The 72,089-nt window shown below is 33.4% G+C and overlaps 1 protein-coding gene across 1 annotated transcript; it reads right to left on the bottom strand.

The window, feature by feature from the left end:
- Positions 1–18,705: 18,705 nt before the first annotated feature.
- On the bottom strand, positions 18,706–64,382 carry LOC114326229 (max dimerization protein 1-like). The gene is made up of 3 exons (XM_028274530.2): positions 64,157–64,382; positions 63,964–64,057; positions 18,706–18,739 (listed from the first exon to the last, which is right to left on the bottom strand). Exons 1-3 carry the CDS (start codon positions 64,212–64,214, stop codon positions 18,706–18,708), a joined length of 186 nt encoding a protein of 61 aa, XP_028130331.1. The 5' UTR covers positions 64,215–64,382.
- Positions 64,383–72,089: the final 7,707 nt, after the last annotated feature.

Genomic DNA, 72,089 nt, shown 5'->3' with positions numbered 1-72,089 from the left:
TACTGAATGAGCACGGCACATGTTTTATTGCTGGAGATATTAATTTAGATATAATGAATGTTAAGGACAGTAATGCTAAAGATTTCAGTGAATGGTTGCAGTCTTTTAATTTTGCTCCTTCTATTTTAGAATATACACGGGTAAGTAGGACTTCTCAAAGTTGTATTGACAATATTTACACTAATTGCTAAAATTGGCAAAATTACTAACTATTTAGTAGTTATTAACTATTTAGTAATTATTATTTTGCCAATTTTACCAAACTGGCAAAATTACTTGCTAAAATCACTAGCCAGTTGTATCTGAGTTTAGCGAACCGACTATATAACCGATTTTCAAAATTAGATATGCGTTGGAAAGATAATGATCAGTACTATCAGAAGCCGCCAAGGTCGGACTTAAATTTTTGAAATTTTTGGGAGTTTTGGGGACGAGAAAGAAAAACAGACGCTAAATGGGAAGGGCTGTAAAATCCACACCGTTGGACCAAAATTGAGAGTTGACATATGGATGGACGATTCTTTTCCTAAACTTTAAGATGGAATTTGGCCTAATTTTTAATTCAGTCAGATTTAGAAAATCGAAAATTTCGTGTAATAATATAGTGTCGCATGTAGGGGTATGGTGCGCCACTGGAGAGAACTGCCGTTCTCTGGTAATACTGTGGAAGTTTTTCAAAACTATATTTTTAATTTATTTATTTTATTTAGTTATAATTTTTGAACATATCCATTAGTTTTAAATTTATATGTTTTTGAGTTTGGATAGAAGTTATATGTATATTGATTCACTAATATTATTGTAAAATTTTGTTTATTAAAATGTTTCTTCTAAAATTTGAAACATTTATGTATTTTCCCATAGACAAAATATTTCTGTATAAATATTAAATAGTCTCCCACGATCCACGATCCGTAGATTCATAACATAACAAACTCAGTTGTTTCTAGTCATGACCTGAGTTTGTGAGTTCAAAATTGTATAACGAAGTTGGGGTGTTTTCGGGGAATAAAAGCAGTCGTGTCCGCGCATAATTTTATGTGTAAATAAAGTTGGATTTGGAATAAATACTGAATCTGAATCACATGGATTAATGTCTGCTCCTATAGTTAGTAATTACGACGACGGCAACAAAACTACATTTCTGTAGTGTATTAAACCAGACTTTAAAAAGGTGTTTGACCAAAAAATAAAATAAAATTAATACAAATAAAACTCGCTATAATAACCACGTATGATCAAATAACTATGAATCAGACAAATTCTGCGTTTCAGCATATTTTGCAAAAATCATCATTCTCAGCAAAATTCACCTTATTCGATATTTTTAGAGGTTCACTGACATTTTCGTATGTGACAACTGGTCAGTTCGGTGAACCTCCATCGATTTTCATGAAAATTGGTGAGTGGTTAGAGAATATCTCAAGAAAGGAGAGTGACACGGTGCCAACTTGCGCTTTTACCCTGGAGGTGGATGCCACCCCTTCACGGGGGTGAAAATTATATCATAAAAAAATAATCCCATAAATCGATAGAGTATAGAGGGATAAATTGGACGGGATTCTGCAGAAAGGATCCAAACCACACTTTGTTAAAACTGAGATATTAGCCAAAAAGTTTACGATCAAATTTAAAATTCTCTATTAAAAATAATCATGGCTTAACATTAAAATCGTCAATATATGCATTAAATTTGATTTCACACATACATACTATACTGTTTGATTTACGAAAACAGTTGTTTTAAACAAAAAATCCACTTTTGTGGCTTGGTTCCCTTCTGCAAAACAACTTAAGTGAATTTAAAGTTAACAAACATTTATTTTCCATTATTGAGTTACATAATCAGGCGTATAATCTAAAAAAATGTTAATATGAAATTACTGGGATTTAATAATTTGTTCTGTAAGTCCCGTGAATTCAAGAAAACATTTGTTTTAAAAAAATCCACTTTTGTAGCCTGGTTCCCTTCTGAAAAATAACTTAAGATGAAACAGTAGCGATCAACAGGTAGCAAAAATGCGTTCCAAGATTGCGGCTGTAATTTTGAATAATTTTTCGAGGTATTTGGCACACGTATTAGTAATATAATAAATAATGGCGGTACAGAGCCCAACTTAAAAAATATATTAATATGTGGAAATTACTCTGTAATTAACTACAATATTAAAAAAACGAGCCTGTACCGCCATTAAGAAGAACAAAAAAATATACTTTCTTCAAATAAACTTTTTTATCCGATGCCTAGATTTTGTGTCATTTTGGACCTACTAAAATTTTTTATTTCATTAGTAGTTCCAAAATGACACAAAATCTAGGCATCGGATAAAAAAGTTTATTTGAAGAAAGTATATTTTTTTCTTCTTCTTAATGGCGGTACAGGCTCGTTTTTTTAATATTGTTGTTAATTACAGAGTAATTTCCACATATTAATATATTTTTTAAGTTGGGCTCTGTACCGCCATTATTTATTATATTACGAATACGTGTGCCAAATATCTCGAAAAAATATTCAAAATTACAGCCGCAATCTTGGAACGCGTTTTCGCTAAATGTTGATCGCTACTGTTTCCTCTTAAGTGAATTTGCATAAAGGAACCAACTCACATGGATCTTTTCTGCAGAACGCTGTCATGTTGCAACGATAATGTTGGTTGGTTTTTTCGCTCGTAGAGGACGGAATATATCAATATGTGGCTTGGTTCTTTACTGCACAAGTATCTACGGGGTATTTTACAACCTATGAGACTGTTAATAGGAAAAATACATATTTGTGGTTTGGTTCCTTTCTATAGAATTCCGTCCAACTCTAAACAGAATTTGTTATTCCCATTCAACATTAGAATTTGTTATATTAAGTTATCAAAGTAAATCAATTTTTGAGTTATTAAAGATGAAAAATTTTAATTTTTCGTGAAAGAATGCCTTTTTTAAAACGGTTGTTCATAAAATACTGAGAAACTATAAGTTTTTACAAAAATGTTAAATCGAATAAGTTCCTTACTTGAAAAACCTGTTAATATTAATTCAAAGTATATAATACAGTTGCGTCCGCGAATCTTTACCCGTGCGTCATCATTTAAAGCATACAAAATAAGTCGATGATATGTCGAAAATTGAAATTTACTGAACGCAACAGCAAGTCACTTATTGTAATTTGCTGTTGCGTTTAGTAAATTTCAATTTCCGACTTATCATTGACTTATTTCGTATGCTTTAACTTTAAATGATGAAGCACGGGTAAAGATTCGCGGACTCAACTGTATATTATGTAATTGAATGTATATTTTTTGGCAAGTACTCAAATCTAAGTATCCAACTTTAAATTACGGGAAAACGGTGCATTTTATAACATACATATACTTAGAAAACACTTGGGCGTCAAAGCTTGGGCGCCCATATAAAAATTTCGGGGGGGGGTGGCGCCAGATGTGAAGATTTTGCACACTACATTTTGTACACTATGAATAACAATATATAGTTTAAAGCACCCGAAAAGCTAGGGGTGGCACGGCCTGCCCCAGCCTGCCAATGTGCCAGAGGGGCGCCTATGTGTCAAAGCACTCAGAAATACCTATCAAATGGGCTCTAGAAGAAGATGACAGCATCAAAATTTATGCTCCAAAAATCCTTCCAAAAAATATTAGTTTTTTTAGAATACCTCCGTTAATTTTTATGATATCAGGTTCATCCAAAAACCATTTGAAATAGAATTTTAAGTGCTATAAAATCTCTCAAAATCCCTAATTTTTTTAAAACAAAAGGTTAAAGGACCCCAGTTACATGGTTATTGCAGTAAAATTTATACTAAACGTTTTTATCTCGGCTATTTTTTATCCTACAAAAAAAGGTACAGAAATATCTGTTAAAAAGACTCTTTCGTTGCTGTATTATTTTTTACGCATTCCGAGTATTTATGAAGTTTTCGAAAAAAAAAACGAAATTTATGAAAATTTGAAAAATTCTGATTTTTTTAAATCACATGCAACCTAAACCGGTCAAAATGTTTGAGTTCATTAGTAAAACAAAATATTATAGGAATTACTATAAATTTTAAGTTTTGTCGAAACGGCGTATTTTTAATTTTTTAACTTTTTCCTAAAAAATTCGAAAGGGTCCACTTATTTCCATCATACCTTGCTTAAGAGCATACACTAGCGCGTCATCAATATAACTTCGGGAGATAGTACCATACCTTTTTTTCGTAAGGTCTGAGAAACTTTGGCAACAGTGGTAATCTTTGACATTATCTAAACTCAATATTTTGACAATTGTCTCATCAGTTGACTCATGGGCGCGCTAAATGGAAGTAAATAGTAAATAATCATTAGTAAATAAATATTTATAAAAATAAACTAAATAGGTGAAAATTTTAAGTTAAGAGCAAACAGTAGCGATCAACAAGTAGCGACAAACGCGTTCCAAGATTGCGGCTCTAATTTTGAATATTTCGTCGAGATATTTGGCACACATATTCGTAATATAATAAAGAATGGCGGTACAGAGCCCAATTTCAGAAATATGTTAGTATGTGGAAATTACTCTGTAACTAAACAAAATATTGAAAAAAGAAACCTGTACCGCAATTAAGGTAGACAAAAAAATACACTTTCTTCAAATAAACTTTTTTATCCCATGCCTAGATTTTGTGTCACATTGGAACTACTAAAAATAGATTTTTTTATAACAAGAAATCAAACGTCACTGACTTGGCAACATTTCGCGCCTATGTGTATAAAAATTATTGTTTTTGATAGTATAAACGTCACTGTCAGTGTCGAATTACCGACGCACTGTTGCCTCACTTTTGAAAGTTCGCAGAACTTTTGCAATCTTGGATCGCGTTTGTTGCTACCTGTTAGTCGCTACTGTGTGCCCTTAACATAGGTATTTGCACGAAATGATAATAAAACAATAATAAATAGTCATTTCGTTGTGAAGGGAAACAAGAGCCATCTTATTTTATTTAGTTCATAGAGCGCCAAATGCAGTCTAACTAGTTTCAACCCCTTTTTTTTAATAGAACTTTAAATGAACTTTTCCCTTTTTTAAACTATTGATAATATTTTTAGAATAAAAAATCCTCCTAAAACTTTATATACTCGCATTAGAATTCGAAATATATTTACGTAAAATATACTTACCAACATATAACTAAAACTCACAATTAACAATATTCTATTTTTTCAAATAGGCCAACAACTTAGTTCTATTACATAAAAATATAATAAATTAACTATAAATAAACGCTACTTTCCTATGAAACAAAAATAACGAATTCTTAAAATGATGCACTACTGCACTGAACAGATATCGATAAAAATAACAGAACAGGTAAGAGAAAATCTGGCGCAGGTTTGTCAAAACGACAGTGACAATTTCTCTATGTTGCCTAATTAGTTATTAGTTATAATATGTTCGATTTCTTGTAAGAAATAAAAAATTTTAGTAGGTCCATAATGACACAAAATCTAGGTATGGGATAAAAAAGTTTATTTGAAGAAAGTGTATTTATTTGTTCTTCTTAATGGCGGTACAGGCTCCTTTTTGCAATATTTTATTGTTATAGAGTAATTTCCACATACTAACATATTTCTAAAATTGGGCTCTGTACCGCCATTCTTTATTATATTACGAATATGTGTGCCAAATATCTCGATAAACTATTCAAAATTACGGCCGTAATCTTGGACCGCGTTTGTTGCCCTGTTGATCGCTACTGTTGCCTCTTAAGTTTCATACTATTAGCTTCTTCTGCAGCTCATTTGATAGGTATTCCTGAGCATTTTGACAAGTGTTTACAAAGTATATTTTATAAAATGCGTTTTGTCGTTATTTAAGCTTGAACACCTAGATTTGAGTAGTAACTTTTTTGTAAAAACTTATAGTGTTTGAGTTATTTATGAAAAACTGCTTTAAAACATGCAATTTTTTCAGGAAAATTTAAAATCGTTGATCTTTAATAACTCAAAAAGTATTGATGTATTTTAATAACTTGATATAACAAATTTAGCTTAGAATTTGTCCCTATATCGATTTTAAGGGTTACTTTTAATAAAACAATTTTTACCCCCGAGAAGGAGAGGCATCCATTTCCAGGTTAAAGGTATAAGTTGGCACCATGTCACTTTTGTTTCTTGTGGTATCCTCTAACTTCTCACCAATTTTCATGAAAATCGATAGATGTTCAACGAAATCGGAAGGTGAAACCCTTCAGTGACTGCAGTATTGATAATTTTATTTCACAGTAGGATATTGATCTTAAGCCTTATTTAAGTCTTCTATCTTTTGTATTATACAAATCTTTTCGAGCTCTGGATGTAATGACATCAGTTGACATTATATTGAATTCGTATTGTCTGTCGTTCGTCCCTTTTTAATTTTATTTCTGATGATTATTTTACTAACTCTTTTTATTTATTTTATTTTAGCTGTAAATATACAGAACCACCTGTGATTCTGATTTTGACCTATCAACGATACTTGCGACTGGAGAAATTTTCGATTTATTAATTCGTAATGGTATCTTTAAATTATTAAGATACCAGAAAAATCAACACCATACTAGGGCAGTCCGATAAGTACTTAGCCTCTCCGCCCGATGGCGCCACTATCGCAAATGAAGTGTACTGTCATGTAATGAGTTCTCATAGACGGCTAATGTCAAAATTTCAGCCAAATCAAAATTATAGTATTGTTGTGATTGCATGTGAAAGTCAGCGTGTCCGCGGATTTTAAGAAAATGGAAAAAGGGCAATACCGGTCGGTGATTCGATTCTTGTTTTTGGAAGGGAAATCACGCAGCGAAATCAAAGAGCCCTTAGATGCTGTATACGGTGACTATTCTCCTTCTATGGCAACTGTCAAAAATTGGTTTAATGAGTTTCAACGTGGACGAACGTCGGTTTTTGATGACCCACGCGTAGGTGCCCCGAAAATGGCTACCACAGAGAATAACTTCAGACAAAAATCCACTTGTATTGGCAGACCGCCGACTGAAGGTGCGCGAGATAGCTGACACAGTAGGCATCTTAAAAGACCACGTAGGTCATATCCTGCATGAAATTTTGGGCATAAGAAAGCTGTCGGGGCGATGGGTGCTGCGTTTGCTCACTTCAGACAATAAGCGCAACCGTGAGACCACTTCAGAGCAGTGTTTGATGCAATTTAAGTGTGATCCAAAGGAGTTTTTACGTTGTTTCATAACCGTTGACGAAACATAGATTCACTGGTATCCACCAGAAACCAAGGAAGAGTCGAAAGAGTAGACAGCACCCGGCGAACCTCAGGCGAAAACTGCCCAATCGGCCGGAAAGGTGATGGCCAGCAGGTGAGGGCAAAACGATCACAGGGCCCTATTATGCCGAATTATTGGGCGTATTCGACGCCGAATTGAAGAAAAAACGACCCCATTTGGCAAAGAAAAAAGTGCTCTTCCACCATGACAACGCACCGGCTCACACCTCCGACGTCGCCATGGCCTAATTGGTTGAATTGGGCTACGAACTGTTGCTCCATCCACCGTATTCTCCAGATTTGGCCCCGTGCGACTACTATGTGTTTCCAAACTTGAAAAAGACACTCGGCGGGCAGAAATTTAAGTCGAATAAGGAGGTCATCGCCGCCACGGAAGCCTATTTTGCAGACCTCGAGAAAAGGTATTTTTCAGACGGGTTAAAGAAGTTGGAGCATCGCTGGGTCGAGTGTATCGAGCTAAAAGGAGACTATGTAGAGAAATAAATTGCCACTTTTCCAAAATTTTCCTTTTTGTGTTTTAGGCTAAGTACTTGTCGGACTGCCCACGTACATACAGTTCTTTGAAATTAGCAAAAAAAGGTTATGAGAATAATACTACTACTACTATCGGTTTACAGCGTTCTCCGACGCCTTCCGACTCCTAACCGCCATTCTTCTCTGTTTAACCATAGACCTGGAGGGATTTCTCTTTCCTCTAGTTCTTTTTCAATTCCCTCCCTCCAGCTTCTTCTCGGCCTTCCTCTTTTTCTTCTCCCTTGTGGTGTCCATGCCAAAATCTGTTTAGGGATCCTGTCATCTGGCATTCTCTGTACATGGCCGTACCATACCAATTGTTTTGTTTTTATGTCATCAAGTATTGTATGTGTTACTCCCATCATTTCTCGTATTCTCTCGTTCGGTATCCGATCTCTTCTTGATTTGCCTGCTGCTCTTCTCCAGAAGTCCATTTCTGTTACTAGTAACATTTATGAGAATAATACCACGTCTAAATGTAACATAGCAGAGAGAAGGAAGAATAAAACATGGTGAGAAATATTATGTCATTCCGCCTAGAGTGGATTGTACATTGAGAAGATTTTTGAAGAATTTAGACATATTGACAAACATAACCAGCTAGATTCCACTATGGCTTAGATGCAAAGGAAGGTCTAATAAACGATCATTGGACGACGAAGAAGAAGCCGTGAAAGATATGAGTTTGAGTTTGAAGGACTGGACAGAGGAAATTGTGAAGGGTAAACAGCAATAGTTCACTGGATATTGCCTAAAGGACCCCGCAGAAACCTTATGGGAAATGGCTCTTTGTCAAATTCTCTGAAACTTTGGGTTCTGGTATTACTTGATGTGTAGAACAAAAGACTCAATGGGCGCGTTGCTCCAAAAAATCATGGTTTTAAGATATAAGCCTCTGAAGTTATACGTACAGTGAGGATGTTTAAGTTGGAATAAATTAATTTTCTCGAGAACGGGTGACTCTGGAGATAAATTACGAGTCAGGTCGATTTTTATTTTTAAATTATAATTTTTTGGCTTATTTATCATACTAGTGACGTCATCCATCTGGGCGTGATGACGCAATCGATTATTTTTTTAAAATAAGAATAGGGGTCATGTGATAGCTCATTTGAAAGGTTATTTAACTCTCTATTCGTTAATATAAACTCTAACATAATTATTTATACAGGGTGCCCAAAATTTTTTTTAATTAAATTAATTGAGACAAAAAGAAGAATGTATATAATTTATTTAATTCGAAATACATTTTACTGTTGTCCGAAAACAGGAAAAATGTATGTTTGATAAATAATTATTGTTTTTCGCTTAAATTCAATATTAAAGCTACCATCCATCTGCCTCTTAGCAGTTTGAACATTTAATTTAAGCGAAAAGCAGTGTTTATTTTTCAAATTAACATTTTTTCTGTCTTTTGACAGCAGTAAAATGTATTTCGAATTAAATAAATTATATACATTCTTCTTTTTGTCTCAACTAATTTCATTCAAAAAAATTTTTGGGCAACCTGTGTAAATAATTATGTTAATATTTATGTCAGTGAATAGAGAATTGAATAACCTTTCAAATGAACTGCCACACAACCCTATTTAAAAAAATCATCGATTGCGTCATCACGTCCAGATGGATGACGTCACTAGTATGATATGTATGCCAAAAAATTATAATTTAAAAATAAAAATCGACCTCATTCGTAATTTATCTCCAGAGTCGTCCATTCTCGAGAAAATGAATTTATTCAAACTCAAACGTCCTCACTGTACCTATAACTTCAGAGGCTTATATCTTGAAATCATGATTTTTTGGAGCTACGCGCTCATTGAGTCTTTTGTTCCACACAACAAGGACTGCCAGAACCCAAAGTTTCAGAGCATTTGACAGAGAGCCATTTCCCATAAGGTTTCTGCGGGGTCCTTTACAGTTTTATTCAAAAATTAAACACATTGAATGGATTTCTTTATTTTTTAAATATTTTAAAATTCTTCTTATGTTATACCTACCTACATATAAACAGAAAAAAAAAACAAAACAAAAACCTTAGCATTGAGACCAACTCAATAAGCTATAAAACAGACAGAAACTAGGCCAGATACAACAAAATCTAAAAGACTACTCGAAAAAAAAACAGAAGTAAGGGTCAAATAGCTATAATAGAACAGACTCCTAGATAAAAAGAAGTATAAATATAGTCCATATACAGTATGGCGCAAATGAAAGGAATAAAAATCCTTTATTTCCTAAGCCGGCGACTTTCAGGAAAAATCCTGAACAGGTGAATTTTACTTTCAAATTATGATTTTTTTACATATAGGTATATCATACTAGTTACGTCATCCATCTGGGCGTGATAACATAATCAATGGTTTTTTTATAAGAATAGGGTAGTGTGCTAGCTCATTTGAGAGGTTATTCAATTCTCTATTCAGTAATATAAACATTAACATACCTAATTATTTAGATGTCGACAATTTTTTTTAACTTGTCATTAATGTTAATTGACACAAAAAGTAGAATGTATGTAATTTATTTAATTCAAATAAACATTATTTTTCTGTTTTCTGATATAGGTAGTCGGTTCGCTAAACTCAGACACAACTGGCTAGTGATTTTAGTAGGTAATTTTTTGTTTTTGGTCAATTTTGACAAAATTGGCAAAATTACTAACTATTTATAATTATTAACTATTAGTAATTATTAACTATTTAGTAATATTTTTTTTGCCAATTTTGTCAAATTGGCAAAATTACTTACTAAAATCACTAGCCGGTTGTGGCTGAGTTTAGCGAACCCATTATAGCAGTAAAATATATTTTGGATCAAATAAATTACATACATTCTTATTTTTGTGTCAATTAATTTAATAAGAAGATTTTTTGGACACCCTCTAAATAATTAGCTATGTTAATCTTTATATTACTAAATTGTGAATTGAATATGGTTTTAAACGAGCTAGCACACGACCCCTATTCTCATTTAAAAAAATCGTCCATTACATCGCCCATATGGATAACGTCACTAGGATGATAAAATGTCAAAAAATCCTAATTTAAAAATAAAAATTGACCTGTTTCAGGATTTTTCCTTATTTTGCCAGATTACGAAAGAACGAATTGATTCCTGTGACTTTCACCAAAATGGATGTAAGGTCGAGTACTTCATCGGGTATTTATAAAAAAAAGGGGGGAAATGACCATTAACGATTAACATACTGGAAGAAAAAAGTAATGGGGATCACTCATCATAAATCACTAGTAGGGCATCGAATAAAAGATGCAATTGGTCTAAAATCAAGAAGGAAGAAGAATAAGTAAGACTCTTAATATCTAAACCGAATAACATTAGTTGAAAAAATGTAATGTATAGATGATCCCGAACCATTTTTTCCGTGCGTTATTAATTTTGACGTCATAATATATAGGATTTTGAGAATGTCGCTAATCATTACATGACATTTTAGTTCAATCTGACGCTGACAGTTGTCAGAATATTTAATTCTATATAAACATCAATATTTATTCAAATATTTGCCAGAATATTAATATTTGAAATATTTTAATGTAACAATAAATAAATATAAAATCAAATTTCACTATACAATGTCCGAATATACCAATGACATATGACATAAAATATTTATATTTACGTCGCTGAAAAATACTAACCTAGTAATTACATTTGTCATTTTACCGTAATATGATTTGTGATAATACGATCACAATCGATTACTTTTGTGTCAAATTTTCTTTATTCCCATCATTGATTGGTGATTTATTTAGAGTATTGTAATCGCCAACCAATTATACATCTTTAAGGTTTTAATATACAAATACCCGTCAAGTAGTACATAATTTTCTAAGTTCAATGTATAATAATCACAGAAGTACGGTTTTTTCTGTCACTTCCAACTATAATGCGTTAGAAAGAATTCGATAATCTGTGACGCACTGAAAAAAGGGTTTAGGAACATCTATATCAAATAACTTACGTAAATCACTATAAAATGCTACGAACTTTTACAGATGTCACTTTTCATTGGCTTTTGAAATGGACAAAATGTTAAGGCCGCAGATTTATTGACGCAAATATAATTTTCTCATCCCTGATTTGGATTTTAATTTAGCAATTGTAACATCTAACGGAATAAATCTGACGCTGTTTGCGACAAGTTCTACTCTGTAAATAGGATGATTGTCATCACTGTTGCCAAGCAAATATTATAAGCGGCCTTGCCACAAAATGCACTATTCTATTAGTTCTATCCACAGACCAGTTTAGAAGCTTCACTGAACATCATCAAATCTGTCAGACTCTAAGAGTTTTATTTCAAATGATTGTTTTAATTAGTTTTATTTAGACGCCCTTATCTGTGTTCATATTTGTGAATATGTTATTTTAACTTTGTTAAGAGCGAAGGCCCAAAATTTCGGGTCAATGCTTCTAAATACATTCATTGTTTTCAAATCCTGAAAAAGTAAAAAAAATTTTTAAAAATTTAAATGCAGAATGAAAGATTACATTATTATCGAGGTCCGAACGTCAGAGAATAAACAAAAAGTTTCCTTTGAATGAGATATTTAAAATTAAAAATCACACTCAATTTTCTCTTCCTTTTGGCCCCTATAACTCATTAAAATAAACATTATAGTAGCTTTCACGGACATTCGGCCCTCGGTAATAATGTAATACAGTCGAACCCGCTTATTAGAATACCTGTTATAGGAATATCCCGGTTTAAGGAATAGAAATTTGAGGTCCCGAAACGTTTCTACTAGCAAGCAATGATCGGTTATTAGAATAACCCGATTATAGGAATACTTTGGCTTGGAGCCAAGGTTATTCCAATAAGCGGGTTCGACTGTATTTCATTCTGCGTTTAAATTTTTTAAAAATACTTATTACTTTTACTATGTAGTAAAAGTTTTCCTCCAACACCAAATTGTTCTATTGTATGGAATGAACTTCCATATTTGAATGACTGAAAATGTATGCAAAAATGCAAATGAATGAAAATGTATGCATTTATTTTTCAGTTATTGTCCATACAGAAAATAAAATAAAAATACAAATAAAACATCAAAATGGGGAGTATTATATCAGCTATTAAAAATGCATTTCAAGGTAATCAGATTTTTTTTCTTAAATGGACTTGAAGATTATCGAATTTTGGAAAAATTTGACATTAGGGGGTCTATGGAAGCCTAAAATATTGGCAAGTAAAAAGTCGGCCTATTAGATATACAGGCTGTTCAGAAATTGTCCCGACAAATAAAGACCAGAGATTCCTTAGATAATTTTAAGATAATTTAACCCAATTCGTCTAGTCCGCAAATGCTTCCCAAAGGAGCTAGAGCTCTTTAAAGATGGCGTCTTGTAATTAGTTTTTTTTAAATAGCTCCAGAACGCTTCTTTTTATAAAAACTAGTACGACTATTTTTTATCTTCCAGAGATAAATCAACTAATTGCGAATCTCTAGTACCGGTCACATGCGTCGGATTTGGGTAGTGCAACGGTTATTTTATCGTATAACTTTTTTTTCTTTAACTTTTAAGTATTTTTGATACTGGATTATTAAATTCTGAGATATTCTAGTACTAAAAGGTACTCTTGCTTTAAGTCGGTAGGATGCACAGTTTTCTAGATTTGAAATCGATTTAAAAATGTTTCGTTTTTTTAGTTTGAAAATCATTTGTAAAAAATTTTCAAAATAAAACGGGTTATTTTCAAAATAAAACAGCGTATTTTATCTACTTAAAGTAAGGGTAACTGTTAGTACTAAAATACCTTATAATTTAATAATCTAGTGTTTGTAAAATGCTTAAAAATTAAAGACGAAACCGATAAAGCGATAAAAGAACCGTTGACCTACCCAAAACGGACGCCTATGATCAGTAAATACTAGAAATTTGCAACTGATAAAATCGATTCACGTCTGGAAGATAAATAAACTTACCAGTTCTCGTTTTTCTAAATAGTTTTTTTCCGAAAATTTTTTTCAAGTTCAAAAAACGAAAAATGTTCAAATTGATTTTTCTAGAAAATAGTGAATTACAATTTACTTAAAGCAAGAGTTCCTTTTAGTACTAGAATAACGCAGAGTTTAATAATCCAGTATCAAAAATACTTAAAAGTTACAGACAAAAAAGTTAGGGAATAAAATAACCGTTGCCCTACCCAAAAGGGACGCCTATAACCGGTACTAGAAATTCGCAATTGATGGAATCGATTTATCCCTGGAAGAAAAATAGGCGTACCAAGTTTGTACCAGTTTTCGTTTTTCTAAATAGAAGCGTTCTGGAGCTATTTAAAAATAGTTATTTTTCTACAACCACTATTCAAAGTGCACTTTTCTGCACGGTTTTATGTTAGCAAACTTGATATATTTTCTCACAGTATAAGATATTTGACATTAGTGTGCAGAAAAGTGACGTTTCTGTCCCGCAAAGTGACGTTTCTGTGCCGCAAAGTTCTTTTCTGCACAGTTGACTACCTCATTCTGAGTAACGTTATATTCTGTTTACATCCGTGGACTACCGCATTCTGAGTAACGTTATATTCTGTTTACATCCGTGGTTAAACTTTAGACAAATATATAACCTATAAGACAATTATTATATTTAACTATAGCATAGAAACTAAATTATGGATGTTACAACTGTTTTATTTTACAATTTTATTCTTATTAAACATTTTATAATTATCAAATAACCAATAACGATTTAGCAACCTGTGCAAGAGACGTAGAATGAAGTAGGTTTTGTGTAAATCCGTGACTGCATAAATATAATGTCAATAATGTGTAATAATTGTTTAAATTTAAACAAATTAAGGCAGTGCATTAATTTTTTAACTGATTTCTGTGCAATGTATTTAGGTATAAGGAATTTAAATTGATTAGTAGGTATTAATTAAATACAGTTTAAAATTTATCACATAGGTACCTATTATAATTAATCGTCGTTTGGAAATTGTGATTTTTATTTTTAGGAAAAACTGTGCTTGTAGAAAAAGTATAGTGTGAAACACGTGCAGAAAGGTAATTTCTCACTCGTTTGAATTGCGGCACTCGCTTGCGCTCGTACCGCAACTTTTCAAACTCGTGAGAAATTAGTACCTTTCTGCACTTGTTGCACAATATACTATTTCCTAACAAGTGCAGAATGTCATACTTTTCCGCGGAATGGGACGTTTCATCGCCGCCGGTTCATCGCCGCCGTTTCGATGCCGCCGGTTCATCGCCAGTCCATTTCATCGCCGTCATATCTCGCATTTCCTAGAATTCCTAATTAATACTAAAAATAAATAATAATTGTAACTGTCGAAAATTCGGAAATATATCAGATAGCGATTAATTGACTGGCGATGAATCGGCCGGCATCGGCATCGAACTGGCCGCATCGAAACGGCGGCGATGAAACGTCCTAGACCCCTTTTCCGCACGCGACTGCAGTTTGCCGAACGACGCGAAGCGGGAGTTCGGCAAGCAGTCGAGTTCGGAAAAGAGACTTTCTGCAAGCGTTAGGAACAATATTTTTTCTACGAGTCTTTGAAAAATGACCAAATCTTAATCAATTAATTTAATTAATATGAAAATACATACACAAATTAATTCTTTGACAAGCTTTAGACCAGGACGCATCTGTAAAAATATTAGTACATTTGGACGTTGAGAGGTGACTCAAATTTTTTTGCAGAAATTGCTTGAAAATAAATCAAATAATAATATTTGAGTTATTCTCCCTCTCAAAAAGGTCCGGAACATTGTTTAAATATACAAAATGTCAAAAAAATTTTGTGTTTATAAACGTTTATAAAACTTATTTTGTTTATAAAAGTTTTTTGATTATAACTTTAAAAGTATTCATTTCCGAGAAAAGTTGTACTGACAAAAGTTGCGTAATTAAATTTCCGCACGCGTGTTACTTTTCCGCACGCGTTTTACTTTTCCACACGCGTTTTACTTTTCCACATTGGTTAATTTAGATATGTTAATATGACCTTAAAGTAATTATAATACATGCAATAAACTAATATTCAGCTATTATTTACTAATTTATTTCAAATATATCTTATTGTGTTCATGTTTTAATGAAATTAACGCGAGAATTCGATGAAATAAAATAATTTTGACATAATATTCGAAAGTCAAATCAGTAAGCATTAACAGTGGTTTTGAATCGTCGTCATGGAAACCAAGATCGTCGTCATGCTAACCAATTATGCTGAAACTTTGGTTTTGACAAGTAGTCCAGGGCGCATCTGTTTTGAAATGGACGTTGAGAGGTGACTCAATTTTTTTTGCAGAAATTGCTTGAAAATAAATCAAATAATAATATTTGAGTTATCCTCCCTCTCAAAAAGGTCCGGAACATTGTTTAAATAATCAAAATGTCAAAAAAATTTTTGTTTATAAACGTTTATAAAACTTATTTTGTTTATAAAAGTTTTTTGATTATAACTTTAAAAGTATATTCATTTCCGAGAAAAGTTGTACTGACATAAAAGTTGCTTAATTAAATTTCCTACAATATAGAGTTGGTTAAAAATTTAAAAAATAGTCACCCTTGTTGCAAAATAGCAATAATTGTGAAAAAACATACAAAAACAAGTATTCGCATTCTACGCTTTTCAACCATTTATGCTACACTTAGGACCTTCATATTTCATCCTGAGAAACTTTATGATACAGTAAAACAATACTTTAAATTTCATTGAGATCGGTTTAATAGATTTTGCAAAATAAATTTTGCAATCCAGCTTTCGTAAAAAAAATCATGTTTTCAAAATGTTACAGGACTGAAAATAAAGCAGATAGCAAGTTGAAAATTTTTTTGCATATGGAAGTGTACTGTACCTTTCATTTGCAATTTTGCAAAATTAAAATCGATTAACACCACGGCGTCAGAATTTTTTTTAAATAAACATTAATTATTAGTGCTACGCGCAGGACAGCGGATAGTTTGGTCTGATTGGGCATTCCAATGACCTTTGATAATGATTGATACATTTTAATTTTTATTACATTTCGATATAAATAAATAAATTTGTTTATTGCAAAATAAAAACACATACTCTATCCTTTGAAATAACACTTTTATTAGCAAAAACTTTCTTTGTTCATATATTTTAACTTAAATAATAAAAGTTTATTATTTTTAAACATATGCAATTGTTTAAACAATATTTCACAAACAGTAATAAAATTAGTTTGATTTTTGTGGAATTAAAATATTAAAATATAGAGTAAGATAATAATATATTAGATAATGATTGGAAGAAATTTTGGTGGAAATCAACTTGTGTGAATCGAACACCGCTGTCCTGCGCGTAGCACCAAAAATTATTGTTTATTTTCTGACGCCGTGGTAATTAATCGATTTTAATTTTGAAAATTGCAAATGAAAGGTACTTCAAAAAATTTCAACTTGCTTTCTGCTTTATTTTCAGTCCTGTAACATTTTGAAAAAATGAATTTTTTTGCGAAAGCTGGATTGCAAAATTTATTTTGCAAAATTTATTGAACCGATCTTAATGAAATTTACAGTGTTGTTTTACTATATCATGAAGTTTTTCTGGGTGAAATATGAAGGTCCTAAGTTTAGCATAAATGGTTGAAAAACGTAAAATGCGAATACTTATTTTTGTATGGTTTTTTTCGCAATTATTGCTATTTTGCAACTAGGGTGACTATTTTTTAAATTTTTAACCAATTCTATATTGTAGGAAATTTAATTACGCAACTTTTATGTCAGTACAACTTTTCTCGAAAATGAATACTTTTAAAGTTATAATCAAAAAACCAAGAAAAAAATCGAATGTTTCCTTCAATTTTGGACATTTTGATTATTTAAACAATGTTCCGGACCTTTTTGAGAGGGAGGATAACTCAAATATTATTATTTGATTTATTTTCAAGCAATTTCTGCAAAAAAATTTGAGTCACCTCTCAACGTCCATTTCAAAACAGATGCGACCTGGACTACTTGTCAAAACCAAAGTTTCAGCATAATTGGTTAGCATGACGACGATCTTGGTTTCCATGACGACGATTCAAAACCACTGTTAATGCTTACTGATTTGACTTTCGAATATTAGGTCAAAATTATTTTATTTCATCGAATTCTCGCGTTAATTTCATTAAAACATGAACACAATAAGATATATTTGAAATAAATTAGTAAATAATAGCTGAATATTAGTTTATTGCATGTATTATAATTACTTTAAGGTCATATTAACATATCTAAATTAACCAATGTGGAAAAGTAAAACGCGTGTGGAAAAGTAAAACGCGTGCGGAAAAGTAACACGCGTGCGGAAAAGTAAAACTTTCTAAACTAAAATGCGTGCGCGAAAATAGACATTTTTGCACGCTCGTAGAAAAAAAACTAATTACAAGACGCCGTATTAATGAGCTCTACCTCACTTAAAAAGCATTTTCGGACTAAAAGGTGTGGTTTTTAGATGAATTGGGTTAAATTATCTTCAAATTATCTGAGAATCTCCGGTCTTCGTTTGTCGGGAAAACTTCTGGACACCCTGTATAGAAAATAGCTTCCTACAAACTTTTGCTAAAATATATTAAAATACCCGATATCGATTGTATGACATACTTGGCAAATCGTCAAATCATATTTTTGTTTTTTTTTTTTGTCATTGTATGTAATTTTAATCAGCTGCATACTTTAAAATAGTTAAATACGCTTAAAAAATAAAAATACTTATCTGAGTCATCTCTAGCAGTTTAACCGGTTAATTGAGAACAAATCCAAAAATACTTTGTGCCATGGTCATGTTTTTCACTTTAACTCGAAAAATTTCAATAACTGGCCTATCACCGTAAGCGAACATTTCATTTTTGCGCGAGATCAAGTCAACATTTTTAACACTGCACTAAACAAATTCACTGATATTCCATCATGGCTAAAACATCTAACTCACCTATTTTTTTCCAATTCGTTATGAGATGTCCTAAAAAATAAAATTGGTGTTAGTAAGAAATACTTAATCTTAATATATTAAAAAATATATTTAAACATTGGCAAGGCTTACACAATTAATCTATATGTATTTCTTTTTCTTTCCTTTTTATAGCCTTGGCATAGACTGACAATTGAACAGACTATTTTGTTTTGTAATTTGTAGTCACAGATCTACAATCAGTGTCTGAGTCAGTAGCAAATATAAAGAAAAAAATGTAATAAACTTATTTTTTCTTTATTTTTTTTTTATTGTCTAAAGGAAGTTTTTAATTCCTGTGTTTGTCGGTCTGCTATAATAAAAAACTTTATTTGGCTTAAACATGTCGGCTGTTTGCCATTTTCAATAAGCTCCTATACAGAGTGAGTTTCACGTATGGAAAGCCTCAATTATCTCGGAAACGGCTTGGACGATTTTTATAGATTTTGGTGGGTATAGTGCTAATGCGGCAGATATTAGAGTCGTAATTACATTGTTGTCAGATCTTCCGTTTTCTGCAAATCTAATAAACTTTCTTATTTCAAATGGAACACTCTGTAGGTATATTTTTTGCGTTTTGAAGTCCTTAAGAGATACTGATTATTTTTCATGTAATATTCCCTATACATAAATGTCGCAATTTCGGAGTTATTGCTACATTTTTTTTTTTAATTTATAAACAAATTATAAAAAACAATTTCGGCCCAGGCAGACATTATTTTAGGTTCTTTGGATCATTGTTAACAAAAAAGGTCTGTTTAAATTTTTCTCTAAAGTTAATCGTTTATGAGTTATAAATAATTTAAAACTGAAAAATATCGATAAATGTCGATTTTCAAGGCTCAAAAACCCAAGTAAGGAATATTATTTTTGAAATCACGAAGTGCGTAAGTTCAAGTTCGAACTAAATTCAAGTATTTTATCAGTTACCGATAAGTAATTTGGGTATATTTCATTTTAAAAATTTTTTGTTTATTTGTAAATGCAGCCAGATCGCCCGTCCTCTCATTTCTTAATTTCAAAAATATTTTTTACTTTTTGTTTTTAAACCTTGAAAATCGTCATTTTTCGTTTTTTTTTTCAGTTTTAAATTGTTTATAACTCGAAAACGATTAACTCTAGAAAAAACTACAAAAGAGCTTTTTTGTTCCCAATGATCCAAGGAACCTAAAATATTGTATGCCCGGCCCGAAAAAATTGATTATAATTTAAAAAATGAATAACCATTTTCAATTTCGTTGCAAAACGAAAATACAGCCGAACCATATTCCAGTCCAATCAGAGAGTGCTGCAAGCACCTCTACCGGTTTCGAAACTTATTAGTCTCTCATCAGGAGGCACATATGCTGCTCTCCCTGATCCAACCAAAACAAAACCCCAGCGTGCAGTCCCGAATTGCAACGAACGAAATGGCATAGATGCCCTAGCGGCAACTGCTAGCAAAAGACTAAGTTTTCACTCTAATGGCATATAACATATCCCACCAGAATGAAAACAATGGGAACCTTCTCTGGTTACACCTCCGAGGCTTCTACAATTTGCAAGCCATACGGATGCTGAGACTAAGGAAGATGAGGGAATTCTACAATTTACAATTCACGTCACATCTGCTCAGCGCGGTAAAGTTCCAACGAGACTGGTTCCCTTCATACTCCACACAGAGTAAATGTAAATAAAAAAAAATAAAAAAAATAAAATGAATAACCATTTTCAATTTCGTTGCAAAACGAAAATACAGCCGAACCATATTCCAGTCCAATCAGAGAGTGCTGCAAGCACCTCTACCGGTTTCGAAACTTATTAGTCTCTCATCAGGAGGCACATATGCTGCTCTCCCTGATCCAACCAAAACAAAACCCCAGCGTGCAGTCCCGAATTGCAACGAACGAAATGGCATAGATGCCCTAGCGGCAACTGCTAGCAAAAGACTAAGTTTTCACTCTAATGGCATATAACATATCCCACCAAAATGAAAACAATGGGAACATTCTCTGGTTACACCTCCGAGGCTTCTACAATTTGCAAGCCATACGGATGCTGAGACTAAGGAAGATGAGGGAATTCTACAATTTACAATTCACGTCACATCTGCTCAGCGCGGTAAAGTTCCAACGTTCCTGATGAGAGACTAATAAGTTTCGAAACCGGTAGAGGTGCTTGCAGCACTCTCTGATTGGACTGGAATATGGTTCGGCTGTATTTTCGTTTTGCAACGAAATTGAAAATGGTTATTCATTTTTTATTTACATTTACTCTGTGTGGAGTATGAAGGGAACCAGTCTCGTTGGAACTTTACCGCGCTGAGCAGATGTGACGTGAATTGTAAATTGTAGAATTCCCTCATCTTCCTTAGTCTCAGCATCCGTATGGCTTGCAAATTGTAGAAGCCTCGGAGGTGTAACCAGAGAAGGTTCCCATTGTTTTCATTCTGGTGGGATATGTTATATGCCATTAAAGTGAAAACTTAGTCTTTTGTTAGCAGTTGTCACTAGGGCATCTATGCCATTTCGTTCGTTGCAATTCGGGACTGCACGCTGGGGTTTTGTTTTGGTTGGATCAGGGAGAGCAGCATATGTGCCTCCTGATGAGAGACTAATAAGTTTCGAAACCGGTAGAGGTGCTTGCAGCACTCTCTGATTGGACTGGAATATGGTTCGGCTGTATTTTCGTTTTGCAACGAAATTGAAAATGGTTATTCATTTTTTATTTACATTTACTCTGTGTGGAGTATGAAGGGAACCAGTCTCGTTGGAACTTTACCGCGCTGAGCAGATGTGACGTGAATTGTAAATTGTAGAATTCCCTCATCTTCCTTAGTCTCAGCATCCGTATGGCTTGCAAATTGTAGAAGCCTCGGAGGTGTAACCAGAGAAGGTTCCCATTGTTTTCATTCTGGTGGGATATGTTATATGCCATTAGAGTGAAAACTTAGTCTTTTGCTAGCAGTTGCCGCTAGGGCATCTATGCCATTTCGTTCGTTGCAATTCGGGACTGCACGCTGGGGTTTTGTTTTGGTTGGATCAGGGAGAGCAGCATATGTGCCTCCTGATGAGAGACTAATAAGTTTCGAAACCGGTAGAGGTGCTTGCAGCACTCTCTGATTGGACTGGAATATGGTTCGGCTGTATTTTCGTTTTGCAACGAAATTGAAAATGGTTATTCATTTTTTATTTACATTTACTCTGTGTGGAGTATGAAGGGAACCAGTCTCGTTGGAACTTTACCGCGCTGAGCAGATGTGACGTGAATTGTAAATTGTAGAATTCCCTCATCTTCCTTAGTCTCAGCATCCGTATGGCTTGCAAATTGTAGAAGCCTCGGAGGTGTAACCAGAGAAGGTTCCCATTGTTTTCATTCTGGTGGGATATGTTATATGCCATTAGAGTGAAAACTTAGTCTTTTGCTAGCAGTTGCCGCTAGGGCATCTATGCCATTTCGTTCGTTGCAATTCGGGACTGCACGCTGGGGTTTTGTTTTGGTTGGATCAGGGAGAGCAGCATATGTGCCTCCTAATGAGAGACTAATAAGTTTCGAAACCGGTAGAGGTGCTTGCAGCACTCTCTGATTGGACTGGAATATGGTTCGGCTGTATTTTCGTTTTGCAACGAAATTGAAAATGGTTATTCATTTTTTATTTACATTTACTCTGTGTGGAGTATGAAGGGAACCAGTCTCGTTGGAACTTTACCGCGCTGAGCAGATGTGACGTGAATTGTAAATTGTAGAATTCCCTCATCTTCCTTAGTCTCAGCATCCGTATGGCTTGCAAATTGTAGAAGCCTCGGAGGTGTAACCAGAGAAGGTTCCCATTGTTTTCATTCTGGTGGGATATGTTATATGCCATTAGAGTGAAAACTTAGTCTTTTGCTAGCAGTTGCCGCTAGGGCATCTATGCCATTTCGTTCGTTGCAATTCGGGACTGCACGCTGGGGTTTTGTTTTGGTTGGATCAGGGAGAGCAGCATATGTGCCTCCTGATGAGAGACTAATAAGTTTCGAAACCGGTAGAGGTGCTTGCAGCACTCTCTGATTGGACTGGAATATGGTTCGGATGTATTTTCGTTTTGCAACGAAATTGAAAATGGTTATTCATTTTTTATTTACATTTACTCTGTGTGGAGTATGAAGGGAACCAGTCTCGTTGGAACTTTACCGCGCTGAGCAGATGTGACGTGAATTGTAAATTGTAGAATTCCCTCATCTTCCTTAGTCTCAGCATCCGTATGGCTTGCAAATTGTAGAAGCCTCGGAGGTGTAACCAGAGAAGGTTCCCATTGTTTTCATTCTGGTGGGATATGTTATATGCCATTAGAGTGAAAACTTAGTCTTTTGCTAGCAGTTGCCGCTAGGGCATCTATGCCATTTCGTTCGTTGCAATTCGGGACTGCACGCTGGGGTTTTGTTTTGGTTGGATCAGGGAGAGCAGCATATGTGCCTCCTGATGAGAGACTAATAAGTTTCGAAACCAATAGAGGTGCTTGCAGCACTCTCTGATTGGACTGGAATATGGTTCGGCTGTATTTTCGTTTTGCAACGAAATTGAAAATGGTTATTCATTTTTTATTTACATTTACTCTGTGTGGAGTATGAAGGGAACCAGTCTCGTTGGAACTTTACCGCGCTGAGCAGATGTGACGTGAATTGTAAATTGTAGAATTCCCTCATCTTCCTTAGTCTCAGCATCCGTATGGCTTGCAAATTGTAGAAGCCTCGGAGGTGTAACCAGAGAAGGTTCAAATTGTTTTCATTCTGGTGGGATATGTTATATGCCATTAGAGTGAAAACTTAGTCTTTTGCTAGCAGTTGCCGCTAGGGCATCTATGCCATTTCGTTCGTTGCAATTCGGGACTGCACGCTGGGGTTTTGTTTTGGTTGGATCAGGGAGAGCAGCATATGTGCCTCCTAATGAGAGACTAATAAGTTTCGAAACCGGTAGAGGTGCTTGCAGCACTCTCTGATTGGACTGGAATATGGTTCGGCTGTATTTTCGTTTTGCAACGAAATTGAAAATGGTTATTCATTTTTTATTTACATTTACTCTGTGTGGAGTATGAAGGGAACCAGTCTCGTTGGAACTTTACCGCGCTGAGCAGATGTGACGTGAATTGTAAATTGTAGAATTCCCTCATCTTCCTTAGTCTCAGCATCCGTATGGCTTGCAAATTGTAGAAGCCTCGGAGGTGTAACCAGAGAAGGTTCCCATTGTTTTCATTCTGGTGGGATATGTTATATGCCATTAGAGTGAAAACTTAGTCTTTTGCTAGCAGTTGCCGCTAGGGCATCTATGCCATTTCGTTCGTTGCAATTCGGGACTGTACGCTGGGGTTTTGTTTTGGTTGGATCAGGGAGAGCAGCATATGTGCCTCCTGATGAGAGACTAATAAGTTTCGAAACCGGTAGAGGTGCTTGCAGCACTCTCTGATTGGACTGGAATATGGTTCGGCTGTATTTTCGTTTTGCAACGAAATTGAAAATGGTTATTCATTTTTTATTTACATTTACTCTGTGTGGAGTATGAAGGGAACCAGTCTCGTTGGAACTTTACCGCGCTGAGCAGATGTGACGTGAATTGTAAATTGTAGAATTCCCTCATCTTCCTTAGTCTCAGCATCCGTATGGCTTGCAAATTGTAGAAGCCTCGGAGGTGTAACCAGAGAAGGTTCCCATTGTTTTCATTCTGGTGGGATATGTTATATGCCATTAGAGTGAAAACTTAGTCTTTTGATTATAATTTGTTTATAAATTTTTTTTAATAAATGTTGTAATAACTCCGAAATTACGGAATTTAGGTATAGGGAATATTACACGAAAAATAATCAGTCTATCTTAAGGACTTCAAAACGCAAAAAACATACGAAATAAGAAAGTTCATTAGATTTACAGAAAAACGGAAGATCTGACAACAATGTAATTACGACTATAATATCGGCCGCATTAGAAGACTCTTGCCAAATAAAATCTATAAAAATTGTGCACTCCGTTTCCGGGATAACTGCGACTTTCTATACATAAAACTCACTGTGTATGTGACTATCTCCTGTGTATATTCATTTGGTCTACTAAGACCGTTTTGAGGTGTCTACGCCATATCGGCAGGGTCAACTATTTATCTTATCATTCTCGTACACCACCTCAAAGAAGTAAATTGTGAATTTTGCAAATTATAAAATATAACGTGTATGTGTATATCTATAATACGTTAAAAGTTTAATGCTTAATAATTAAAGTGCTTATTGAAAATGGCAGCCGAAAAGTTTAACCTTAACCTAAAATGCACTAAAAATAATTTTGTTGCACATACTATACATTCAAATAACTTTCTAAATTCTGAAACTGATTTCTTGTAGCATGTCTAAGTTATATAATAATATATCATGTTTATATGGAATTAAGCCACAAACAGTTGTAACAAAAATTACATTTTTAATTTTAACTATTTTTTGACGTTTACATTTCCACTCCGGAAATCTTTTTCAAAAAAGGCTATTTTAAAAAAATTTGCGAAAAGTGTAATTAAACAAATTGTTAAGCGGGTTATGTTTTTCAAAACTCTACAAACAGTAGTTAAAAATGCAATTGTGACATTTGTGATAGAATCCCATCATATAAACATTATATTTAATTTCTGATTTCTGTCTCTTTTGCACAGTGAGTCTTTATCTTTTACAAATCCCAGTCATCATGTCTTCATCATGAATCTCAGTCATGTACTTATTTAAGGTGTATTACTGCAATATCACTGCTGTACACTATCGTATACTTCTATTTTGCTGTTTTATCGTTTTTACATGTTACTTTAATTCTAAACGGTAATTGCTCTAGTTATTTTCAGCTCTACAAGAACAACTGCAACCGCTCGCTGGATAGTTTACACCTCAATTACATAATAGTATGATTTCGATTGTCTTAAAAATAAAAGAAAAATATAATTCGTTAATGGACTAGAACCCCATTGAAACTTATTATACGTATTAATATTACACACCATTATTAATAAATTTGTCAATTTAACACTATGTCGGTTAGGCCAGTATACTATTATGAACGGTTTATGAACACTTATTTATTTTAAACAATATTTATACATTAACCTATTTGTAAAAACTACATTGATGTAGATGTATACAAGACTAGTTCTCCTTTACTAGTGATAATGAAAAAATTACATCATAATGCAATTATTTGATAAGCTATGACCTTGATATGATATTGCAGGTTATAAAACAACAAATTAAGCAGGTTCTTAATTTTATTTTAGCGTATAAATGCCAAATCACGTAAAATAATATAAGACACAGCTTTTGCAAAATTCTTATATAAGAAATATTATGGGTAAAATAATAAAACAAATGTTTATATAGTCTGTTCGCTAAACTCAGACGCAACTTTCTAGATATTTTAGTCGGTAATTTTCCCAATTTTAGTAAAATTAGCAAAAAATAATTATTAAATAGTTAATAATCACCAAATAGTTACTAATTTTACCAATTTTTGCAAAATTGGCAAAAAACAAAAAAATTATCAACTAAAATATCTAGCCAGTTGCGTCTGAGTTTAGCGAACCGACTATACATCTTATGTACATCTTATATACAATTTGCGAGAATATGGAATAAATTCATTATTTCAGAAACAGACAGAATCTTGAAACACGTCAATTTAATTTTGAAATGATCATTGATTCACATTATCAAAAATCAATCTAATTCCAAACATACACCAGGGCATTTAGCACTAAACACATTGGAATAAATCGATTTTTAAATACAGCACCTAGAGATTTGCAACTTTTTGCATTGTGTTCAGGATGATGTCAGGAAAATACAAAGTCTACTATAGAAAAATGGGTGGAAATGCATAATTGCATATTAAGAGCACACAGTAGCGATCAACAGGTAGCAACAAACGCGGTCCAAGATTGCGATTATTTCCTTGAATAACTATATTTTTATTATATTTTAATAAAAATGTTGCCGGTGCAATTTGTTCTATATGGAGTACTCGAGCGAAGAAACCAACTGCGGTTAACGCGAGAGGAAAGCGAGTTCCTTCAAGATAGATGTGACCCATTTGGTTTAACAGATATAAGGTTTAGTGGTATTTTTCGCTTATAAAGAACTAGTTCAATTCCTTTTTGATGAGTTACAGGAACTTACGGAAGATAATGTAAGAGCATTACGAATTCATTATCAACAAAGAACAAATAATTCTTGTGGAATCAACAACAACGAACAACCCGCTTAGCGCTTGCGCTTGTGTACCACGTGAAAATGATCGACCAATCACTATCGAAAGCGAAACGAAAGGCAAGCCAAAAGTTATCGCTTTCGCTTTGTAATCGGCTTCGTGATCCGCTTCTCCGATTCTTCCCGAATGAGCTTACAGAATAGCAAACCGTCGAATAACGAACGTAATTGTTTCTCGTTGATCTTATAGAATCGGTCCAGTGATCTCAGAAATACCTAGTGCCAACGGTCACTGCTAAGCCACGCCATCTTCATGAGTTTCGAAGGTTTTCGGCTTTTAATCCAATACGCGATTAGACCCGACCACCGGACCACCTGGTGTCACAGGTCAGTACTAGGGCAAGTTATCTTCTGGAGTTTGGAGTGTTTTTGAGCACCAGGTGCACCGGGGGTCGGTTTTGATGGCGTATTCCTGTTCAACCACCCCAAAAACCCCCGACTAATATATTTGCATCAATTCAGTGCCGAAAACACTGGAAACTTCAGATGACGTGCCTAAGAAGTGAACCTAAGCACCAGGTTCTCCGGTTTTCCAGTTTTGATGACCTATTCGTCCTCGGCGATCCCAAAAACCCCCCAGTAATAAAATCTGGCTCTTAACCCTACGTTAGGCGCGCGGTTATTGCTGACGAGCTTAGTCGCGCGGTCTACGATTGTAGACCAATAGTTTTTTGTACTATGATACCGGATTTTAACAAAATTAACAAATTAATGGTTAATAGCATGTTTATTTATGTCCGTACTTTGATATTAGATTTGTTTTGTTCCTTGACATTTCTCATTTTGACAGTGGTAAAATTAAAAACGAGGTCATGATTTTTTGGGTCTTTATTGGCAAGTAAATGAAAATGGTCACAAAAATAAGCTCAATTTAGTAAAAAACACAAATATTTTTTATCTTTGAACTTCTAGAATGACCAATAGGGACGAATAATAAAGAATAGAACTAAAAATTAAAAAAAGAACAAAACTATTAAATGGTAAAAGTGGCACAATTTTAGTCCATCAAACATTCAGTGCAAATATCCCTGAGATGATCCTTGCATGCAAATTTGTCACATCTTTGGCATGCCGTTCTTGTTGACATATTGCAAATTCGTGCACAAATACAATATCGTCCCACGTAATTTGTTGAAATATTAGGGGGAGGGGGTACGACTTCTTGAACTCCGAGCAGTACGCGAGCTCGTCGTCTAAGTTCTTTTAGCAGGGAAGGTATAGTTGATCCATATTAAATTTGCGATTTGATTAGTTCCCACGCTAAAGTTATCAATGAAGTAGCTTCTTGAAACGTTTTCATTTATGTTTTAGCTATATATACACAGCAGGCTACATATTAGCTTAATATATATATAACTAAAAACTGGAACGCGCTTAGTCGCGCGGTCTACGGTTGTAGACCATTGCTCTTTGAATAATGGTAAAAAAATAATGCAAACAGATCGGCGAGGTTCAGCAAACTAAGTAGTAAGTAGGAAGTATTAGTGACAGCTACTAAGCGGGATGGGGGCGTATGTGCAGTTTTCTGCAATTAGCGACCACTTAAAGGAGAGTGGTCTACGATTGTAGACCGCGCCACTAACGGAGGCTTAATACCCTTATTTGGATATGTTTATGTACTTTTGAATGCAGTTTATGTATTTTTGAGTGCACCTTAAAATGCAACTACGGACGTCCACCCATTTTTTTATAGTAAACTTTTTTCTGAAATCACCCTGAACACAATGCAAAAAGTTGCAAGTCTCTAGGTGCTGTATTTAAAAATCGATTGATTTTGTGCTAAACGCCCTGGTCTATTAGCTCTGATGTATTGAGCCTTTCGATAGAAGGTACTCAACGAAATATTTTTCAGTTTTATATCAGTTTTTCACATTTTTTGATATGTAGTATGTAGAAATTGATTTACTGTGGTTTAATTGTTTTATTTTGTACAGTAGAGGTGACATAAAAGTTCACGTAGATGTCGCATTTTTCATCAATATTAAGCTGAAGTGATTTAATTTTGTCAGAGATTTTTTGTACGGAAAACAATAGAGAAAGCTATATATATTATTATTATATACGAATACTAGATCCATAAAACTTGGGTATTATTATTATTTTAATCAATACAATCGTAGCTTTGATATGTTCAGGATGTTATATTTGAATTCCATTTAAGCTTCACAACGAAACGCCATCTTTTTGTTTTCATTTCATTGTTGTTCTTTTATTGATAGAAACGTATTGAAATTTTGTTTATATGAATTCGGTAATGTAATGGATTTCTGCTGTTCAATAAAAAAACGTATAAAGGGCACAATATTCTCAATTCAAACAATTAACAGATTATATAATATATGTTATAGTCAAAGCCCGAATTTCAGGCACTCCTAGGTTTGACTAGGCAATCCTCAGGTCTGGGTCTGACTGACGGTCTTAGTCAAAGCCCGAAATAAATTACAGTTTCGACCTTTGACTAGTGAAACCTAGGAGAGACTAAGTTGGTCAGGCAAAGGTCGAAATTTAATTTTATAAAATCGGCTATTAAAGCTATCGGCTATTAAATCAGCTATTAAAATGTCGTAATTTGTCAGATGAGCTTTAAAACGTCATTTTTTAATTTTAATGTTTATTATATTTTAATTGTCGTAATTAAAATAAAAAAAATAGTGTTTATTCTCACATGTTGAAGCATTATGGCATTTAGAGTTGAACAATACGTTAGACCTTTTACACTTACGTAATTTGAAAGAGCATTTCTTATTGCAGTAGCATTTTATAAATTCTTGTCCTCCAAATTTAGAATCTTTTGTACTAAGTTCTCTTAGAGACAAAGACAGTTTAACGTCTGGAACATCTTCGAAATTAGGAAATTTCTCTTTGCTTTCTCTTATTTAATTTCTTGAAAAAAGTGTTTTTATTGTTCCGTATTTCGTACCACCTCTATATAAACCATCAATTGTTTTATCTTGTATCGTCGCCTCACAGCAACAGTAGGATATGTTCATATCCTACTGTTGCACGAGTGCACCGATCAACCAGTTAAGTGATATTGGACCGATGCGATGTGTGTGTATATACGCATATACGGTGCACTTGTGCAACAGTAGGAGGTTGCTTTGAGGCGACGGTATGCTACTCAAAATATTTCGAGCATCCTCTTCGGCTCTATCAAAGATGTTGATAGGTATTGTTACAGTTTTTCCGAACGAAATTGGAGGAAATTTTTTTTTCACTTAATTGTTTCATAGCTTTAGCCTGGGCATGAAGTCCTTCAATTGCATTTCCTTTATTTATTTTAATCTTTTCTGTCAGTGCACAACCCATGCTCGAACGCGTGCCAAGGAGATGCTCGAAATATTTTGGGTATCATACAAAATAAAACAATAATTGACGGTTTATATAGAGTTGGTACGAAATACCGAACAATAAACACACTTTTTTCAAGAAATCAAATAAGAGAATGCAAAGAGAGTTTTCCTAATTTCGAAGATGTTCCAGACGTTAAGCTGTCTCTAAGAGAAATTAGTACAAAAGATTCTAAATTTGGAGGACAAGGATTTATAAAATACCACTGCAATAATAAGTGCGCTTCAAAACCATGTAATTGTAAAAGGTCTAACGTATTGTGCAACTCTAAGTCTCTAAATGCCATAATGCCTCAACATGCGAGAATAAACACTAATTTTTTACAGGTATTTTTTAACACGTATTTTAATTACGACAGTATAAAAATAATAAACATTACAATTAAAAAATGACGTTCTATTAAATCTAATCTAACAAATTACGACATTTTAATAGCTGATCGGGGTTTGACTAGTCAAACCTCGATTTCGTAAAATTAAATTTCGACCTTTGCCTGACCAACGTAGTCTCTCCTAGGTTTGACCAGTCAAAGGCCTAAAATGTAGTTTATTTCGGGCTTTGACTAAGACCGTCGCGTCAGTCAGACCTGAGGATTGCCTAGTCAAACCTAGGAGTGCCTGAAATTCGGGCTTTGACTGTAACATATATATTATATCGGTTTTATAGCGTTCTACGCCTTTCCGTTCCTAATCGCCACTCCTTTCTATTGTGGCAGTCTTCCTCTCTTAAGTTTCTTTCCGACATCGCCTTGGAGATGCCCTTTATCCATGTAGATGCTAGTCTTCCTCGTTTGAGTTTTTCTGTGGGGGTCCATCTTAACACTTTTTTGGAGATTCTACTATCCTCGATTCGTCTTACGTATCCGTACCATACTAGCTGTTGTCTTTCGATGTTATCTACGATTGTTCTTTCTACTTCCATGTGTTGTCTAATGTCGTCGTTTCTTATGTGTTCTAGTCTAGATCTTCTTGTTGACCTTCTCCAAAAATCCATCTCAGTGGCTAATAATTTATCTTTGTACTTGTTGGTTAATTGCCAGAGTTCAGCTCCATAGGTTAACACTGATTTTAGTTTTGTGTTGTAAATTCGTCATTTATTTTCTGTTCTTATATATTTTGCCACAGTACCGAATTCAGGGCTCCCATCCCCTGTTTTCCCTTTACTATCCTTTCTTTAATATTCTCTTCGTTCGTCCTGTACTAGTTAGTTTTAATCCCAGTATATGTATTCATTGCAGCTTATAATTTTCTCTTGTACCAGGTTCAGGTTCTCCATTTCTTCCCTTCCTAGGCATAGATATGGTGTTTTTTTTGTATTTACCTCCAGACCCCATTTTCTATATTCTTCTATTAGTTTCCTTGCCACATATTCAAGATCTTCCTTGTCCTATGCAATTACAATTTGGTTATCTGCATAGTAGTTCTGTTGCCAGGAGGTACAACGGCCTCCTTAATTCAGATGGACTTACCCAAGTTTTTTATGTATTTTGACCCGTAGAACACGAATTTTTTGGGTAACGGTTGATCCGGATGTCGATAAGATTGTTATAAACAAAGAACTTGAGGAATTACATAACAGTAATTTTTCGCAAAACAAAACTTTTTTTGTATTTTTTGGGTGATTTTAAGCAGAAAATGTCCTTACAAGTTTTTTCGTAGGATGCATAGTTTTGGAGATAAACGCGGTTGAACTTTCAAAAAATTGCAATTTTTGAACCCGAATAATTTTTGATTAAAAAATAAAATAGCAATTCTGCTTACTGCATTGGAAAGTACAAGTCAAATTTTATCGGTTTTGATTATTTGCATTGCTAAAAATTATTTTTTTTATTGTTAAACAAAGCTATAAACACATAGTGTTTCCCGTGTCAATGCATGCGTTTTAATGTACGTAATCTACGTAGAAATTGTCTGTATGCGAGCCTACTCGTTCGATTTTAAATGAGAAATGCATTGAAAACATCATTCAAGCACTATGTGTTTATAGCTTTGTTTAACATTAAAAGAATTAATTTTTATCAATGAAAAGAATCAAAACCGATAGAATTTGACTTGAACTTTCAAATGCAGTAAGTAGAATTGCTATTTTATTTTTTAATCAAAAGTTATTCGAGTTCAAAAATTGCAATTTTTCGATTTTTTTAAAGTTCAATCGCGTTTATGTCGAAAACTATGCATCCTACGAAAAACTTGTAACAACATTTTTTGCTTAGAATGACCCAAAACATACAAAAAAAGTTTTGTTTTGCGAAAAATCGCTGTTATATGATTCCTCAAGTTCTTTGTTTATAACAATCTCATCGACATCCGGATCAACTGTTACCCAAAAAATTCATGTTCTACGGGTCAAAATACATAAAAAAAATTAATTTAAATTTGGGTAAGTCCATCTGAATAAAGGAGACCGTTGTACCACATCCCGCGTATATAGTGCAGCGTGTAGAGTATCGTATCTCCAATCGGTAGTCCCATTCCATTGCACTTCTTCCTCCATTGTCTAAAGGTTTCATGAATATATATATATATATATATATATATATATATATATATAAACATGTAAGTATTGAATAATACTGGCGATATACAGCATCCTTGCCTACGCACTTTAGTGGCCAGGAAACCATTTGATATTTTATTTCCGCTTTTAATTTTGGATGTCGAGTTTCTATACAGTTTTTTGAGTGCCTGTATAATAGATACATTTATGCTGGTCTTTTCTAGTACTTTCCATCATCTATTAATTTGGACCGTGTCATATGCCTTCGTTAGATCTACCATGAGTAAATGCAACCCTTGGGCTCTTGACAGCCTTTTTTCTATTACTTCAGTTATATACAGAAAATGTTGTCTATTGTAGATCTACCTGCTCTAAAGCCACTTTGTTTCTCTGATTCGTATGGATGGTACTCTTCACATATTAGATCTTTTAGAATTCTTCCGTACAGTCGACTTAGTGTGTTAGTTACGGTAATACCTCTGTAGTTATTTGGATCTTGTTTACTACCTTTCTTATGTATAGATGTTATCCATCCTTCTATCAATGTCTGTGGTACTGGTTCTCCATTTAAAAATCTGTTAATTAACGTTGTTATTATTTTAGCCAATTTGTCAGTACCATTTTTAAGTAGTTCTGCAGGTATTTCTTTAGGCCCTGGGGCGCGACCGTTTTTTTTAATTAACATATTAACAGTTAACAGATTGAGATGGCATATATTATTATTTTCACAATTATTATCATCAAAGCTATCCGAGTAAAAAATTACGTATGTCTTGTTTTAATGTGAATTTATATCATTGGTTAATAAAATAATTTTGTTTAACATTATAAAACATAAAAATATCAGCTAAAATCTTTAACACAAAACTTTTTTCAAAAATCAAAAAATTTGACAAAATTTTGAGTAACAATAATAAATAAAATCAAAGAAGTGTGTATATGTCCACCGCCAACATCTCTACATAACGTAACTCTTCTTCTTATTGAGTATATAACATTGTTTAGGACCTACGGAGTATTATTTAATTCTTCATTATGATTCTGTAATTTTTAGGACGCACGGAGTTTTAATTAATTCTTCAATATGATTTTCTATTATTTGTCTAAGATCTTCCAAATCCGCTACAGGAATTTTAAAAATCGAATTTTTTAAATGTGACCACAGAAAAAAATCGCAGGGTGTCCAATGACTGGGTCGAGGGGGAATATAATAGACGTGTTTTAAGTTATGACCCTCCTTTTGAAAAAGTCCATAATAAAATTCAAATTTTGTAGCGTTGTATGAATTCGTGCCCCGTCTTGCTGAAAACATCCTTCTATTAATTCATCATCCATCAATTGATTTATAAATGGAGTTAACATTTATTGAAAGTATCTTTCAGCATTTAGAATCCCTTCGATATATGGGTCCTACAATTAAGTCGCTTGCTTAAAGCAGCCCAAACTCAAAGATTCTGTGGATATAAAGGCATTTCAATAAAAATAATATTCTAAGAATTTGTATACCCAGAAAGATGAAATCAACATTCGTCAATAAAGAAGGTTTTGCCTAATACATTATCATTACTATTGAAATTGTTCAGAAACCAATTACAGAAGGCTAACCTTTGGAGATGTCGCTTAGGGTGATTTCGTGGAAAGCTTGTAAACGATATGCATGAAAATGTAAATCTTGCTTAAGAATACGCTGGCAAGTTCCATATTATGAAAGATCTACCTATTGATGTAAATGCCGAATTAATGAATATAGTTGATCTACAATGACTGTTCTGACCTGTTAGATATTTTCTTCAGTTCGAACTTTAGGCCTGCCTGTCTCTGGCTTGTGAGTATGCTTCCCGTTTCTCTATAACCAACTACAAAGCAACGAATAGTTCTGCAAAAGACGTCATAATGAACCGAAATATTGGGAAATTCTGAACAAAATCGTGTCAAAAGCATCTCGGTTGGATTAAACCCATTCTCCGTAAATTATTTGGCTATTTGTAAGATACATTTCGAGCATATATCGCTTTTGTTCATCCGTGAAAGCCATTTTTAATAATAATTTTGTTTACTAACACTTGAAAAGTCAAAGTTGACCTAAACTGACAAGTATATCTGTATTAATGATAGACATTCGCTTTATAGCTATCTCTGTCCTTCATTGCCCACTATGATGACAATAATTTTGGATCAGTGGTTACACAATCAATCAAAACCTAACTTTTATATCGATTTATGTCTGTTATCGACATAAATAAAAAATATTGATATACTTACATAATTATTTTGAGTATTTGCAGAGTTCAGAAAGGATAATGATACGATACTTGTTTGGAGTAGCTAGGTATATTACAATTAAGTATTTATTTTGTTAAATTCCACTAATAATGGGAACAATAGGTGCTTGCCAGACTAATGAGCTGTATTGCATAAAAATAAGTGATTTACAAGGCCTTGGATCGCATTTTTTAGTAAATTAGAGACATATAAAACACACAGAAATAAAAAGACAAAAATACATAACTATTGTAAAAATTTAAATGTATACATAAAACAATACAGTAGTCGTTTAACTCTTGTTACTAGCAGACTATGATCGTTATGGTATGTAAGCATATTCTTCCCTACTTAGTTGTTGTTTTTCTGTTGCAAGTAGTGTACCATACATAGTGAACTAGATTCTAAGAAGTAAACTTAGACTTGAACATCAATGCACTGCATGAGAGACTAGATACAAAACAACAACAAAAGAAACAGGGAAGAGAACAACTCTTCAGAAATATGGCTCCACTGTTTTTAAATGTTTGAATAAAAAACACTTGGTTTATGTTATTCACAAAACAAACAGAACAGTGCAAATATTATTAACATAAAAGATAGTAAAATTCATTTTATTTAAATATATTTAAATATCAAATATCAAGGGAGAGGAAACAAGTACTCGTACCCACAAAACAGTCAGAATATTTGATAGTTCGAGGGTAAAATCACCACCCTCTGATTGTTTCAATGCCTCCCACTTTTTCAGGTAAATATTTTCATACATGAAATGCCTCCCAGGTACAATCGAAATGCCTCCGGTTTGTTAAACATTTAGGCTGATGTTTTGTCTACTTAATCTCTGTATAATGAGACAATGTTGCCAAATCATAATTTAAATAGGTAGGTACATACTAAAATGTACATAAAATATGGTAACATAAATATTTTACAGTATGACATATTTCTTTTTAGAAAAGAAACTTGTTCCGACAATCTAATAGCCAGCTTTTCTGGATAATTTCAATTCCGATTCTTATCTCTTCTTAACGATTCCATGAATAGGTACTTTTACCTTAATCTTTTTGTTTGTTTATATTATACTAAGTATGTACTAATGTACTAAAAAAACCTGCAAAGCATTTGTGAAAACACAGGGATGTGAAAATACGATAATTGAATCAATATTAGATCATAACCACGAGAAGTTGTCTGCCGAAGTTTACAATAGAAAAGCCGTAAGCAATCCAATAAAAAGAGCAGCCGTGGAAGATCTCAGCGAAAAACCAATGAAGCTCATCTGTAAAGAACTTAAGAAGACAAATATAGAGACATTTACTATCAATGATATCAATAAGGTGAGACAAAATTTATATTATGCTAGAACCACTAATTCTTTAATTAAACTTCCCAAAAATATATCTGAATTTCATCAAGCTCTTGATTTACCTTCTATTATTACAAATAGAAATGAAAATTTTATAATTAAAAAGACAAAGATAATCATATTGTTATATTAATATTCTTTTCAAATCTTCGTTTTCTTTCGACTGTTTCCAATTGGTATGTTGACGGAACTTTTGAATACTGTCCTCGTTCTTTCACTCAATTATTTAGTATACATGTCTTGAAAAATGGACATTATATTCCTCTTGTCTTTTGTTTACTTCAAGATAAAAAGTCGTCTTCATATTATCTCGCTTTTAAATATATCATAGAAGAATGTTTTACAATTAATTGTCCTCTATCCTCTAAAGTAACAACTTCAGACTTTGAAATTTCCATTCATAATGGTATTCGTATAGCATTTCCTGAAGCAGATCTTCATGGATGTCGTTTTCATTTGGGACGGGCATGGTATAGCTAAAGGTTCAAGCACTGGGATTAGCTCCAGAATACCAGAAAAAAGGTGATAACTCAACCGAAATTACGCATTTTCTTTTTTATATTTTTGGTCTTTCATTCTTATATCCTGAAGTTCTTAGCAATTTTTTTGCTATAAATTTGGCAGAAATTAAACCAGTCGATGAAAGAGTCACCCAATTTTGTGATTATCTTGTTGATAATTACATATCTGAAAATTCAACATTTCCTCCACATCTTTGGGCTGAGCACTCTTCATCCTTACAAAGAACCACAAACCCATGCGAAAGTGTTCATTTCAAGTATAATTCTTCTTTCTACTTCCCTCATTCCAACATTAATAATTTTATTGATATAATTTTACAATTTCAAATAAATACCTATATTAAAATGAATTATGTTTCGACACCAAATAAAATGTTGCCGAAAGTAAAGCAAAAATAAATTTTCTAAATGAAAAAATTTTAGAATTAAGAGAATGTAAAATAAATAGATTAGAATTTGTCAAAGTAGTATCATATAAATTTAGGAAAAATATTTTGTAATTTTATATTTCTTTACACATTTTGTAATATTTTCCAAATAAGTTTTTTGTGATGTTATTTTTAATAAATCTATAAAATATGTACTTATTATGTTTTTGTATTTTCTGTTATAGTTATTAAGGTACCAAGGGTATTATAAGGATAATAACGCTTGAGGTCAATGGTGTATATACCGAGGGTCTTTGGTCCGAGGGAGATACGTTGACCGAAAGCGTTATTATCTATAATACCCGCGGTGCCCTCTAACGTTTAATGTCCGACTAAATTATTTTTTATATGCAAAAAATTTGAGTAAATTTTGAATTAATTAGTTTTAAAATAAGTACATTTACCAGCAATAGTCGTAACGTAATTGTGGTAACCATAGTTTTACTTAGGTTGTTATTTGTCAACTTGACAGTATATAACTAGCCATTTAAATTTAATGCCCTAGAGCAGCGGTTCTCAATCTGTGGTACATGTACCACTGGTGGTACATTTCATTTTTTGAGGTGGTACACAAAACGCAAAAACAGCCAAAATCAGCACCACTATTATAGTTAATTAGATCACCTAGTTAGATATGTATTTCAGTTAGGTGGTACCAAAAATAATAAAAAGTATTTGGTGGTACATGACACAAAAAGATTGAGAACCGCTGCCCTAGAGCGTTATGGTGTTGTTTTTAAAAATAACGCCCTAGGGCATTATATCATACTTAACTGACTTCGAAATCATGTCATTATTTGTCAAATAATATACCAGTCGGACATTAAATTATTAATGTCCGACTGGTTTATTATTTGACAAATAATGACATTATTGCGAAGTCTATTAAGTACGATATAACGCCAAAGGGCGTGTTATTAAAAAATAACGCCCTACGGCCTATTAAATTTAAATAACGAGTTAAATACTGTCAAGTTGACAAATAAAACTCTAAGTAAAACTATGGTTACCACAATTACATTACGACTATTTCTGGTAAATGTACTTATTTGAAAACTAATTAATTCAAAATTCATGCACATTTTTTGCATATAGAGAATAATTTAGTCGGACATTAAACGTTGAAGGCACCACGAGTATTATAATAATAACCCTTTCGGTCAACGTATATACCTCGGGCCGAAGGACCTCGGTCTATACACCAAAGACCTCAAGCGTTATTATGCTTATAATACTCTTGGTACCTTAATAACTATAATAACAAAAAAAAATGGTTATTATAAAATATATTATAATGGTTAGAAAACTAATTGTATATTATGTATAAGTAGTTAGTTGAAATTTATAAATACCGCCTAGTGTGAATAATGTTTAATACATAAAGGTTGAAAATTAAATAACAAAATACCAATTTTGCCAAAAATTTAAAAAGGGACGAAGATGTGGCAACGTTTCACCTTCACATAAAGATTAGAAGCATGTAATTTATTTAAAGCTTGGGAGGCAATTCATATGTGACCATTTTAGCGGCAGGTAAGATACCCTTTTTCGGGAGGCATTTCATATGCGGCCTGAAAAACATAACCTACTAACAGACGTTGAGATACAATAAGCATTTCTTTGTAAAGACAATTAAGTAAACTTTAATAAGTAACAAGACATTTACTCAACACACACTACAAACTCACAAATACTAATATTCGTATTCGCATTCGCATTCACGTAGCGATTCGCGAAATTTGTGCGATTGTTTTGCGAATATGAATACCTCAGAAGAAAACGTAATTTGAAGATAATATTACGTCAATAAAATCAAAATCTATTCACTTCTCACCTTTTTTTAAGAAAGGTTACTTAACCTCGTAGAATCACATTAAGAATCAACCTTCACCCTTTATATTATTTTAATATTTGGTAGATATTATGTAATAAAGATTTAGATGTTAATGTTGTTCTGAAGCTGTTTCCTTGTGGCATTTTTATGATTAACTATTTAGATGGAAAATACGCCACAATTAAATTGAAAACATAATTTTATTAGCGTTTCGACGCCCAAAGATTTAGATTGATTTACACTAAATATCAATTAAATTCTGATTGTAAATTTAGAAAACATTACAAAACGAGAATCAAATTTAAAAAAGAAAACTGAATATTCGCATTCGCATCCGCATTCGCGAATGTCGGTATAAGACATTAAAATTCGCATTCGTCTTCGCGAATGTTCAAAAAATGACATTCGTTACATCCTTTGTCTGACTCTAGAAATACGTACTCTATGAGTACGTCCAAGGAGCACGCTGGTTTTGTGCGAATAATCCTAATGAGTTATCCTTCGTATTTAAACCGGCCTGTCCAAAGTGCACTTGCGCGCTGACAACTGAATACAGTGGTTATTCGCACACGGACTAGGCGCTGACTCCGAAAACCAGCGTGCACCTAGATGTGCCTGCCGTATTGGGACTGGCTGAATGACTAATGTCGATGCCATAAAAAAACCTACTACAAAGGGCTTATTGGTTATACATTTAATATCTTTTTGAAAATTATTTCCGAAATGGACATCAAAACGTCGAACATTAGTTAGTAGACAAGGCGAAAACGGTGGGTTCTTTGGAGAAAATATTCTCATACATTTTTTTTTCGTGAGATATTCCAGAATAAGATTCAAAAAGTCGCCCACGCGAAAAGTGGTCCAAATTTTTTTTAACATTTTTTTTAATCAAATTGCAAAAATCAATATTTTCGGCTTGGACAAATTTTTTTACGTTTTTTGGACCATTCTGGATAAAAAAGGTCTCTTATAATTTTTCTCTAAAGTTGATCGTTTTCAAAGTAAAAGCATTTTAAAATTGTAAAAAAAAACGAAAAATGGCTATTTTCAAGGCTTAATAACTCGGTTAAAAGTAATTACTATGAAAGTCAGAAAGTGACTAAATCAAATTTTAAAGCCCCTCCTACAAGATCCTGAAGAAATTTTTATCATTATTTGATTACTAAATTGTTATTTTTAAGTAATAATAATGAGCGCCATGCACGTTTTAGGCGGCCGTCCATGATGAGTGCGAAAGAGATGCCATTCAGGCAGTCCAATGGCGCATCTCACTCGCACTCACATTTGCAGCCGCGTCAATACGATATTACCGCTCATTATGAATAAATAAAAATAACAGCTTAGTAATAAATTAATGACATAAATTTCTTCAGGATCATGTAGGGGAGGCTTTAAATTTGATTTAACCACTTTCTGACTTTCACAATATTAATTTTTAACCGAGTTATTAAGTCTTAAAAAGGGCCATTTTCGCGTTTTTCAAATTTTAAATTGCTTATAACTCGAACACGATCAATTTTATAGAAAAATTAAAAGAGACTTTTTTTGTCTGGAATGGTCCGGAGAATCTAAAAAAAATTGTCCGAGTCGAATATATTGATTTTAGCAATTTGATTTAAAAAATTGTTAGAAAAAAATTGGACCACTTTTCGCGTGGGCGACTTCTTGCACCTTATTCTAGGGTGTCTCACGAATGTGATTATGCAAAAAAATTTCATGGGAATATTTTTTCCAACGAACCTGCCGTTTTCGCCTTGTCTATAGTTAAAAATGTCATTTTCATTATAATCAATTGAGTAGCCGTTTGTCAAAACCTGATATGTCCACTTTCGATATTTTTCAGAAGAGCAAATTCAAATATCCACGATGTCCATAAAATCACAGTTTAAGGAATATCACATTTGGTTTTGAGTTTAATGTTAATACCTACAGCTATTTATGTGAGTTGACATATAAGAAAAAATATAATTTTATGGCCGTCGTGGAAATTTGAATTTGCTCTCCTGAAAAGTACCAAAAATTGACATACATATCTGCTTTTGGCAAACGACCACTGAATTGTGTTTTAATATTTAAACATATTTAAAATAGATATGCCAAAAGAAAGCAGTTTCAGAACATTTTTAAGTCGTTAAAGTTGACACCAAACCAAATATATGTTATCGAAATATCGTATGTCTGCAACACAATCTATTTTTTTTTTACTTTTGACAAGAAAAATTTCTTGATCATTTTGAAAAGTGCATCGGCAAACTTGCCAAAGATATTGAAGTATTTTAATTGGATGTGATGAACAAGAGCCATATCGTTAATAATACAAATGTTAAGATACATATTTTAAGTTAACACCTCTTATAGTTATTGTTATTATATTATTGTACCACACTTATAGTTATCTTAGGTGTGCTTAGGTTATGGTATGGAACGGTTACGATGTAAGGTGAGAGTTAGACAACAATACTGGTAATCATTTGAAATAAACAATGGACTAAAAAAGGGGGATTCACTTTCACCAAACTCTTCAACTTAGCTCTGGAACACATAATCAGAAGTTCGAAACCGAATAATACCATAATCGAAAAATCAACTAAAGAATTTCATCGAGAAAGATCAAACTTACTACTGGTATTTGCAGACGACATCGATCTAATAGGAAACACCAGATTAAGGATGAAGGAGACTTTCGTCAGGTTCGAGAAGGAAGCAGAGAAGAGGTGGCTCTTCCCCTTGATTCCCCAGAGAATCAATGAAAGTAAAACTAAAGATATGTATATGAGCGGTAATAATCAAAACGGAGGTAGAATTGGACATAACATCGCCATCGTTGACTTTAACTATGAACGCGTCAGAGAATTTGAGTATCTTGGAACAGCAGGCTGTCAGGAAAAGCAAACAACTTTCTATAGAGTCGGCAAAGCGAACCAACGTTTTCCCGGAATGATAAAGGTCGTCATGAGTTCGGAATACCACGTTAAAGATATTCTGAGAAATAAAGCAAAAGTTTTGGAGAACAAAGCCATGGAAAAATTCTCAATAATTGATGATATGACGCCCATCCAACAAACACGCTTAAAAGAACTCCGAAATGAACTAGAAACTCGCAAAAATAACGGTGAACATGACTTAATGATTAAATAAATTAATGGCACTCCCAGAATCACGAAATTTCGTTAATAATTTTCTACCGACAGATTTAATGATTGGCTATTTCTATATACAAATTTAGATTCACTTTCCGCAAAATTTAACGAATTTGTATGCACAGTGCAACTTATCCAACCACACATTATTTGTATTGCTGAATCCTGGCTTAAACCCTTAATTCCTGATTCTTCTGTTATCAATGGATACACAATATATCGTAAAGACAGAGAAAATCGTGTCGGTGGTGGTGTATGCATTTATTTATCTAATATTATTACCACAACTTTCAAAATTAACATTAACCCATTAGATATTCCTGGAATAGATGCTATTCACGTATTTATTGCTAAAAATCCATTTTTCCTTAATTTAGTCTGTATATATCAGCGGTTTCCAACCTTAACTTGAGGCACACTAACTTAAAAACTGGTTCAGCCACGGCACACTTGGGTGAATAATCTCTATAATGATAGTGAGTAGTGGTAGTGAGTGAACGACGAACAGCTGATTTCATCTCTCGAAATCAGCTCTCCTATAGGAAAGTCAGATCATGCAGTTATAACGGCTCACATTCAATTCAATCAAATACTACTAAAAAATATACCCCGCAAAAATAATATTGTAACATACACCACAACCGATTTTTCTGAAGTTGACGCTGAATTCTCTCAAATCAACTGGAATTTGTTTTTTGCTGACTTAAACGACCCTTCATCAATGTGGACTGCATTTCTCGATACCGTCCACAATATAATTTCTAGAAATACTACCATCCGTAAGATTTATAAAAACAATCTTAAACCCTGGATAAATCGAACGGCAACAGAAAAAAATTAATCACAAACGACATCTCTGGCGGAAATTTAAACAGACCGGGCTTCTCAGTGATTTTCAAAACCACCGCAGATTTTCAAATAACTGACAAACATTTCTAAAAACTTTAAGACGTAATTTTGAAACAAGTGTTATTGAAAGTGGTAACATTAAAAAAGTCTACAAATAGATAAGATCCTCATTGACATCTAAAGTTTCCATACCTTTACTACAAAAACCTAATCAGACTTTATGCTCTTCTGACAAAAATTCTTCCGAAACTCTCTCATTAGCATGTTCACAGGTTTTTACTAAAGAACCGAATGATAGCAATCTACCTCCTATACGCTTTAACCTGCCGGCGCATCCTTAGAGCAAGTCGAATTTACAGTGGATCATGTCAAACAACATTTAATGAAACTTCGCACAAACGCTTCACCTGGTTTAGATGGTTTAACACCAAAACTGTTAAAAAGATGCGCAGACATGCTTACAATACCTTTAACGTTAATTATGCAGACCACTTTTATCCAGAATTCCGTACTCCCTAGTTGGAAATTAGCATCCGTCACCCCTATTTTTAAAAAAGACAACAAACTCGATCCCAACAATTATCGTCCGATTAGATTGCTGTCAGTAGTTGGTAAGGTCATGGAAGCCATTATTTCCGAGGAGATGACTAAATTCCTTCTCCAGGAACATGTCATTCCAACACAAAAACATGGATTTGTGTCTGCTCGCTCTACTCTAACCAATCTCCTACATTGTGTTAACGACTGGACGCTATCCCTTAACAGTTCGCAGCCGGTCGACGTTGTTTATCTAGACTTCTCTAAAGCCTTTGACCGTATTCCTAAGCGCAGACTTCTACATAAGCTAGAAAATTTCGGAGTTCGCGGTACTTTACTTCGTTGGATAGATAATTTCCTGACAGATCGACATTACAAAGTTAGAGTTGGCGAATTTTATCTTTCTCACGGGACAGGTTAGTGGAAAGTGGAGTGCCTCAGGGTTCTGTCCTCGGACCTCTGCTTTTTACGGTTTATACCAGCGATGTTCCTTATTATGTTTCAAGTAAAATATCGTTCTATGCTGATAATACAAAAATATATGCCAATCCTATTACAAACTAGTTTTCTTTACTTGGTGCTTGGTGTAGTGCTTAGAATTGGTAAAAATAACCCACTTGTGCCGTATTTTGTTAACGGGCGACCATTAGATTCAGTGTTCTCGTATAACGACCTCGGTGTTATCCTACAGCAGTCTAGCGTGGTCCGACCATATTACTTCTATTTGTAAACGTGCGAACTCCAGACTATATCTTATTCGGAGGTGTTTTTCGAGATTTTCAATGCAATCATTCTGCATTTACACTATTTACGTAAGACTGATTCTTGAATATGCTGGTCCAACGTGGTATCCTGATTTGGTTCGAGACAAAACATTGTTGGAAAACGTCCAAAGAAAAGCCACTCAAATTCCATTGGGACTGAGAAGACCCTCCTATGCAGAGAGACTTAGTATGGCCAAACTAACTTCCTTTGAACTTCGCCGACAACGTGGAGACTTAATAACCATTTTTAAAATATTAAAATTCAATTTCGGAAATCTCGACGAAATGTTTACCATAAACCAAGATGAACGCCTCAGAGGTCACCAGTTCAAACTTATATAAAAAAGAGAACTTTTCTACGAGATCAAGGCAGAACTTCCTACCAAATAGAGTGTTCGAGAGTTGGTATAACCTTAGTGATAACGAGTCTACCCCAAAATCCCGACAACCAAAATCCCGACAGCCACAATCCCTACGGCCAAAATCCCGACACGCCAGAATCCCGACAGGTTTGATAGGTTTCTTTTTAACATATTACATTTACATAATTACATTTATTTCTTGTTTTTTGTTTATGGCCATCTGTTTTTATTTTGTGTTACTAAACAAAAGTATTTGCCATCTAATATGAACTAATTTTCTAAATAAAATTTGTAACATGGGTATATGAATTAAATTATTTTTTTGCCAATATATAGTCCAATCTTATAATATGTATAATCAAATACTGAATTATTCAAGTTTACTTTCATATAATATATATTATTATCATGTCACTTACAACCTTCGATTTCAGTAAGTATAGCTTTTATATTATAAAATGAAGTGTTTAAATAATTTTTTCTTTTAAAATACAGAATAATTAGTACCCGTACTTATTAGTAAGTAATTAATTTTCAATTTCAATACTCTATCATATGATTTGGTATTGCATTTGAAAAGGAAACAATGAATATTCAAAATGTAGTGGTCGGAATTTTTACTTTCTGGGCGCCACCGATAAAATAATCAAACAACCCGTACTGATGTATGGTAGCGAAACGTGGACGATAACAAAGGCAAACGACTACGTGTTTGGAAAAGAAAAATCCTAAGGAATATCTTTGGGGCTGTGCTTGATGAAGCAGCAGGACAATAATTAACAAAGAGCTAGAAGAACTACAACCAGACGTTAACGTCATAAAAGAAATAAAGTCCAAAAGACGCTCCAATGAGCAGGACACCTCAGAAGGCATTCTGAGGAAAGGAAGGCTGGTATGGGAAGAAGTCTATACTGGAAGAAGGCCACGTGGATGCCCTCGACTTCAGTGGCGAGATAATATAACAGGAAACCTTACAGCTACATGCGTGGAGAATTGGATGGGGATTGCTCAAGACAGAGAGGAATGGATCTATGTTTTCGAGTAGGCTAAAACCCACAAGAGGTTGAAACGCCACGGAGTATGTTAATAAGTTCAGTTATTTTCAACTTCAAATTAAGATTTCGTAGATTTTCTGTAAAATCCGTTTGTATAAAGAAAGTCTTCAGTGTTGTAGTCAAAGATAATTTTTCTTACAATATTGGATAACTTTTTACTGTTTATACTGTTTATGAACACAAAAAATCCTGTAGCTCTTCTAAATTTAGCACTTATTGCGCCATGTCTCACTTTTTCTTAATAGTCCAAAAAGCCACTGCGCATCCGCTAGGAAAAATATTCCGATTCGGATTTTTGGCACAATCTTACTCAAAAAGGACCCCTTTTAACAAATTTGCATGTTGCCAGGTCCAAAAATGGGTCAAAATTTTTTTAAACGTTTTTTTTTGTTTTTTTTTTCCTAAAATTATTTTTTTTGCATCGAACAGTGTTTTTATGTTTTTTGGATCATTTCAAACAGAAAAGGTCTTTAGTGACTTTTCTCTAAAGTTGATAGTTTTTGACATATAAGCGATTAAATATTTAAAAATTGGGAAATCGGCCATTTTCCATCCTCAAAAACTATGTGAAAAATTGAAAATTTCGATGTCGCCAGGTAAGAAGATATCCTTTGAACATCGATTGATCAAATCCCGAAGAGTTTTTTTGCAATACAGTATCGAAAACCCCTTTGTTTTTTAATTGCCAATCAAACGGGCGCTTGATTGGCAACCGTTGCATGAAATGTAACATGCGTAAATATATGTGCGGAGAAATATTTCTATTCAATTTTTTTTCACCATCTTGCTGAAAATATCCCCTCTTAACAAAATTGCATGTAGCCAAGATCAAAAAGTCAAAAAAAATTTTAAACGTTTGTTTTTTGTTTTTTCCTAAAACTAATTTTTGTTTTCACCCAATTTTGAAAAAATGTGAAAACTTTGAATTATCCACGTCCGTCTGTCCGTCTGTCTGTCTGTCTGTGATCACAACTCCTCCGTCAATATACCAGCTAGAATGACAAATTAGGTGTCAAATGAAAGCTTATAATCCAAGGATGGTACTAAAAGTGAGAAATTTTACCTAGGCTGTCTGACCGTCGGTCTGTCCGACCGCGAATATAACTCATCCGTCCTTATACCAGCTAGAATGACAAATGAGGTGTCAAATGAAAGCTTATAATCCAAGGATGGTAGTAAAGGTGAGAGATTTTACCTAGGCTATCTGACCGTCGGTCTGTCCGACCGCGAATATAACTCATCCGTCCTTATACCAGCTAGAATGACAAATGAGGTGTCAAATGAAAGCTTATAATCCAAGGATGGTAGTAAAGGTGAGAAATTTTACTTAAGCTATCTGTCCGTAGGTCTCTCCGACCGCGAATATAACTCCTCCGTCTTTATACAAGGTAGAATGACAAATGAGGTGTCAAATACAAACTTATAATCCAAGGATGGTACTAAAGGTGAGAAATTTGATCTAGGCTGTCTGTCCGTCTGTCTGTCTGTCTTTCCGACCGCTAATATAACTCCTACGTCATTGTATCAGGTAGAATGACAAATGAGGTGTCAGATGAAAGCTTATAATCCAAGGATGGTAATAAAGGTAAGAAATTTTACCTAGGCTGTCTGTCGGTCCGACCGCGAATATAATTCCTTCGTCATTTTACCAGGTAGAATGACAAATGAGATGTCAAATGAAAGCTTATAATCCAAGGATGGTACTAAAGGTGAGAAATTTGACCTAGGCCGTCTGTCCGTCCGACTGCGAATATAAGTCCTCCGCTATAACAGGCAGAATGACAAGAAAGTTGAGAAACTTGACATAGGACTTCCGGTTTTAGAAATGTGACCAGAAGTACTGTTTTAGAGTCACCGGAATAATACAAGTGATATATTATTCGACGCAACTTCTCAAGAAGGGAACAAATATATACTTCCGGTTTCATGACTGTCTGCCCGTATGTCTATCTCCTCCGTTATTAATACAGATAGAATGACAGATGAGGTATCGAATAAAAGCTTATAACCCAAGGATGGTATTAAAGATGAGAAATTTGACATCGGACTTACGGTTTTAGAGTTGCAACCGTATGAACTGTTTTAATGTCACCTAAATAGTATAAGCGATATATCATTCGACGTGCCTTAGCAAGATGAGAACAAATGTAAAATTTTGGTTTTTATATCATTTCCGGTTAAAAAGTTCTAACCAGACGTGCAGAAATATTACATGTAACACATCAATCGAAGCGTATTGAAAAGTTGAGTTTGAATCTTTAGTTTCGGTATTGAAGTCATTTCTGTTTAAACAATGATGACCCAGAGTTTAGTAAAAATGACTCAAAATTAGTAAAATCGTTTATCAATCGGCGCAAAGTTACACGAAGCGTTCAAATATCGACTTCTGTTTCGACCAGTTCTACTTTCGATTACTTTGGGTGAAAACCTAGGACTTACGAAGTCCAATTACTTGTTTTGCATCGGACAAATTTTTTTAGGTTTTTTGGATCATTCCAAATAGAAAAGACCTTAAGTTACTTTTCTGTAAATGTGATAGTTCTCGAAATATAAGCGATGCCATTTTTAACCCTCAAAAACTATGTGAAACACCAAAAATTTCAATGATACCAAGGTACGTAGATATTCTAAGAATATCGATTGATGAAATACCGAAGAGCTTTTTGCAATAATTTATCGAAAAGCCCATATTTGTTTTTTAATTGCTAATCAAGCGGGAGCGACACTATTTTCCACCGTTGCATATGTGTATAATATGTAATCGGAGAACATTTTAAGTTTAAAAAAATTGTTTAAAATTTTTGTTGACACATTTTTGACCCTGCAACATGCAAATTTGTTAATAGGGAACCTTTTTAAGCAAGACTATGAAAAAAAAACATTGAATCAGAATATTTCTCCGCACATATATTTACGCATATTACATATTGTCCTTTTCATGATCATTTTTCAGTGCGTAACAAATGATAGGAAAAAGGGTAAGTCCGTGATAATACACATTTATGACATTTATGTCATATGCAAGAAACACAAATGTGTTTCTTGCATTTATAAAATGGTATTTTCTTTGATTTGTATAGTCTTATAAATTATACAGATTATATTTGTAATATTATTATCTAATTAAAAAAAATTATTTTTTTATTATGGCGCCATCTATCGACAACTAGAATAACTAGAATAAATGTTATAAAAATATCACCGACGAAATGTAATCACCGACGTGCCTTTTTTCAGTCACATACAACTTAATGCGTTAGAAAGAAATCGAAAAACTGTGACGCACTGAAAGATGATCATGAGAAATACTGTACAATGTTGTATACATGCAACGGTTAAAAATAGTGTACCGACCGCTTGACTAGCAATTAAAAAATAAAGGGGTTTCAATATTGTATTGCAAAAAGCTCTTCGGGACTTCATCAATCGATATTCTTAGAATATCTACGTACCTTGGTATCATTGAAATTTTCGGTGTTTTACATAGTTTTTGAGGGTTAAAAATGGTCGATTTTGCAATTTTTTTATTTTCAATCGCTTATATCTCGAAAACTGTCACATTTACAGAAAAGCCACTTAAGGTATTTTCTATTTGGAATGATCCAAAAAACCTAAAATTTGTCCGATGCAAAAAAATTAGTTTTAGGAAAAAACAAAAAACAAACGTTTAAAAATTTTTTTGATTTTTTGATCCTGGCAACATACAAATTTGTTAAGAGGGGATATTTCAAGCAACACGGTGAAAAAAAATTGGATCGAAATATTTTTCCGCACATATATTTACGCATGTTACATATACATGCAAGGGTTGCCAATCAAGCGCCTGCTTGATTGGCAATTAAAAAACAAAGGGGTTTTCGATATTGTATTGCAAAAAACTCTACGGGATTTCATCAATCGATGTTCAAAGAATATCTTCTTACCTTGGCAACATCGAAATTTTCAGTTTTTCACATAGTTTCTGAGGGTTAAAAATGGCCGATTAATTTTTAAATTTTTAATCGCTTATATATCAAAAACTATCAACTTTAGAGAAAAGTCACTAAAGACCTTTTCTGTTTGAAATGATCCAAAAAACCTTAAAAATCTTTGTTCGATGCAAGAAAATCAATTTAGGAAAAAAACGTTTAAAAAAATTTTGACACACTTTTGGACCTGGCAACATGCAAATTTGTTAAAAGGGGTCTTTTTTGATAGTCCTGTCGCCAGGGGGGGTACAACGGCCTCGTTAATTCAGATGGACTTACCCAAGTTTTTTTTATGTATTTTGACCCGTAGAACACGAATTTTTTGGGTAACAGTTGATCCGGATGTCGATAAGATTGTTATAGACCAAGAACTTGAGGAATCAAATAACAGCGATTTTTGGCAAAACAAAACAATATTTTGTATTTTTTGGGTCATTTTAAGCAAAAAATATTTCTACAAGTTTTTTAGTAGGATGCACAGTTTTCGAGATAAACGCGGTTGAACTTTCAAAAAATCGAAAAACTGCAATTTTTAAACCCGAATAACTTTTGATTAAAAAATAAAATAGCAATTCTGCTTAGCGCCTTTGAAAGTTCAAGTCAAATTATGTCGGTTTTGATTATTTGCATTGCTAAAAATTTATTGTGTTATTGTTAAACAAAGCTACAAACAACTAGTGCGTGAGTGATGTTTCTATGATTTCTCATTTAAAATCGAACGAGTAGGTAGAATAGGTACTAGTGCAATCAAGACTATTTCTACGTTACATGCGTTAAAACGCATGTAAAAGCACGGGAAACCCTACGTGTTTATAGCTTTGTTAAACAATAAAAAAATAAATTTTTACCAATGCAAATAATCAAAGCCGATATAATTTGACTTAAACTTTCAAATGCGGTAAGCAGACTTGCTATTTTATTTTTTAATCAAAAGTTATTCGGGTTCAAAAATTGCAATTTTTCGATTTTTTTAAAGTTCAACCGCGTTTATCTCGAAAACTGTGCATCCTACGAAAAAACTTGTAGAAATATTTTTTACTTAAAATGGCCCAAAAAATACAAAATATTGTTTTGTTTTGCCAAAAATCGCTGTTATTTGATTCCTCAAGTTCTTGGTCTATAACAATCTTATCGACATCCGGATCAACTGTTACCCAAAAAATTCGTGTTCTACGGGTCAAAATACATAAAAAAAACTTGAGTAAGTCCATCTGAATTAACGAGGCTGTTGTACCCCCCCTGGCGACAGGACTATGAGTACGATTGTGCAAAAAATCCGAATCGAAATATTTTTCCTAGCGGATGCGCAGGGGCTTTCTGGACTATAAGGAAATAGTATAAATTGCATACTCAAATACGGTTTAAGAAACCATAAAAGGTAAAATCCTACATAAATGGCCATTCTTCATATTTTTGTACTCTACCTAAACACCTTTGGCGCCTATGGTAATTAGTGTCAATAAGATATAAAGGCAAACTTACAGAAAATTTAGCAAATGTCGAAAAACAAATCTTCTGTATGACCTTAGAATTCTAGAGCATTCACGCTCAGTACCGTTAATGTAAACTTTTCATGTGTTTCTCACATTAAAATAATGATATGAAAAGGCGGTAATTCAGATAAATATAGGGATAGATGTTAATATTATGCAATGATTCCGCACATAAACCTCAGATTCTCACAGAAAGAACACACGCGAAGGTGAACATTCTAACCAAATGTTTTTTTTATGTTACATATAAAAAGTACTAGAAACTAGAGAATACCTGAATACCCCATACAAAATTTAAAAACCGCATATTTTACTTTTAATACTGTGTTGGTTTAAAAAACATGGTTTACAAATAATTTCTTAGAAAAACGAAAACCGTGGGGGAACTACGTGTAGTTATGATCCAAACGATCTTGTAGTATAGTAATAGTGGTTTTCAAAGTCATATGCTTCGCTGGTTTGATGGAAATAACAGCGCAGCAAAAGATAATAATAAAGTTGATCTTAGATATAAGGTTAATCCTTCTCCCAAACCTAAATCCGTGGGTAAAACCAGGAATCAAAACGCGACTTCGACTATAAGGGGTAAACATATCTTTTTCTGTGGAATCTTACATAAGTATGTAAGTGGTATTGCTCTTGAAATTAGGATAATATATCTGTTAATCCAGTGAATAAGTGGTTAAGTCGATTTTTTGCCAAAATGAGTTAAGTGCACTAATGAGTACAGAACAACTTGTTTCAGATGTTGTGAATAAGTAGTTAAGTTGTAAGCGGACTCTAGCAAAGGTTAAACGTATGTCTATCTTTGTCCATCTTTGAAATTGATATACTATTTAGATTAAGTCGACTTACCTAAAAACTTAATAAAATAATATCTTAGGAAATAAATGGTTAAATTAACCTGCCCAGTTATGACCAATAATCGTTTACTGTGCGTAACAGGTTAACTCGAGTTGAGTTGACGTCTTTTGGTCCACTCTGGCCAATGTGTATAACTGGTTAACTATATGTAATATAGTTATTACCTACATAATGACATTTTCTGACTAATTTACAATCTAAAGCAGATATATTTTTTCACACCTCACTTACAAGAGCCAATATTGTCGAAATCGAACTAATAAAAAATGTTACCGTCCAATTTTACTATTTCAAAATTGCTTGATTTGTATAAAAAAGGACAAGAATCTTCTGTTTGCCTAACTAGTTACACTAAAATCTTTCGTGATTTAGGTTTAGTTTTTAAAAGACCAAAGCAGCACACATGTCACAAATGTGACAATTTTAATGTACAAATTTAATTGTCCTCAGGAGAAACTAAAACCCAATTAATAGCCGAAAGAGACGAACATCATAGCATGACCCAATTTGCTTATGAACAGAAAAATCAAGACCAGGCAATTGCTAAAGAAAATCAATCGAAAGGAGTTTATGCATTTGGCTTGCAACAGTGCCTGCCTACCCCTTACCTTACAACCTCAGTTTCTTTCTACAAGAGGCAGCTGTGGAGGTTTAACCTCACAATGCACGACATGTTAGGTAACAAACAGAGCAACTTGCTACTTGTGGGATCAAACCATATCTGGCAGGGGAGCCAATGAAATCGCCTTATGCCTTAATCATTTTTAACACACTTGCCCTCTGAAAAACGGAAGTAACATTTTATTCCGATACGTGTGGTGGTCAGAATAAAAATATTGTCGTTGCATTAATGTTTCTTAATAATTTTGTTAATCAAAAAGCAAACCTGAAGATCAACCACAAATTTTTAATTAGTGGTCATACGCATATGGAGTGTGATACTGACCACTCCGTTATTGAAAGAGCCAAGAAAAGAACCAATTTAAAAATAAATCATCTTAACGACTGGGTACAGTTAATCAGAATTGCTAAACGGAATAATCCCTTTGAAATTGTGATGATGTTGGAAGATAATTTCTTCGATTTCAATTTACTTGTAATGAAACATGGCCCTTACATTATTAAAAAAATTATAATGATGGCGAAAGGCTTCTGTTGAGACCAGTCCAATGGCTTCAATATGTTCAAATTGGCGGCCAAATTTCATTTAAATGCTCATTAAAACAAAAAGATCGTTTTAAAACAATAAATTTTGCTCGTAGAGGACGTCCAACTATATTATTATAAGAGGAAAACTTATATTATTTTGTTTACCGAACATTAACAAGGAATCAGTGCCGATAGCCACAGAAAAGAAAAAAATTTTATTGTCTTTATTGCGTTTATTAGATCCTTCATTCCATGCATTTTATCAAAATCTGAAAACGAAAAACGATGTTGCCAATGATCCTGACCTGGAGGAATTGGATCCTGACCAAGATATACAACCTAATTCAGAAAAAATGTTTTTTAAAGTGGAAAATTGTTTTTGTTAAATTTTAAATAAAGAAATATTCTTTTTTTATGTTTTAAGTCCTTAAACCGAAAAATAAATACATGGATTGGCTTTTTTCATTAACTGTCGACGGTGAATAAATGGTTAAGTCTCATATCTCATTATTCATTATCCTAATCACTTAGTAGTTACAGAATGAGACCAATAATACGTTTGTATTCTATGTTCATTTTATGTAAAGTTTTAGCATTCCATCATATAAAATCAATTTATGACATGTTGTCAAAACTGGTAAGTCGTCTCCTGAAAACTATGCAAAATTGACTTAACCACTTATTCACTGGAGTAACAGATATTAAGCTCTGTTTCATGGCGACCTTATAGAAAATATCTGGGGATTGTAAAGGTTGGAACAAAATAATATATGAATCATAGAGTGTTTTATTATACTGATGGATCAAAAACGCATGAAATGATAGGAATAGGGGATTAATGCCTGGCTGCATCAACATATCTTAAGCTTAATGCATAGGCGTAACCAGGGGGGTTTTGGGTGTTATAACCCCCCATTGGGATGTACTTTGAGCTCTTTGAGCCCTCAAAGACCTTCCAGTAGTTGTAACCCCCCCTTTCAGGTAGTTGTAACCCCCTCTTAGGATCATCCTGGTTACGCCTATGGCTTAATGCGTGCATTAAGAGGAAAAAGTAGCGATCAACAGGTAGCAAAAACGCGTTCCAAGATTTCGGCTGTAATTTTGAATATTTTTTCGAGATATTTGGCACACGTATTCGTAATATAATAAAGAATGGCGGTACAGAGCCCAATTTGAAAAATATGTTAATATGTGGAAATTACTCTGTAATTAAATACAATATTAAAAAAACGAGCCTGTACCGCCATTAAGAAGAACAAAAAAATACACTTTCTTCAAATAAATTTTTTATCCGATGCCTAGATTTTGTGTCATTTTGGAACTACTAAAATTTTTTATTTCATTAGTAGTTCCAAAATGACACAAAATCTAGGCATCGGATAAAAAAGTTTATTTGAAGAAAGTGTATTTTTTTGTTCTTCTTAATGGCGGTACAAGCTCGTTTTTTTAATATTGTATTTAATTACAGAGTAATTTCCGCATATTAATATATTTTTAAAATGGGGCTCTGTACCGCCATTCTTTATTATATTACGAATACGTGTGAAAAATATCTTGAAAAAATATTCAAAATTACAGCCACAATCTTGGAACGCGTTTTGGCTACCTGTTGATCGCTACTGTTTCACCTTAAGCTCAGCTTACGAAATATACGCGTTGCACCATTGAGTCGTAGATCAATTTTCAGCTTTCCACAATGGATTGCTACGTAAAGTGCTTAAATAAGAATCGAAAATTATGGTGCAACTTAAGTGAGATTTAAAGCGGCCCCATCTATAAACTGAGCTGGGCTAAGCTGGAGCTTAAGATTTGTTGGTGCAACCAGGCATAACAGTACTAATCTTAGACTATTAATCGACAACGGAAATACTCAGAATATTTCAAGCGGAATAATTTAGCAATTGATTTTTAAACTCAATAGTGCCTCAATTCTATAAAAAATATATTTTTTCTCTCAAATTCAAGCTGCTGTAAGGACTCGACTTGTGAGTTCATAACAACTTGAAACTACATACAGTTCCTTGTGCAGCTGGCGAAACAAAACAACGTAACTTTGTTTTTGGTGCCAGTGCATTAAGTAATTGCTGAAAAGGATATTGTTGATAGTCTTGCTAAAGAAGAAGATAGTACTCATTTTATCAGACCAAAACCGCAATATAAACTCTCTGTACCCCTCTGTAAAATATGCAATATGGGAAGAGCAATATGCAGACACTGAGAAACTTTGGAGTAATTATTGTTCGTCAACACGATAAATAACTGCAGCAGGTATTTTTGGCACGTGATCAGGTAAGAAAAATCTCTCCTAAACTGATAATAGGCTTTTTTAGAGCTCTCAGTGGTGTAATCAGGGGGTTTTTGGGGTTATAACCCCCCATTGGGATGTATTTTGAGCTCTATACGCTTAACACCCGACTTAAATGCCGCCCAGAGACCCTCCATTAGTTGTAACCCCCTTTAGGATCATCCTGGTTACATAGTTGAGAGCTCTAGATCTTTTGGATTAAAACATAGATGCCACAGAAAAAGATATTGAAGGCTAATAATTGTCCGAGCATTAATATTCCCTACCGCCACCTACGCTTATGAGACTTCTTTTTCTTGTTCTTCAGGTTCCTTCCTCTATCGAAGGTTGGAAATCATCATCGCTATTTTAATTTTATTGGCCGCACTTCTGAATAATTCTAATGAGCTGCAACCGAACCACTCTCTCAAATTTCTTAGCCAGGATATTTTGCGTCATCCTTTGTTTCTCTTCCCTTGTATCTTCCCTTGCATAATTAACCTAAGTAATATGTACTTCTCGCCCCTCATTATATGACCCAGATATTGAATCTTTCTAATTTTAACAGTTTTTATGACTTCACATTCTTTCTTCATTCTTTGTAACACCTCTATATTAGTTACTTTTTCAGTCCACGATATTCTGTGGATTCTCCTGTAGCACCACATCTCAAAGGAGTTTAATTTTTTGATTTCATACTGTTTTATTGTCCACGATTTCAGACTGTTTTATTATTATTAATTATTTATATGTTTTATTATTGCTTAAGAGACATGGACCATCAAAAAAGCAGATTCGAAGCGTACAACGGCATTTAAATGTGGGTCTACCGTAGAATGTTGCGCATACCATGGACCGCACATCGCACAAATAGTTCAATACTAGCAGAACTTAAAAATAACTAGACTCGCCACAACTATCATCCAAAATATACTAAGATATTTTGGACATATAACTAGAAGAAGAGAAGGCATCGAACGAGTGATATTTGAAGGCAACGTAGAGGGCAAAAGAACCAGGGGAAGATGTCCAGTACGATGGTAGAACTAAATAAAGGGCATGGCTGGTTACTCATTCTCCGAAACAAAACAACACGCACAGGGGATAGACAGAGTGGAGACAAATAGTCAAGCAAATTACATGACGCCACTAAATTCTTACGGAGGAGAAAATATAGAGGAGACAAAGGAATGTAATAGGGCGAGTACAATAGACTAAGCTGCCTTATTATACCCGGTATTACCCAAGGATGGGCATTGTGAGCTGCCAGACCCTTTATTGACATAAAATATCCTCAAATAAATTATAGGTTAAATGAAAAATACATTTTTATTTTTTCATTGTATTTGTATTCACTGTTGTGAGTATTAAAGGAGCTATTTCGCACAGGCCCACCGGCAAGGGGGGTCAGGGAGGGTCCGCCGACCCCCCTGGATAATTACAGCTTAAGATGTTATTGATAAAATTTGGTCAAGATCGAAGAAGATTACAGTTTTTATTTACCGATTAATATTTTTTAGTATTTATGATTATTAAAATATAAATTGTTCTTGTTCTTTCATCCATTTCTAGAATAGAACAGCGACTTAAGATTTTTACTCCCCCCCCCCCCCCCCAATTTTTTTTGGCGGCGGCCCTGATTCCGCTGTAGGTACTAGGTACATTGTTATTGAGATGAACGGCAGGTCGTGGATGAAATTTTAGATCCCCTTGTCGACTAACTCAACCATTATTTTTACATCTTAAAATGCAACAGAGAATAACAATTCGGAATTTTAGGTCCGGACTCTTCGAGCGAAAAATGCAATGTTTGTTCGAAACTATGTTGTAACAAACCTAAAAAATTATAACACATTCAAGAAATACAAAATTCCATTAAAAAATAACGAAACTTAATGAGAACCAAGCTGGAATTTGGCATAGACTTAATATGAATAATGAATATGGTTTATAGACTCGAATGCCCAGAAATGACAAAAGAAGATGCAGCATTTTAATACATGAAAAATTGGGAATATTACGTGCAATTACGGTTTTCACTAGTGGAAGCAATTAAAATCCTAATGACTTCCTGTATCATAAAAAGGGGAAAATTTTCGAGAACTTAGTCATTGTATAGGGTATAGGTATTTGTACATATGTAGTTCTAAGGAAAAAACAATTTGTATATTAGGACAGTCAATTAGGGTATTTGGCTCCGAATTCCATCCTACTACATCGATTTACTTGATATTTTCACAGTAAGTAGAGTAGGGAATAGCTCAAGAAACAAAGTCTGCCCTATGCCGATGTGCTCTTTTATCTTGGGGGTGGTTTCCACCCCTTCTCGGGGGTGAACAATTTTTTGGTTAAAATAGGCACGGAAGAGACTAGACAACCTAATTCTAAGCAAAAACTGTTCTATAATTATTTTTATCTACTCTATCTCATATTATGTATAAATGTTTAGTTTGTGAAAACTGTCATTATAGATAGCAGTGCGTGAAGGCTTTAAAGAGTGCGTGAAGTAACAATGTATTTTAAATGAGATTTACTTTTTCGCACTGTTTTTGGCACACTTTCAGATAATCAAATATATCCTTAACTTTCGCGTTGTCATGGTGATGACATGTGAGCAATAAATTACAAGAAAAGTTTTAACAGTTTTGTGGTGTGAAAGAAGTTAGACTTTTTAAATGTCAAAGTTCTAAAAATTGTAGATTAGAAATGAATTACAGTGACAAAGAGTTACAGTTTTTTTATTTGGTTATCGTAGATAAAATATTGTATGAAACTGTGCGTGAAGTACTTTTTGCGAACTTACGCGATATATAGCCCTCTCTCCGCTGTCGCTCGTGCTCTAAACATCGCGTGCGTTCGCAAAAAGCGAAATAATAGTTATTTATGAAACAGTTCGTGAAGATGTTTAGAGCACGAGCGACAGCAGAGCGAGTGCTATACATCGCGTAAGTTCGCAAAAAGTACTTCACGCACAGTTTCATACAATATTTTATCTACGATAAACAAATAAAAAAACTGTAACTCTTCGTCACTGGAATTCATTTCTATTCTACAATTTTTAGAACTTTGACATTTAAAAATTTTAACTTCTTTCAAACCACAAAACTGTCAAAACTTTTGTTGTAATTTATTGCTCACATGTATTGCTCACCATGACAACGCGAAAGTTAAGGATATTTGATTATATGAAAGTGTGTCAAAAATCAGTGCGAAAAAGTAAATCCCATTTAAAATACATTGTTGTATATCTATAATGACAGTTTTCACAAACCAAAAACTTATAAGTACATAATATAAGATAGAGTAGATAAATAACTATTTGAAAACTCAATATTTTTGAGTTATTCTTGGTTGAAAATTAGCCATTTTCATGGAAAAATGACACCTTTTCGGACGGGTTTTTGCGAATACCTTAAAAACTATGCATCTAACAAAAAGACTATATAAAATATTTTTGTAGCTTATAAAAAAAACAAAGAGATTAAAAAAAATCAATGGGAAAAACCCAATAGTTATAGTCATATGTATATATGTATATATATATATATATATATATATATATATATATATATATATATATATATATATATATATATATATATATATATGTATATATGTTATAGTCAAAGCCCGAATTTCAGGAACTCCTAGGTTTGACTAGGCAATCCTCAGGTCTGGCTGACGGTCTTAGTCAAAGCCCGGAATAAATTACAGTTTCGGCATTTGACTAGTCAAACCTAGGAGAGACTACGTTGGTCAGGCAAAGGTCGACATTTAATTTTATGAAATCGGGGTTTGACTAGTCAAACCCCCATCAGCTATTAAAATGTCGTAATTTGTTAGATTAGGTTTAATAAAACGTAATTTTTTAATTTTAATGTTTATTATTTTTATATTGTCATAACTAAAATAAAAAAATTAGTGTTTATTCTCACATGTTGAGGCATAATGGCATTTAGAGTTGCACAACTAATACGTTAGGCCTTTTAAACTTACATAATTTTGAAGAGCATTTCTTATTGCAGTAGTATTTTATAAAGCCTTCTCCTTCACATTTAGAATCTTTTGTACTAATTTCTCTTAGAGACAGCTTATCGTCTGGAACATCTTCGAGATTAAGAAAATGTCTTTGCATTTTCTTATTTGATTTCTTGAAAAAGTGTGTTTATTGTTCCGTATTTCGTACCAACTCTATATAAACCGTCAATTGTATTATCTTGTATGATACCCTAAATATTTCAAGCATCTCCTTTGATAGAGCCAAAGGAGATGCTCGAAATATTTTGGGTATCGTAGAAGATAAAACAATTGACGGTTTATATAGAGTTGGTGCAAAAAACGGAACAATAAACACACATTTTTTTCAAGAAATCAAATAAGAAAATGCAACGAGAATTTTCTTAATCTCGAAGATTTCAGTTCCAACGTTAAGCTGTCTCTAAGAGAAATTAGTACAAAAAATTCTAAATTTGGAGGACAAGGCTTTGGCTTTATAAAATGCTACTGCAATAAGAAAAGCTTTTCAAAATTATGTAAATGTAAAAGGTCTAACGTCTTACGTATTGTGCAATTTTAAATGCCAATATTATATGCCTTAACATGTGAGAATAAACACTGTTTTATGTTAATTACGACAATATAAAAATAATAGATATTAAAATTAAAAAATGACGTTTTATTAAACCTAATCTAAAAAATTACGACATTTTAAAAGCTGATCGGGGTTTGACTAGTCAAACCTCGAATTCATAAAATTAAATTTCGACGTTTGCCTGACCAACTTAGTCTCTGCTAGGTTTGACTAGTCAAAGGCCGAAACTGTCATTCATTTCGGGCTTTGACTAAGACCGTCAGTCAAACCTGAGAATTGCCTACTCAAACCTAGGAGTGCCTGAAATTTGGGCTTTGACTATAACATATATACCTATTTAAGTTTGAGTTTTGTTTAAATAATTGTAATTCGTTAATCTTATTATTATGTGTTATAAAAAATGTCATAGGTTTTAACGGCCTATTGTGCGTATAAATACGCCACTGTTGTGCAAAAACGTCAATTTAGAAGAATATGTTTTATCAGAAAGAATTGAAAAGAAAAAAAATGTAATAGATTAGAAACCAGATTAATCTATCCTTCGTCATCTACTATTTTGTACCTCATCATCCAGCCCTTTGCGTCCACTGCTGGACATAGGCCTCCCTCATTTTTGTCCATTGTGCTCTATTTTGAGCACTTTGCATCCAATTTCTAGACATTTTCTTGAGATCGTCAGTCCAACGAGTCCTATCGTCAGTCCTTCCTATTTTGTACCTACATCGCTTTTATTTTGTTTAATAATTGTATAATGAGGAGCAGATTTTCAAATCGCATTTTGTCCATATTTTCACATTATGACCTCGAGGTGGGGTTGGATTCGTCAAAAACATAATTTATTAATTTACATACTCATACTAAAAGCACAGTAAAGATGTACTAGAAATAAACAAATTAAGACACATTGAATATTATTACGAGGAGCACTCCTTTGGGATTTACAATGTATATACCTACATTGTAAATCATGATTTATTTCTAGTGAATCTTTATTGTGATTTTAGTATAGATATTCTAAGCGTCATATTTCACGTATATTTTTGACTTCAAAAATCACCTAAACAAACTAAACGCATTTTGTCCATTAGCGAGAGACAAACTAATAGCGCTTTTTTTTGGACAAAATGTGATTCGTTCGGCTTGCAATGCTTTTTCACCATGTAAAGACCATTTTACATTTTGTGTGACAAATATTAAAAAAAACTCCTGTTTTTTATACATGGCTTGAGCATGAGCAGGAAGAGGTGTGGTAGAAATAAGTTCCGCATTGACTGACTTTCTAAAAAATACTGATTTTGACCCAAAGGCATTAAATATCTTTAAAATAATTTTAACAATTATTGTTTTCAGACGTATGACGTATGCGGGGGTTAGAATAAAAATTTCTGCATGGTACCTGTACTCACCTTGTGGCTTTTGAATAATACCCCAAAAAAATATTGAAACAATTACGATGACTTTTCCCGTTCGTGTGACCATTCGTTTATGCTCGCTGATAAGAGTTTTCGGTCAAATTGAGCTAGATTTACATGCCCGTGCTTTTATAAAGTCACCAACAAATACATATTATGAAATCCATTCTAAGAAAGAACAAGTCCGCAAGCTGGGCTCTGATTGGAGTTTGTATGACATAAAGCATGCAGCACTTTCACTCAAAAATGTTCAAATAGGCATCAGTGAGGTCAGAAGAATAATCATAACTCGAATCAAACAAACTGTTGGGGAAAGTAAAATATTGTATAAAATCGAGGTTTTTTACAGAAATGATGACTCTTATAAAAAGTTTTAAAGTTTATACACTTGTGTACTACAATCACAATAAGAATGCACTAAAAATAAATAAACCAAGACAGGATGAATGTTACGAGGAGCAGTTCCAAATCATAATTTATAATATACATTGTACCTAAATTCCAAATCATGATTTACAAAGTTTTTTTACATTGTAAATCATGATTCGGAAGTGCTCCTCGTAACATTCAACATGTCTTGGTTTATTTATTTCTAGTGCATCTTTATTTTGGTTTTAGTATAGGTACTTACTTCAACCAAAGAAAAATCTAAGTAACATAATATAGTACTACCGAAACTGCCAATGGAGCAAGCCGTTAAAAAGGAAAAAACTCGATAGCTTATCACAATAATGTTTAGTTAGTTTATCTGGCAAAAAATGGCTTAGATCCAGAGTTAACTTGGTTAGATCCAGTTTTGAAAGACCAGTATCGTGAAAATATCTTAGGGCCGGTTGTTCGAACGCTAATCAAGAAGTTGATTATAATCGATCAGTTTATTGTAATCAATTTTCTTGATGGGAATCAAATCGAGACATCAAAAATACATGTAAAACACTAATCATTCATTGATTGTAGGTAACGCAGTAATTAAAATATAGCCGCAGCTCTTAAATTATTAAAAATTGCTTATTATTATTGATTTGTAAGTAAAAGCAAGAAAATAACATCAGAAAGAGTTTAATTATGGTTTATTTTAAATTAAAGCCAAAATAATAAAATAAATCAGTCAACATAACCTCAAAATGTGACATCTGTCAGAAGTACGCTTATTCAAATATAATTGTAATTAAATATTTGATAATGATCAGTGGATTCCATTTTTGATTAGCGTTCGAACAACCGGCCCTTAATGTTGTTCTGAAGCTATTTCCTTGTGGCATTTTTATGGTTAACTATTTAGATGGGAAATAAGCCACAATTAAATTGAAAAAATAATTTTATTAACGTTTCGAAGCTAACGTTTTAAAGTAGAAGACTTTAAAATGATATCGCTAATATTTATGAGTTGCGTTCCTGGGACGACTTTACTAAAAGATAGTTCATTCGATTACATGAAAACAATCCCAACTCAAGAATATCCGTCACAAAAAATCATAGCATGTGATCTGTCTTCAAAAAGACAACCAAATGCAACGATGACAGTAAAATTTTCGCGTTAGAGATTCCAGAGTAAATCACGAGGTTTTTATTTCCCATCTAAATAGTTAATAATATAATACTTAATTGAAAAAGACCAGAACTGGTCTTTTTTCTACTATTTCTACTTTCTGAGGGACGACATACATGTCATATGCTTTTTTTAAATTTACTATATTGCTTTCCAAACATGCAGAAATAAATTTTTAGTTCATATTTTTATTTTAATCATCTAGGGAAATCAAACTAAATTTTGTCCTTTAAAAACAAGAGTAAAATGGCGTTTTGTAAATTAAAAAAAAGTTTTGCTTTTAAAAACGAATAAAGCTTGTTGTTACAGGGCAAATTAATAATAAAAGTACATTTTTTTTAAACTTCGTGTTTTTTTAACTGTAGATAACGGAATGACAGTTTTTCTCATTTCCTGAAAAATGTAAAATAGGACAAACTGTGATTTAAAAATCTGCTCTTCATAATAGGTATGTCTTCAAAAGTTATGGTAGTTTTGGATAGTTAATACAACAGCACATGTACCTTTTCTTAATTCAAATTTTCATTTCATAATTCAGCAATCGTTATGGCCACTAACTATCCTATGATTGTTGTAAAAAGAAAGGTAAGATTTGTTTGTAGCAGCGTGACCGCGTAAAGCAAGCCGTGCCCATTCGACAGTAGTTAGTGAGTATATCGAGAACAAAGAAACGCAAGTTATGTTCTAAATTGCGTTCACATTCATAAACTCACCTGTTTCCCTGAGATTTTTTCGTTTTTGGCCGTTTCGACACACTCCTGAGATCATCCGGAAATCGCAAGGTTGAAGCGTATCCATGTTCCGCTTCTATAATAAAAACAATTATCAATCAAAAACAGCTGATGCAGCATCGGCAAATAGAGCGATTAGAGGTAGAGATTTCGCCGATTTCACCGAAATACGTACCTCTTTCTCGCCTGGCAATGTACTCGGCAGCTTCTAGAAGCGTTTCAATGGGGTTCATATTATTAAATAATTAATTATGTACTAAGAGAAAAACCGCAAACTCTCGCCGTAATGGTAACAGAGGCAACAGAGCACCACACACACGTTCACCGGCTCCGCGTCGAATATGAACTGACAGTATAAAGCACTCGATTTATCGATACAGCGCGCGGTTGCTGCCTCGAAGTTGTTCGGTTCTTGGTTATGTCGCGCGTCGCGAGTTTCCCAAACCTCGTTGCCAGTGTTTCCCCGTGGAAATAATTTTCGATTTTTAGGAAACAGATGAAGCGTACGGGAATAAAACAAGGAATGTAAAAGAAGTAGATTTGAGTTATTCTACTTTTTATAAATATTTAAAACGTCAAAAACTTTACAAACTAAAATAATTTTTTATTTCTGGAATTAAACAACAGCTAAATACATAGGTATTTAGGTATGTTTTTTAAACAAACATGATATTTTGCAATACAACTTTAAACTTTTGTTTTAGTATTAAAGTTTTACACAAATATACAAAAATTCAGGAATAAATATGGAATGTCCATTTAGCACTAAAAACACCGGAATAAATCGATTTTTAAATACAGCACCTAGATACTTGCAACTTTTTGCTTTATGTTCAGGATGATGTCAGGACAAAAGTCTACTATAAAATAATATATCATAAATATGAATATATAGAAACTCGAATACTTTGTAAGGTTAAGATGTTTTATTTTTGCATAAAAACGGTGCGTCGCATGAAAAAAAGGAAAGAGAGATTTTTGTATCACAAATTGAACGAGGAATTCTAAAATGATTTTTTATTTGAAATATCTCAGTGGCGTACGTTTTTTTCTTTAAAAAATTCAGACCATTACCCGTATTCGCACCAATGGTAGATACAAAATTCTTAATTCTATGTCAAAAAAATGCGCAATAATTATCTCTTAAAACCTATCAAATTTCATTTGCATACATCTCAACCGGTTTTAGAGCACTAAATAAGTCGTCAGTTTGTAAGAAAAATTTCAACACCCCGTATCTCGGAAACGAAGCATTTGCGGACATACGTTTATAGAAACTGTCATTATTTTTGAATTATACTACTTTAGGCGCGATTTCATTGAGGGTGAAATTTTATTAATCTGCGCACATGCGCACACCGACCGTATGGTATTAGTAGTTATACGGGCTCTGATTGGGTGTTGAAATGATCTGTCAATAATTGTTCAATATGGAGGTTATCGGTAAACAAAAATATTGTATATATTAGTTTTTATTGTTGTGAGGACAGAAATAAAATCAAATTTATAATTATAGTGACTTTTTAAATAGTTTTGAAAAGCCGCAGGTACGTAATTCTACGCAGGCCGCAGGTACGCAGTTTGTTGTTTGTTGTATTCCAATAAAAAATTATCTTCATACCTATCTATTTGGAAAATGTAAAAAAAATAATGAAGTTACCTATTAGTAGGCAATGCTTTAATTTACATAATCTGATTACGAACAAACTTTCTACAAATCTTCATCTAATATATCGTTTTCTTACTCTATATTTTGTTGTATTTTAAATCGACAAAAATCAAACTAATAATTTGATTAAATTCATATAAATAAACAAAATGTCAAAAAGTTTATGGTGTAAACGTTTAGTTTGTGTATATTCCCACATGACGTATACGCGAAGGTGGTGCAGTGGGAAATCGCTTAGACATTCGTACGGCGCGATAGACGTGAAGTGGGTTCAAGCCCCAAGCAAGTTGTTATTTTTTTTATTTTTTTTATAGATTTTATGATTGTAAGTATATTATTATATAATGTTTTTCAGAAAATACGTATTTAATTAAAATTTTTGGCAACAATTATTGTTCAGATATCATTTGTGGCATTTTTCAATGTGTTTGTGTGTGTTTTATTTTTTAAATTTTTGGTATTGTTTAAATAAAAATTTTTGGAAAGTAGTAGAGAGACTGTTTAAAGTATATTGATTTCGTTGAAATCATATAATAGAAGTATAACTTCTTACGTGCGTACAAAGTATACACATTCTTTTTTTTTTTCATGTAGCCCTTAAAGTTTGTCGCACTTATTTAAAAACACCCTGCATATTACTAAGGATTTATGCAGTTTTCACTGTATTGTTGTCTTAAATGGACTGCATATTCTATTATCCATTTTTATAGCTACTTTGTTATTCTTGTAAACTGCTTTTACTGTTCTTATTAATATTCGTGGAACTACAATGTCTTCCATTGCTTTCCATAGTTTGGTTCTAAGTTAAGTATCGAGTCATAGTCCTACTCATATGAGATAAGTAATAAAAAAATAATGAATGATTTTTAATTGAATTTAGATGATTGTGAGGACAAGAATACGACAGTGGCTCTAACATGAATGAAAAAAATAAAGCTGTACAAACTCGTGTTTGCAATGAATATCGTCTTGCTTTTTTATGCCATATGGATGCCACTCACTCAATTTAGTCCTTGGTGACACAGCTATATCTTGCGCACAATCAACATATTTTTTGGATTGTACAACATTATACACATTTTTTTCTGCTTGTTGATAATGTGCATTTATCTTTATCTTTTATGTCGCTCCTTCGTCGTTTGAACTTCCTTATGCTATGTCATATGTTGGATCAGTTATAAATAATAACTACTGTACTATTTTTTAAATAAATATATTTTTACATAGTTCTTTATAGTGAAATTTTGATTTTTTTGCAATTTTTTATATTTACAATTTACAGTAAATTTGTAGGTATATTCTTGTTTGAAAGGGCGCCAAATTTTATTTTGCCCGGGGAGCTCAAAGCCCTAGGACCGGCCCTGATACGAATACACTATCAGAAGCGACTCCCGGAGCACCTGGTGCCCGCGATCACTGCTAAGGATGTCATCTTCTGGAGTATCTATGGTTTTTGGCACTAAATGTATGCGAATAGATTACTAGGCCGTTTTTAGGGGTAGCTGGATACGAATACGCCATCAGAACTGACATCCGGATCACCTGGAGCCCAAGATCACTGCTAAGGCATGTTATCTTTTGGAGTTTGGAGGATTTTTGGGCATTAGTTGCACTGAAGCTCGGTTCTGATGGCCGTATTCTTGTTTAGTAATCCCAAAAACTCCCGAGTAATCTGTTTGCATAAATTTAGTGCCGAAATCGCTCGAAACTCCAGATGACGTGTCTTAGCAGTGAACCTGCGCACCAAGTGCTTCGGTGATCAGTTCTGATGGCGTATTCGTCTTCAGCGACACCAAAAACTCCCGAGTAACAAAATCTGACCCTTAATACAACTCTTTTAACGTTAAAACGCAACTATGCATTTCCACCCTTTTTTCTATATTAAAATTTTTTCTTGACAGAATCTGGTCTAATTAATAGTGCCAATGAGCGAAATTTCTGAAAAGATTATGTTGTTATCAAACTAAATTATGTACCCACATTTACGTTTTCTATATTTATACCAATTTTGATTTTACGAAGTGTCCACAAATGAGGTGTAAAAATTCGCAGCTTCTGGTTGTTGACAGTATTGAACAAGTGTCTGCAAGTTTAAATATTTCTCCTTTTTTATGGGCAGCCTTTCTAAAGAATACAACTATCGGATAATTAGAATGTTGTCTGCTTACCAGCATATTTTGCATTTGGAAGTACAAACTCGTTTTCCCCCTTCCCCCAGTCTAGGTCCTTGAAGTTCCTTGGACTCTCCTTGTTTTAAAACGTGTAGCGCGCGGACATTCCTAGTTTAATACGTTTGTGACAAATTTTTCTTATGTTAAATCTACGGGACGTTTCATGTTTTATGCTACGAATTTTAAGCATAAGATACAGCTTATAGAGTAGCACCCGATTATGAGAAAACCACAAAACACGAAAATTTGGACATTCCTTGTTTTATTCGTGTACCATTCAGATGTTTAAATCCTCAAGATTTGTATAAAATACCAAAATAAATTTAAATTTACTAGATTTCATTCGGGTATAATAAATTTACAATTTAAGTTTGAAATTAAATTTATTTGACGTTCCAGTTTCCACTTCGGAAAGCGTTATCAAAATACAAAACATTAATAAATTAAACCAATTTTGTTTTTTTTGCTCGGTAAAAAAATTCTTCTAATAATTCAATTTTATCTTACTTAAATTAAAAAGTTTCATATTTATCATTCAGATATTATATTATATCTACACTTTAAAGTAGATGACTTTAAAATGATATTGCCAATATCTATGAGTTGCGTTCCTGGGACAACTTTAGTGTAAAATAGTTCATTCGATTACATGAAATTAACTTGAACTTAAGAATGTCAGTCAGAAAAAATCATAGCATGCGACTTGTCTTTAAAAAGAGAACCATGTGCAATGATAACAGTGAAACTCTCGTGTTAGTGATCCCATAGTAAGTCACTAGAAAAAATCAGGAAAAAAACCTCATGATACTATCCCAACATGGTAAGTATTTGGTCTTCGGTCTTACATTTAGTTTACTTTTAAAATTCAAAAGATACACCGTTATCAAAATACAAAACATTTCCGAAGTTGAAGTCGAAACATCAACTAAATTTAATTCCAAACTTAAATTGCGCATTATTCTCAAATGAAATAGTAAATTGCCTAAAACGCCACATGGAAATAGCTTCAGAACAATATTAAATATTATGAAGTTACGAAGGTGCCTTAGAAGAAGACGAACTGCCTATCAGCACTGGAAACACCTTTGTACAATCTTCTAGCTAAAATTGAAAGAAGAAAAGGGCTATGTAAAGAAAGGGCGGCCATATTTTCTTTGTAGATGAAATTCTTATGTATTGATTATTGTTTAATATTTAATATTGATTAATATTTAAATGTTATAAAAATATATTGGTGTTTTCTTAAATATTTAAATTATAATATACAGTATGGTTCAAATGAAAGGAATAAATTCCTTATTTCGCATGGTGAAGATTAGCTTATTTGAAAAGTTATTCAATTCTCTATTCAGTGATATAAACATTAATTATTATTTATACACATTATTTATTACATTATTTATACACGGTGTACAAAAACTATTTTTTGAAATAAATTAATTGACGAGAAAAGAAGAATTTATTTAATTCAAAATACATTTTACTGCTGCCAGAAAACAAAAAAAAAATATCTCTCTTAAATTTAATGTTCAAGCTGCCAGCCACCTGCCTCTTGACAGTGTGAACATTGAATTTAAGCGAAAAGCAATGTTTATTTTCTGTTTTCTGACACCAGTAAAATGTATTTTGAATTAATTAAATTAAATACATTCTTCTTTTTGTATCAATTAATTTAATTAAAATAAAGTTTTTGGACACCCTGTATAAACAATTATGGCAATGCTTATATCGCTGAATAAAGAATTGCATACCTTTTCAAATGAACTATCTCACGACCCCTATTCTCATTAAAAAAAACATCGATTACGTCATCCCGCCCAGATGGATGATGTCATGACATGAGTAAGATGTATCAGTAAAAAAACATAATTTAAAATACAAATCGAATTGTTTCGCGATTTACAGTCCAGTTTACGAAATAACGAATTTATTCCTTTCATTTGCAGCATACTTTTTACAATTGATATTGCAGAATTTTGAAAATAAGTGATTAAGAACTTTTCTTCAAGTTCTGGCCATTATTGGAGATTGGAAATAATTCTGGCCATTATAACTTTGTTGGTTACGCGCCTGAATAGTTCAATAATTATTGAAATGCATCCAAATCATTCAGTCTTCCTACGCTTCTTCTGTCTTTGGATTTTGCACTTCCAATATATTATATTTATAATGTTTTTCTTAAAAGTTCGTATTTTTCACATCTCATAATGTGCTATTGTACCTTTGTTTTGCGATCCATCCATGATATTTTCAGAAGACGTCGGCGTCGATAACACCACATTTCTCAAAAAGCCTTAAAACAATGAGTCTCTCGGTCTTTCCTACAGTCTTTTCATAAAAAAAAATCTGTGAAGGACAAAAGGTTCTACGTTCTAATGTCCAAATAAATTCATGATAATAATAATTATTGTAAATTACTTTATGAAAAAAATCATTGAAAATATTTCCTTAGAATAAAAGTGGACAATCCGTTTTTCCTCACAACTTGGCAACGTCCTGCAACCACATGCAAGCCGCGTTGCCGATGGACCGGCCGGCCAATATACACACGATTGCAATGCTCGCCAATTTACAATTAACTACATTGTTATTTGTTTACATAAAATTTTTTATTAAATGGCCTAAAGATTAGTCATAATCGATACAAAAAGGTTTCTTTTATAACTGGTTTACATTCTTTGTAACAGGTTATGAGATAGGTAAAACTGTAAGTCAATAAAAAATTAATAAAGAATGATGGACTCAAATTTTTTGAATCCGTAATTCGTATAGCAGTATGTATTATGTTTATTGGCAACGGTGTTAGTTGAAAGTGAGTAAGGTCAGTTTTTAAAAATACCTCTAGATTGCATGACGTTTTTATTTTATTTTCATATGCAAATGTATGTAGAGTTGTAGAGAGTGACTCGAAGAAAATTGGAATCGTTCCGAGTATTTTTTCATTAACTTGAAGTATTTATAACAAGTTCAGTGTGATATAGATATTAAGATAGCTATAATTTTTAGATATTAAGATATAGCTATAATTAAGATAGCTTAAAATTATACGCTATACGGAGCTGCATCAAAAATATACTTCTAGATTGTTTTCACCCAATTTTAAAAAAATATGAAAACGTTGAATTATACACGTCCGTCTGTCAGTCCGTCCGTCTGTCCTTCCGTAATCACAACTCTTCCGTCATTATACCAGGTAGAATGACAAATGAGGTGTCAAATGAAAGCTTATACCTCAAGGATGGTACTAAAGTTGAGAAATTTGACGTAGGACTTCCGGTTTTAGAAATGCCATCAAAAGTGCTGTTTTAAAGTCACGGAAATAGTACAAGTGATATATTATTTGACACGCTTTAGCAAGACGAGAACAAATATATACTTCCGGTTTCACGACTGTCAGTCCGTCTGTTCGTCTGTCCGTAGCACAACTCCTCCGTCATTATACCACTACTGTTTTAAAGTCGTTGAAATAGTACAACCGATACATTATTTGACGCTCCTTAGCAAGACGATAACAAATACATATATACTCCCGGTTTCATGCCTGTCCGTCTGCCTGTATATTACTCCTCCGTCATTAAAAGAGATAGAATGACAAATGAGGGGTCGAATGAAAGCTTATAACCCAAGGATGATATTCTATCTCTCTCTCTCTCTCTCTCTCTCTCTCTCTCTCTCTCTCTCTCTCTCTCTCTCTCTCTCTCTCTCTCTCTCTCTCTCTCTCTCTCTCTTGTCGTTTCCCCATTACTGAGGATCGTGATTTCTTCCAATATTCCTAACAATGTTTCTCCATTGGTCTTTATCTTCAGCTGCTCTAAGAGCTTCGCAGAATGAGTTTCCAGCTGAATTCTTTATTTGGTCGACCATCTAATTGGTGATCGTCCTCTTGATCTTCTCCCCGGAACGTTTCCAGAAACAATTAATCTCTCCCAACTGTCGTCATCTCTGCGAACCACGTTACCAAAGAATTGCAGTATTCGTTTCAGACATATTGTGGACAGGCTTTTTTTTAATCTTGAGTTGGTTTAGAATGGAAACGTTTGTCCTATGAGCTGTCCAAGGTATACGCAGCATTCTTCTCCAGCACCACATCTCAAAGGCATCAATTTTTTGCGCTCGCATGCGCGAAGAATCCAAGTTTCTGCTCCGTATAGAAATATTGAGAATACAAGGGCATTCACCAGTCTCATCCTAATATTTTGAAAGATAGATCTGTCTTTCCAAACTTTAGTTAGGCGACTAATCGCATTTTTTGCCATACCAACATCTCC

Source organism: Diabrotica virgifera, chromosome 6 (genome assembly GCF_917563875.1).
Source record: "Diabrotica virgifera virgifera chromosome 6, PGI_DIABVI_V3a".
In the NCBI taxonomy this organism is placed as follows: domain Eukaryota; kingdom Metazoa; phylum Arthropoda; class Insecta; order Coleoptera; family Chrysomelidae; genus Diabrotica; species Diabrotica virgifera.
The sequence above is the reverse complement of the archived record's forward strand: the minus strand, read 5'-3'. Positions and strand labels throughout refer to the sequence as shown.

Bases quoted from the DNA above. Each gene is read 5' to 3' on its own strand.
- LOC114326229 (XM_028274530.2), bottom strand. From the start codon at position 64,214: ATGAACCCCATTGAAACGCTTCTAGAAGCTGCCGAGTACATTGCCAGG. The intron at 64,058-64,156 runs GTACGTATTTCG...TTTTTATTATAG, and splicing joins CATTGCCAGGCGAGAAAGAG to AAGCGGAACATGGATACGCT. The intron at 18,740-63,963 runs GTGAGTTTATGA...TTTATTTTTTAG, and splicing joins AAAAAATCTCAGGGAAACAG to GACATCTCATAACGAATTGG.